This window comes from Elephas maximus, chromosome 3, assembly GCF_024166365.1.
Source record: "Elephas maximus indicus isolate mEleMax1 chromosome 3, mEleMax1 primary haplotype, whole genome shotgun sequence".
NCBI classification, from domain to species: Eukaryota; Metazoa; Chordata; class Mammalia; order Proboscidea; family Elephantidae; genus Elephas; species Elephas maximus.
Window position 1 is genome coordinate 199,099,236 of NC_064821.1, and position 71,402 is coordinate 199,170,637.

The following is a 71,402-nucleotide window of genomic DNA, read 5'->3' on the forward strand; positions in this document are numbered from 1 at the left end:
TTTTCTCAGGAACACAAAAACCTGAAATTCAAAATAGAAAGTATGGTAAAAGAGGTTCAGAGAAAGATTTGGAATTTTAGAGAATGGAGAGATTAGGTCAACTTGTGGTATAAAAACCAAAATCAAACCTTTTGCTGTTGGGTCAATACCGACTCACAGCAACCCTATAGGACAGAGTAGAACTGCCACATGGGGTTTCCAAGAAATGGCTGGTGGATTCAAACTGCTGACCTTTTGGTTGGCAGCCAAGCTCTTAACCACTGCACCACCAGGGCTCCACTGGTGATACACGAATGGTTTAATGTAGAAAATATCACTTGAATTGGACTTGGAAATATTCTGGATATAATGATGGTACAGAGAAGGCACTCCCTATAAAGGGAATGGAATCAGTAAGGGGATGGAGGCAGGAAAGTGTGAGTTTGGTTCAGAGAATAATAGATTGCCCAGGGGGCCTGAGGAAGAGTGGCAGAGAATATATGGAAGGTACTTGTGGTATTGCCAATTTCCATCTGCACCTGGATCACCTGCAGACACCTGAGACACATGTCAAAACCAAATTCGTTACCTACCTTTGAAACCTACTCTTTCTCTCAGTAGCCCATATTTTGATGTGGCATAACCATTTTCCTTAGAATATACCAGAAGCTTCTGAGTCATCTTAATGCTTCCTTGTTCCTCATCCCAGTCCAGTCCACTTGCAGGTCACCTCTCAAATTTAAGCTTTCTTTTCTATCCCCATGGCTTTGGAGCCAGTGCTTTCTCTCCCTCTTGTCAGGATTATTGCATTTGTCTACTCACTGGTCTCTCCATATCTAGATTGTTCTCCCTTCAAACCATCCCTGATATAGCAGCTAACTTCCTGTACCCCCTGAAAACGGATGTGAAATTCTGTGTGTATATATACATTTTTCTGGGGAGAGCCTGTAGCTTTCACTGAAGTCTTAAAGAGAGCTGCAGTCCACAAAAGAATCTTTATTTCAAACGACACAATTCATGCCCAGTTAGTATGGTTGACAGACTACTGAACAAGGGGTCAGTAGACCTAGGTTTTAGTTCTGGTGCTGCCACTAATTAGCTATGTGATTTTGGGCAATGGGTCACCTACTCTGCACCTGTTTCCTCCTCTGCAAAATAGAGGAAGATCTCTTCTAACCTCAAAATGTTATTATTTTATCATTTACAAGCAGAATGCTTTAACGTTATATACTCCATAGTTCATGTCCTCTCAGTCTCTTCTCCTTTATTCTTCATTAGACAAGCATTTATTGTTGTGTGCCATTTGCTGCGTTAAGTTCTTCTGGGTGTAGAAAGATAAATAAGGCACTGTTTCTGCCACTTCAGGAACTCACAGATATGTAAACAAGAAATGTCTTACTTGCTAAAACTGAGGCTTGCGACCTCTGGGAGCACAAAGGAGGCTCTCTGGTGAGTGGCCATCTAACTCTGCTGTGGAAATTTGGTGAGGAGTCACAGAGGAGGTCACTGTTGAGCCTTGAAGGATGGTCAGAGCTTCTCAGGCAGAGAAGGAGGGGGAAGGCATTTCAGGCAAAGGAAGCACTGTGTGAAGGCAGGGGCAGTAAGAAAGCCCCAAATTGGGAGAACAAGGAGTTGTTGGACATATGTTGAATGTTTGGGCTTTGAATGCATAGGGAGCAATAGGAGATAAAGCTGGAGGGAGAAAAAGAGATAGGTACTTAAGGTTCTTACATAAGGCCCAAAGAAGTTTTGACTTTATCTTGTTGACAGTGGGAAGCCATTGAATTGTTTAAGCAAGGGAGTGACAGTCCAATTTCTCTTTCAGAAAAATCACATTGACAACAAAGGAGATGGATTGGAAGGGAATAAGAGCAGTTCCAAAGTGAAAAAGGCCTGAATAAGCCAAGGGGGAAGGGATGGAGGGAAGATAAAGTGTTCCCTTTAAACCTATTCCATTTAGAGTTCCCAGGGAATACCTAAGTTAAAATGTCTAGTAAAAAACCAAAAAACCAAACCCATTGCTGTCTAGTCAATTCTAACTTATAGCGACCCTAGAGGTAGGGAGTTGGAAATCCAATGCTCAGAGGAGGGAGCTGGATTGAGGAGCATTTAGTAAGTAAACACCACTAAAGAGAATGACATTGCTTTGGGAGAGTGTGTAGAGTTAGCACTGAAGGGGCCAATGGCTGAATTCTGGGAAATATTAACATCTGAATTCAAGAGAAGAAATGAGACTAAGAGGATAGCTGGGCTGCAGGGGGCTGAGGAGTGAAGGGAGGAGGAAAGGATGGTAGTGAAGAATCTGCTCTTTAAATAAGGTGGATAAGAAGGAAGAAAAAGAGAGGGCTGAAGCAGTAGAATAATGCAGATGAGAGGGAGGTATTTTATTTTGTTATGTCTACTAGGCAGCTATGAGTGAAGAGGTCACAGCTAGAAACAGGAGAGACTGGGAATGACCAATTGAGGCAGGAAAGAATAGGATCTAACACACACCCCAACCAAAACAAATCCGTTGCCGTCGAGTTGATTCCGACTCATGGTGACCTTATAGGACAGAGTAGAACTGCCCCACAGGGTTTCCAAGGAGCGCCTGGTGGATTTGAACTGGCAACCTCTTGGTTAGCAGCAGAACTCTTAAGGACTACACCACCAAGGTTTCCACACTGCATACCTAAAAAAAATATATATATATATATATTTTTTGGAGGGGTTAATTTTAGAGAAGGTGGGGGAGGGCACTTATTCTTCTAAGAAAGGAGGAAGGATGTCAGGAAGAGTTTAATTCAATGATCCTCATGTTGGAATAACTGAGGGAATATTTTAAAAAATGCCAATAGCTGGGTCCCACGTAGGGTTTAATTAGTCTGGGGTGGGTCCCGGTATGTTTTCAAAGCTTCCTAGGTGATTAAAATCTGCAGTCATGGTTGAGAGCCACTGGTTTAATTGTAGGTAACTTCCTAGATGGGTGATAATGGGATGGGATTTGAGGAAGCTCACACTTGATAAAGGTTAGAAAATAGGGAGTGGTAAAAGTTTGGGTTAGGTGAAGTAAGGAATGGGAAAAGAGGAATGGGAGGTTAGAAGAGAAGGGAACTAGTATCATCTTAGTGAATTTTCTGTGCCAGGCACTGGGAATATAGAAATAAACGTGGCTCAGTCTTTGTTCTCAGACAGGTCGGGATCTTACGTGAGAAAGAAATACCTCACGATAACCCTAAGATGTAGCAGAGTTCTTGGCCAGTTAAGGTATTTTTTTCTCCCCTATTATTTTTTAGTGAAAAAAAAAATCTAGTTATTTCACAGTATAGACTGGGTCTGGAAATAATTTTGTAAGCACTGGCATTAGCCTTTCTTGGGAGGGTGGGCACAGGGGAAAGAGCTCTCATTATCCCAGGAGATTGGAGTGTTCCCGGCTTTATCATCAGGGCTGCAAAAAGATATCGGTTCTGGTCTGGGACGTGGGTACACTACTGGGATCACCTGCAACTGAGAGGTGGCTGAAATTGCTAATCACTCACAATGAGACACTTGGATGGCCAACATGCTAGGGTGTGAGGCTTTTATGTTTGAGTGGGGTATTAAGGATTCACCTTTCTCAAAAGCAGAGCTGTGAAAGGGCTTTCATTCTGCCAGCGCAGAAGACCTAACCTTTGCTACCATGGTCTGGGCCTGACCTGCGTCCACCACTGCTTCTAGAGCCCCTTGCAGCTTCCCCTGAAGACTCAATTTCTCAGAGTTCCTGAGATGACTCTGGTCTGCTGAGGACCCCATTGCTGCTGCTTTAGGCTCGTGAGTTACTGAGGAGGTAAAAGAGCTTTAACTGATGGCCCTAATATGTGACAGAGTAGAACTGCCCCACAGAGTTTTCTTGGCTGTAATCTTTATGGAAGCAGTTTGCCAGGCATTTCTTCTGTGGAGCTGCTGGGGGTGTTTGAGCTGTCAACCTTTAAGTTAGCAGCCAATGGCAAATTGCTTGTGCCACCCAGGGACCTTCTTAAAAGCACGAGAAGTCCCCTAGACACATAATAAAGAGGGGAGACTTGACTGGGTCACCACTAGTGTGTAGAGGGAGTTCCTTTTATTACCTTATTAGTCCCTTTTTAACCCTTTGGCAATCTGTGGACATAAGGTATCGCAACTACTTTTTATGTCTCCAGAGTTCTTTGGGAGTACACTTTTCCTGCTGAAAGTATTTGCTGCATTTCAGCGAGGACTTGTGTAACAGTGAAAGGTGAAAAAAAATGTTAGCTGAAGCAAAATACCTGGAATATGAGGCTTGCAAGTAAGGTAGTGCAACCAGGAAGTGTGATTTTGTCTCTTTTGGCTTTTGTACCCCTGGATAAGCCTTGTACGCATATTTATAATTTCCTGCGTGATAGTTAGGGAGCCCTGGTGGGCTTGGTTTTGTTTTTTGGTGTGTGTGTTATATTTGGAAAACCAAAGGTTCCCCATGTAACTTAATGGAAGGTGTGCCACCATATTTTCAGAAACCAAGGTTCATCGCGACAGATGGGCACCCATCAATCAGCAGCCTTGAGAACGCAAAACGTTCAGTGGTAACCGTGTAGTTCCAGATAATATTTCTTAAAATCCATATTATATATATAGACTATACCAACCAAAAATTTAAACACACCCCGTGACTCAGCATACTTCCATTAATGAAAACACATGGTATCAAAAAACAAAAAAAACTTTCAAAGCAGAAAATAATAGTGTCACCAAAGTTAAATAAACAGAAATTGAGGCTTGAAGAAATTAAGAAGTTTGCCCAAGACCACAAAACTAGGAACTATGCATTCAAAGCACAATCTGTTCCACCGTGTGTCCTTCAGGCTCCTGGCCAGCCTTTGTCACAGAGGTTGAACGTCACCTCAGTGTCATCTTCCCTCCTAAGAAGTTAAGTTAGTCCTTTGGGCCCTAGAGTACAGGGGCCTTCCCTTTAGGTCTCCTGTCCTCATTCTGTGAATTAATGTGTGGAATCCTGATGGGTTTCCATCCTAGGGGTAAGGGTAGAGTGTAGTTCAGGGAATTGCTGGATGGGACACATCACACCAATTAGATTTAATGTCGGATCTCGTCTCCATAATCCAGTGTTTTCGTTGTCAATTGTCAGCTCTCAGCCCCACCCTCAGAGAAGAGAAAGGAGGTTCCAAGTTTATTTCCAGCCTGATGTCTGATACCTGTTAATAGCGAAGACTCATCTGCTGACATTGTGATTTAGGTTTCTAGCTTTAGATGAGACCACCCCTGCAAAACAAAACAAAAACTAGTGCCAACTCATAGCGACCCAGACCCAATAGGACGTGTCCCATAGAAATTCCAAAGAGTGGCTGGTGGATTCGAACTGCCGACCTTTTGATTAGCAGCCAAACGCTTAACCACTGTGTCACCAGTCCATAGGATTATCTGTAATTCTGGTGTCAGAAGCCCCGTTTCTGATTCTTCGGGCTCTTTTGAGGTCTGCGAAGCAGACTAGCATTATGGGAACATAATTCACACTAAACCCGCCAGACAATCAGGTAGTGCCATGGCAGCCATGGTGTAAAACTACACAATTGTTGTGGAGCACTGGGGTGTGCTCTTGCAGGGCTGGGGACACCCAAAGTCCTCCCTGCTTCTCTTTACCCTTCTCCAGCTCTCCTGCCTGGCACGTGGTGGGCACCAAGTGAGCGCGTGCAGGAGCGAATGCAGCGACTTGGCTGATTCTGCAGTCCTTGTAGTCTTAGTGCTGAGTCACTTGCGGACCTATGCTGTGAGAAGGGGGAATAAGGAGAGGCAAAGGTTTGGGAGAAGAAGGGAAGTGTTTCTTAAGGTTCTCTATCTTTGGACAACCACATTGCAGATGAAGATGGCTCTGTCCCCATCTTTCGTCAGGGTAGAATGGGTGACCAAAAGAGATGAGATCAGGCCTCAAGAAATGTTTTCATCAGGGAGGAACAGAAATGCTCAAAGAGGAAGAGAGATTGAGAGTCTTCTTTCCTGGGATTTCTTAATCACAGGGTTGGGTGAGGAGGGATCGGGATTGGAAGTTCGAGGATGTGGAGATGTTGAGAGGGCCTTGCCCTGCCCTGGAAGAAGTGTGTGAAGGTGCTTTTTAAGCGACACTATTTAAGTTTTTTATTTTTTTATTTTAGGTAAGTGCTGGGTTGCACAGCAATAGTACTAATGATAATGTAATTCCTTTGCTTTCATCCGCTCCAAGGGGAACAGGGACTTCCACAACCTAGGCAGACGGTGGTGGTGGTGGGGTCGCTGTTGGTGGGTTCATGAACTCCAACTGGTTTCTTAGCGTACTCTGAGGCAGAAATGCCACAGTTGTGTCGGATATTTTGTGATTTCCTACAATCCCTATGTTGTACCCTCGACTCCAAGATACCTAAAACTCCTGGGGTCGAGCCTTGCATACCTGGGGTTAGGGGACCTGACTGGCCAACACATTTTTACTCTTAAAGGTTTTTTTTCGGAGAAGGCCCCTTCACCTCCCCCTCCAAACTTCCCAGCGCCGTCGACGTCTTCCCCTCCCCCGTCCCCCCAGGGCAGGGTTCCCTTTGTAATTAAATCTGATGCTCAAACCAGAGGGGAGGAAAAAAGTGTTAATGAGGTAGCGTCCCAGACTGACTGGGCGGTCGTCGCTCGCAGCTAGAACACCGAGTAATTAAATTGTTTTGGGGAGGGGGGATATGGTGGCGATGGTGTCAGGGAAATCCCCGTATGCATGGGGAGGAAAAGGGGAGCGTTTCTCCCCACTAATTAAAATCGTGGATGACCCTCCTTTCTCGCAGTCCTAAGGGAAAATCAATCTTCCCACGTCTCAGATTCCACCGGTTTTCGTGTAGCCGGGATTGTGGCCCAATAGAAGAGACCACGGCCATCCAGGGGGTCTGAGGGTTCCTATTCCCACAGGGGAGTCGGGAAAAAAAGCCCTAAGAGGGACTGAGGACTGGGCCAAGGCCAGAAATCGAGGCCTTCCCCTCCCCACCGTCCCAAGCCGGGGTCGCAGCCCCGGGGCCGATTCCCAGGACCCAGGAGGGCCGCCGGGCACCTGGAGGCGAAGGGCTGGGGGAGCGGCAACTCCGGGAAGAGCGGGGCCGCAGACAATGGACGCGGCGGCGGGAGGGCCGGCGGCTGCGGGAACAGCCGGGAGGCGGAACCCGGGAGCGCGCGCTCCCCCGCCCCCTGCTCCCCCCGCCCCTGCTCTCATCCCCTCCCCCTCCGCCCCTTCGGCCCCCCCTCGCCGCCGGCTCCCGATCTGATTCCTGGTCCCCGATTCCTTGATCCTTGGTCCCGCCATGGGAGCCTGAGCGCCCCCCATTCCCCCCTGGCCCCCCGCCCCCGGGGCCTTGAGGGGGAAGAGGCAGCGGTTTGGGACGGAGCAGGGGGTGGCCAGGCTCAGGAGCCCCCCTCAACACCCGCCATCGCCCGCGCTGCCCGTCCGGGAGCGCGGAGTTCGGAGCGACCCGGAGCGCTGCGGATACAAAGGCGCCGGGCCGAGTGGGGCGCCCGCCGAGCCCACCGGGCAGCTCGCAGCGGCGGTGAGTGCCGGGCCGCGAGGGCGCGGGCAAAGTTTGCAAAAAAAAAAAAGGAGAGAAAAAAAACAGAAAAGGAGGACAATCGCGCAACGGGGCCAGGGAGTGCCCGGCCTTAGCGAACAGGATGGCTTACTAGGGAGGGGGAGCTCGAGGCGACCCTCTTCCGGTCCGCTCCCTCACTGCATAGCGAGCGCCCCCCAACTTTGGGGAGGGGGCGGAGCCCGGGCCTGGAGAGCCGGGGACTTTCCTGGGCCGGGGGCCCGGGACCCGGACCGGGGCCGTAATGATCCCAGGGGAGCCAGTTCAAGCCGGAGACTGGGAGTGTGTGTTGGAGGTGGGGGGAGAGGCGGTGGAAGGATAGGAGTCTGGAGGTATTGGAAGCCGAGGAGTGTCTAGGGGTGTATAATACCTCAGGAGAGTGAGGAGGGACGGGGCAGGTATGCGCTCAGGGTGTCGTGTGGAGTCTGGGGAGCCGGCCGGGGAGAGCAGAAGGGTTGTGTGTGCAACCCAGGGATGGGGCTGCCGGGCAGGAGACCTGGACACTATGGAGGCCGAGGGGACAGGCGCCGGCATCCTTCTCCTCACTCATCTTTACCCACTGGGGAGCAGTGGGCCCTGCATTCGTGAGTTTTGAGGGATTGGTGGAGGACCAGTGTGCATGATTCTTTGTTTTTGTGTGTGCGCACGCCTTGACGTGCTGCGTGTTCTGCAGGTGGGCCCCTGGGTTCGGATGTGTAGGTGTTTCTCTGTGCTGGAGTCAGGGAGCCGCCGACCATGCAGCTGCGGTGTGTTTGGATGTGTGCTTATGTGCACGCTCAGGGGAGAGGGGTGTGTGTATGTGTGTATGTACTGGCAGAGGGGTTTATGGCGAAGAGGTGCATAGGTGCTGAGGAAGGTGGGCGTGTAAAAGCAGAATGGAGCCTATGGGATAGGTGTGTGTGTGTGTGTGTGTGTGTGTGTGCGTGCGTGTGTGCCTGTGCACTGGGAAGGGGTGTGTGTGCATCTGTATTCTCTTGTGTATTACCTGTGTTGATGGGTAGACACCTGGTGTGTGTGTTGGGGGTACACCTCTCGTCTCTGCAGTCAGGTTTTCCTGGCAGGAAGCCCAAAGGGATGGTTGTCTGGTGGAGGATTCTAGGTTTCTTGGAAGGCCGTGCCTGGGTTCCAGTGCCTTAAATGTCTGAAAGCTATGGGTGGGAATGCATGGGCTGTCTTTTAAGGTGCCTGTTCATGGAGATGGATTTTCTGGACGAGGGTGTGTGTTGTGGGAATAGGGAGCAGAGAATCTGGTTGTAGTTCTGGAGGAACATGGGGGCCTGGAGAAGTCAGGGAGGAGAATAGGAGGGACTTCCTTCCCCATCATCAAAGGTTGGTTCTGGTGCTTGGAGAGGCTGCATTCTTGGCTTCTTGACCCAAGTTCAACCCCTTCCTACCCACCCCTAACCCCCAGTCCTTCACTCCCCCACCCCAGCCCTACTGGGGTTTGCTTTAGTCCTCTAACTCTGTCCTGCCTCTAAGGACCCTAAAGTTCCAGAGGAGTCTTGGGATCTTGGTGTGGGATGAAGGCAGGAGGTAGGAGCATGCCTGGAGGAACGAGAGCTGGTGGGGGACAGCCTGGGTTCCCCATCCATGGTTGGGGAAGGTGGCGTGTGGGTTCTGGGGAAGGGCAGTGGGAGGGGGTGTTTCATTAGGTGTCTCTGTGAGAATGTCTGTGTGGTTTATCACTTAGTTTCCCATTTTCCTGGAAAGAAGCATGATTGGGATGGAGCTGTTGGTGTGAAGCAAGGTCCGAAGGTGAGGAATAGGGCTGAGCCTGTTAGAGGACAAGTTCCGTGTGCTGTTAGTTTGGTGGGGAGTCAGCAGCTGTCCTGGAAATGGATACATTTCTCCCCAAAGAGGGAGCAACTACCTCCTTTCCCTCTCCCCACTCTTGTCCTTTCTGTTTTGGGGTGAATGGAAAGGGGCTGGACATTTTCTTTAGGACACCAGCCTTGTTCCCTCATCCCTACTCTCTCAGGTGTATTCTTGCTGATAGAAGTTAGGCCGCGGCACCCAGTATTAGGGGCTGAGGCTGTAATTGCACATGCCCGTTAAGGTTTCTGGGCAGTTGGTCCATTCCCTCTTTGGTCCTCAGGGCTCCCCACCCTTCCTAAGGCCTGGGGATAAGAGTAGTGGGGGTTGGAAAATGTTGGGACCAGGGATGGGAAGCAGAGTAGGAAAAGACTGAATTTAAAAGAAAATGCAGAGTACCCCAAACCTGACCTCTGTCTGATGGTTAGGGCTCCCAGGGCTAGCAAGACACTTGCATCAAAGATGGTGTGCTCTGGCCTTCTGGGATACCTCATTCACTCTGTATATACTTGCCTAATGCATGATATATTGTATCAGTGGGGGTCCTTTCCCAAGGGGGAGGAATTGTGGTCAGGCAATAGGAAGTGCCATCTCTGAAAGTACTTCCAGATTGGGAACGAGTGGCCACTTTAGCCCCTCCTTCCCCATTGTCTTGCTCCTGCCTCCTGTTTCCTCTAATTCTTTCTGGGCAGGCTTCTCTGGTATGTCTCCGTCTGCTCCTGGTCCTTCTAGGTCCCAAGAAGGGCCCCCCTCCCTGACCCTAGGGCAGGACAGACTGCTCATCCGGGTGCCAAGAGATCCTTCCAGTTAGAGGGGGAGTAAACTTGGCTAGAAGCTTTGGGGGGAAGAGGGATGAGATCTGGGACTTCCCTGATCCCCTCTGAGTTTTAGAGACTCCAGTCTTCTCCTTTTGCTTATTCCCTTAACAGCTCTTCATATTGCTAGGCCAAAGGGAGGAGTAGGCAGAGTTGGTTGGAATTAATACTTAATAGCTGTGTAAGCTTGGGCAAGTTATTTAACCCCCGTTCCTCAGCCTCAGAGATGTCTTAAGGCACCGTCCTCCAACCCAGGCTTAGCCTTCCACAGGGCATCCCAGGTTCCCCAGCAGCCTCCTTCCCTGTGTTTCAACTTGCTTTCAAATTCTGGCTTTGCTACTTCCTAGCTCTGTGACCTCAAACGAAATAGGTTATCTTCTTGAAGCCTCACCTGGAAAATGGAGTTAATAATAGCCCCCACCTCTGCAGTTTAAGGAGCTCTGGTGGCGCAACGGTTAACCATTGGCTCTTAACTGAAAGGTTGGCATTTTGAACCAACCCAGTGGCTCTTCGGGAGACAGACCTGGTGATTATACTCCCGTAAAGACTGCAGCCTAGGAAACCCTGTAGGGCAGTTCTGCTCTGTCACACAGGGTCACGTTGACTCAGCAGCACCCAACAACAACCTCTTCTTTAATTTTCTTATAAGGATCAAATGAAATAAGAGAGAGAGCACTTTGTACAGTGCCCAGCACATGGGAACACTCAGTAAGTGTTAGCTGTTATTGTTCAGGATCTGATTATTGCAAGGGAGAGGGCTCCTGGTGGTGGAACAGGAGGAGTAGACTTGGGTTCTGCTTTTCTCCTGGCAGGTCATGTTAGGCAAGTCACCTTCCCCCCAAGTCCCTACTGTCTGCCGGGCACTGTGGGAGGCACAGGGGATAAAGGGGCGCCAAGATAGGCTCCTTGTTTTCACAGCGAGCATAAACACTTCCATGAGCTGAATGAGTGAGCGTTGTATGGGGGTGTGTTGGGGGGACCACTGGGGCATAGAGGAGAAGTGCTTGGCCCGGGTGGGATGCCAGGGAAGGTACCTGGAGAAGATGTGTCCTTAGCTGGATTTTAAAGGTTGAGTTAGGGGGTGGGGGGCTGGAGAGGGCACTGCTGGTAGAGACCCAGCATGAGCAAGAAGGGGCATGGGTGTTCAGTGAACCACATGCCACTTGTATTACTGGGTCTTCAATGTGAAGTAGGGATTTGGCCTCAGTTTCCCTGCCTATAAAACAAGGTTAATCACCCCTTTCCATCTTCCTCCTAAGAGGTTGGTGGGGGTGGAGGTGTTAGGAGAGAGGAGAAGCTGGAATGGTTTTGCCTGCCCTCAGGTCTGGCTGGGATATGTTTCTAAGTTTGCACCCCTGCTGAGAATTTGCATTTCTACCCCAGATATACTGAGTCAGAATCCACATTTCAGCAAGATCCCCAGGTGAGTCTTATGTATAACACATTTTGAGACCCAAACCATTGCTCTACTAGTGGTTCTCGGAATTGGTCCCTAATGGGCAGTATTCACACAGCCTGGGAACTTGTTGGATATGCAGATTTGCAGCAGGGGTTCACAGCAGAATGAAATGATCCTATTCGAAGCCCCATTTTTTCCACTTGCTCTTTCCTCTTCTTTTCTGGGCAGCTTTCTCCTGTATGCATCTACCCTCATCCCTGTGGGTACCCATCTTCCTGTCTTAGTTGGCATCAACTCCCCCTCTCTCTGAATTGACCTGGCATTTCTTCTGTCACCCTCTCCAGGTGGGTAACACTGTTCCTGATGAGATTTCGGCAGCATAGACGAAGAAAGAGCCTTGGGAGTAAATCCTACTCACTCTGCCCCCACCTGGCCCACTCCCCCTGCCCCAGCAGCCTTCCCCTTCAGCAGCCCTCCCCTTCTTTATCCTGTTTCTGGATGATGAGACTTGGGCAGCCCTCTGTTACCCTCCCTCTGTTGTGACCTGATCTGCATAGAACTAAGGGGTTCAGGGAGAATCTTTGTATCCCTTTCCTGTGCCTTGCTTGGTCCCGAGGAGGAGGCAGAGGCCCCTTATATACCTTTGGAAAGGAGGTGGTACAGTGCTTGTTTGATGCCCCTGGCAAGGCAGGTAATTACAGACATGACAGCTGGGAATGGATTTGAGAGAAGCCAGGCTTGGAATCAGCAGAGCTGAGGATATCCTGGCAATCAGGGTGGGGCAGTGAGAGGGGAGAGTGGGAAGAAGCTGGGGGCCAGGGTGGGGTGGGAGGCTTGAGGCCCCTTCCCCTCCACTCCACACAGCTGGGTATACCTAGAGGAGTTGTGGGAGGTGAGTGGGGCCCAGGCCTTGCCTAACTTGTATGTGTGCTAGGAGGGAGGGGAGCAGAGGGGCTGGGGGACACAGGAGCCCCTGAGGAAAGAGGCAGAGAGTGGGAAGAGGGGTCTTGCCTGCCTTCTCATGCAGGGTGTGGTCTAAGTTAGGGAGGGACCCTCATCTGAGAGCTGGGGCCACATTGTGCCCAAAGGTGATTCCATTTTATTCTGGGTGAGGTCTTCTCACAGGGAATCTATGGAAACAGGAAGGGGAGGAGATCAGCTGTGCCCTCTCTAAATGAGAAGAAAGAGCCAGAAACTAACATTTATTTTCTATTATGTGGCAGATTCCGATATTCTGTATACATTATTTTATTGAGTACTCTTAATCTCCTGAAGTATAAATTATCATCCCCATTTTACAGATAAGAAAACTGAAGTTTAGAGAAGGTGAGCGACTCATCTAAGATACATAGCTCATAAGAGGCTGCACCAGGTCTATCTGGCTTCATTGCTCATCCTTTTTCCAAAATGTTCTCTTCACCTTTTCCTACCCTCATTCCTGTCAGGTCTGTCTTTGCTCATCGTTGCCTTTAATCTTGAACTTGAATAATCTCCCTCTCCTTCTGAAAAGTACACAAGAGTCCATTGCCAGCCTGAGGAGTAGAGAAGCCCAGATAAAGTCTACCTCTGAGGGTGGGGGTGAGACAGTGTCTCATGGAGAAACTTGGTCTCACCTCCAAGAACACCTTGTTTTCAGAACCCTTGAGCAGGGCGGCCACCCAGGACAGAAGCTCTCCTGGGGTTGCCCTCTTCCTCCCTGCTGGGCCACTGTTGAGGCTGGGGACTGTGTGAAGGGAGTGACGGTGACTTCCAGTCACCATAACCCAGGAAGTCTCGTCTGTGATCAGGAAGGGCCTGGCCCTGAGCACCTATGAAGCTTTCCAGAAGATCCCATAACACCAAAAAACAAAACCCAGTGCCATCGAGTCAATTCTGACTCATAATCCCATAAACAATACCCTTCAAAACCCCACTTTCACCTGAGAGTCCCTGGCTCTCCCACCCTGACCAGGAGAAAGTGTGTGTTTGGGTGTGTCTGGGGAGGGGGGCTCTGGCTTTTTAGGGTAAATCGGGGGTGGGGTGGGATGTGGAGAGGAACAGGTGCTGAGCCGGAGGTGTGAATGCAGTAACTTAAAAAACACCCAAGTGTGAATGGAAACACTTATTTGTTACCTGCTTTACTCCAGGAATGGAGGTGGAAGCATTATGGGATGGGGGATTTGAGACTCCTCAGAAAGAATGAAAACCTCAGGTGGTGGGCTTGTCAAGATGGTGGAGATTGGCACTTGAGCCTTTTAACTGGTTCAGTTTTCCTAGATAAGAACTGGCTGACTTGCCAGATCAGAGGCCCTGGGATGGGGTGGAAGGAGATTTTCAGGATGGGGAAACCCAGGTGTGTCACCCTTCACCCCCAGCCATGCTGCGTCTCACACCCTAGGCCCACTCTCCTGCTTTTGCCATACAAGCTAGTCTTCCCTGATGCTGCTTCCCATATGTTCTTCCCCCACAGCCCTTCCCACATGCAACTCTCCTCGTCTGTGTGCAAGCCTAAGGTTGGCTAACTTCCCCACCCCAAGTGGCTGTTTTCCACTTCCTTCCACTCTGAGGCAGAGGCAGAGGCTGGGCGAGGTCCCTTGGAGTCAGGGACAGTTGGGACCTACCTAGGACCGGCAGCTATGAAGAGAGGGGGCATTTTTGTTTTCAGTGAGGGTGGGAGTGTGGGAGCACGGGAAGTTGGCCCAGGGTTCAGCACAGCTTGCCCACCTCCTACTGTCCATCTTCTTTCCCTGGCGGACAACTCGAGGTGCCTGTTTTTCTTCTTGGCTCTACCACAGCTCACCTGGTGCGCAGGCAGGGGCCAGTCCTCTGCCCCTGCCAAAGGGGGAAGAGACTCAGAGCCTGGTGGGTGGGAATTGTGGGGCCTGCCCATTGGTGAAAATTAAATAGAGCATACAGGCATCTAGAAGCCCTGGTTACCTTCCCACCAGCCTAGCGTCCTGTCCCCCATGTTCTGGCCCCCACCTGGGACAGATGCCAAAGGGATTACTCACCCTCTGTACTGCTCCCCTATTAGTGTCTCCTTCCGGACCAACTGGGAACGGGTCTTGGGGAGGCTAGGGAATGGGGTGCTATAGTGTGTGTGTGTGCGTGGGAGTGTGAGTGTGCACACGAGTGTGAGTGTACATACAATGTGTGTAGCATGTTGGGGGCCAGGAACTTTATGAGAGCTGGGGTGGGTTGGCCAGAGAGAAAGCAGAGCAGGTCTCTACAGAACCTGCCTGGCTAGGGTGGGTGGAGCTGGGTGTGGCAGGCAGGAACCATTCCAGGTTTCAGAGGGGGAATACACGTGTGGGTGTCAGTGTGTGTAAGTGTGTCCATGTGTGTGGATTTGGAGGGTACCCTGCCTCACCACCTGCCTTAGACTGAGGGAAATTAAGGAAGTAGGTGGAGAGGGGCTTGGCTCTGGCTTACCCAGCTCCTTTTCAGTTAGAATTCAAGCTCAGGTATCCTGGCCAGGTGCCCAGTTCAAAGGCCCCTCCTGCTGGTGTTCCCTGCACCAGGGAATGGTGGTGAGAGGCTGCTCTGGAAACATAGACATCTGGGTGAACCAAGCACGGCCCCTCCCCCACTACTCAGTCCAGTTGAGAGAAGGATCCTACCCCCTACCCTGGGGCTACAAGTATGGTGAGCTCATGTCTAGGGCTGTCCTGGTTAACAGGGAGGGGGTGGGGGCACTCAGTGCCAGCTTGCCAGCTCCTGGGCGTCCTGGTCCTGCTCTTTGCTACCCATAGCCTACTGAAATCCAGTTGTCCTCTCTGGGCTCCCAGACAGCATTATTGCGCAAGGACGTGGGATGTAGGAGTGGGGGTGGGGCAAAATCCCCATCCCACTTTTAGTCTAGGGTCTGGGCCTGTCCCTTCTTCCTCAGAGCCTTTTTGTGGTAGTGGTGGGGGATGGGGATGAATGAAGGACCAATGAGATCTTTGGTCAGGAGTGGTGGATTGGTGGGCATAGAAACCATCCCTTTGGGGGCTAGGGGCTCTTTGGTTTTGGCCTGTCTTGGCTTAGGCCTGTCTAGTCTCTGTCCTTTTGTCACTGGTGAGAAGAGAGGGTAGGGTGGAAGTCAAGGAATTCTCTCCTATCCTGGCCTTCTCATAGACTTGCCTATTGAAAGAACCAGAGTCTAGAAAGAGTCCTGTGGAGGAACCAGATCTCACTCCAGGAGGAGCACACCTCCACATCACGGTGTTAATAAGGTTTTTCTAACATAAAAGGAGGCCAAAAATGGGCTTCCTCAGAGGTAGTGAGCTACCTATCCTTGGAATGTTCAAACAATAGCTCTGTACCATGGACTAGCCACCTTCTTTCTCTGGGCCCCACTCTTTAATCCGTAAAGCCTGGGGTTGTACCTCTAAGGCATCTTTCAGCATAGTGCTAGAACCTGCTAGAACTTACTCTCTCCTCCTGGAGGGGGAAGGGAAGGGTAAGCACAGGGAATGATGGAGGCACGGTCAGAGGGTTGGGCACCTGTCTCCTCCGTGGAAGCTGGATTAGGTGCCTGGATTTTTACACCATGTCAAATACCTCTGTCCCCCACCAGTGCCTGGCAGGGCTGCCTGTATTGAACACATCTATGAAACTCAGGGAGTAACTCAGGGAGAGAAAGACTGAGGACTCTGTAGTGGGACAGTTGTGTCTTCAGATTTCTGCTCTGTCTCATACCAGCCTTAGGACTCGGCAAGGCGCCCTGTCTCTCAGACCAGACACCTAGCTCTTTGGATATTGGGCTGGGAGGTTGGATTCCTGGCCTAGCTCCCGCCTCTCCTCTCCAGCCCTCCCCTCCACCCTCGTGTCCTGGGAAGGTGGGTATCCAGTACTTTGAGTGGAACCTGCATTGATGTCCTTGGACATTGGGGATAGGGAAATAGTTAATGGCACGTAGGTTCTTATCTGGATGGAAACTCTTTCAACCCCCACATTTACCCAGGTGTGAGGGCTAGGGGAGTGAAGATTAGAGAGCCGGGGGTAGGGGTGTCCACATGTTCAAACGACCCATGGTTATAGTGGGGAAGGGGGTGCAGGGCATATGCCGTGAGACCCAGTGCAAGGCAGACTCGCTGCTAAAGGGGCAAGGTGGGCAAACCCCCCATTCCTACCTGGAAATGGATCCAGGCTTCACCTTTCCACATCCCCATGATCCTTGTTGCCCACCACTTCTTTTGTGGCACTTCCTCTCTCACCCTAACCACCCAGAGTTAGGTCAGAATTCATCGCTGGTCACCTGGGGCCAGGTCATTGGGTACCACCTGTAGGCTCAGGTATCTGCACAATTCCATGGACTGCAAACCAGCTAGCCCCTCTCTAGCCTTCACAAACTAGAGGGACCCTCCTTCTTCATTGACTACCTGTGTAGCCTTTTCTCTGTCACCCAGCCACCCAGAGCCGGATCTCTACATCAACGACCTGTGCAGCCCTCTGTTCACTAGCTACTCCAAGCTGGTTCCTCACGAGTTAGGAGTCTGCCCTTACCACTGCCTGTGCAGCCCTCCTCTGAATTAGCCACTCCAAGCTACGTCAGAGTCTCCTTGCCCATTGTGGATTCATTAATTCTCTGTAACAGCTCATGAAATTCACAGAGACTATTACCTATACTTACATTTTGCCATTTATTATAACCAGAAAGGATACAAGTGAAGAGACCCATCAGGCAAGGTGTAGGAGAGTTCCTGGCATGAAGTTTCCATTGTCCGCCTGAATGTGCCACACCCTCTCCGGTGCCATGGATGTTCTTTCCAATCCAGGAAGTCCCCAACAGGGAAGCTTGAAGGTCCAGGGTCCCTTAGTATTGGGACCTTGATGAATATGCATGTTGGGGCCTTAATGCATAGTTAAGACCTATACAGTCGATGAATATGCATGACTGCATCATACCCCCCTTCCTTCCCTTCCTGAGTCCTGTTGCCAGGTGATGAGTTGGGGCCTTCCAACTCATTTGCACATGTTTAAGTGTTGCCTGGCTATTTTAGAAAACTAGACATCTTGATTGCTGGGGAATTCCAAGAGCTATTTTCAGGAACCAGAGAGGAAAGGCCAAATCTAGTTCTTTGTTCCATACCCAGGTTCTTTGTAGGACGCAGAGACCTTTAATGGGCAAGGGGTCTGCAGAGGTCATCGTGCCCATTCCGCTGCATCCCGACAGGACTTCCCTTGCCTAGTCCCTGACTGAGGAGAGGAAAGCCATTTGTTTAAAACACTGTCATTTCAGAGATCTGCCCCTGTCAGAGAAGCTTTGGCTTCTTGTCCTTGCTTCCATCTTCCCCTCTGCCCTCAGTAGAGGTGAGGAACAACAGGTGCCCTCTTTTATGTGCATGTCTGGATTCTGTCCCCTCCCTACCTTTTCTTCTCTGGCCATGTCATCCTGGCACCTATGGTGCTTTTTGCCAGCTCTGTCGTCGTCCCTGCTTTGCCTCCTTTACCCACCCCAGGCCTAAAGTAGCTGTTTACTGGGCTGTGGGTGGACCAGGATGCAGCAGTGCAAGAAGCGAATGGTGGTCACAGCTGAGTGCTGACTGGTCACCAGTCCTCAGGACATACCTCATATGTGGGTGTCCGTGTGTGTGTCCAAGGCCTTGTCAGCCTCTCTGCCTCCTCTCAGCGGGGGGATGGGGAAGGGTCTGTTCCTAGCCTGCATTTTGGCCAACACCAATCTCCCTCCACCCCAACATATCCCAGGACCTTACTCCCTCTGCTTGTTGCCAGGTTCTGAGTGTATTTTTTCCAGAGGCCTCCGATTGTTTCGTGAAGAAATCTGATCTCACAGCTCAGACAAAAGCTGGGGCCGCCAGAGGAGAAACCCCATTCTCTCCCCCTCTGTCCCTAACCGCCCCCCCATAACCTCTCTCGCTTTGGATGCTGGGTATGGGTTCCAGGACCCGGCTGCCATCACCTAGGCAACAGGGGGCTTTTGTTGCCATGGTGATCAATGTGGGAGAAGCTGGGCAGCCTGGACAAAAGCCCCCACATTCCCCCCAGCCCTCCCCCCAGCCCCCTTGGGATGATACTGAGACACATTCCATTCATTTTATTTCTGAAAGGCCTTTGGAAGGGAAAAGGGTCTCCTTTTTGTGATGGGCTCTCTTTTCCCTCCCTCTCTGCTCTCTGGCCTCCTTTTAACCCCAGATAATCCATGGTTGGTTTGAGCAGGGGACTGAGTGTGTGTGCTTGTGTGTGTAGGTGGGTGGGGGCAAGGTAAAAAGCAATGGGACATGTTCCCTTTTATAGCACCCCCCCCCCATGTGGCAGCTCCCTGCCCGGCACCGTCCAGACTCCCCTCCCCCTCTCAGCATCGCCATCCCTCTGACATCTCCACTTGTTGATTTCATCCAGTGATCCCCTCCCCCCCACCCTCTTCCCTGGGAACACTGCCCACCTGGGAGACCCTCCAAACCCCTGATTCCTGAGGCTGATTAAATAAGGCTAACTTCTGCCCTTCTCTTTGCTTGCCTCCCAACGTCCCCGCCCCCCCCAGCTTCTCTGATACTTGGGGTACCTGAGAGAACAGCAGATAGGGGGCTCAGCAACTGGGTTAGTTTTGGGCCCTTGTGCTGGTAGGGGAGGGAGGAGCGTGTTCAGGTGCTTTCTGGGCACCCTGACTTGGTTTGGTAGGGGCGGGAGAGATGGGCCTGGGGAGCAGGGCCCATATTGGCCCTTTAATAAGAAGGGGCTCTAGGCTGAGTGGCTCAGAATGGTTGGGAGGGGACTGGCACCCTTCTCTGGTGTGAAATATATAGGTAGGGAAAGCAAAACCGCATTAGCTTCCCTCCTGGGTGTGTTTGAAGTGGTGGTTCTGGTCGTGTGTGTGTGATCTAAACAACAGTGTTTATCTATATTATCTCTTTCCCCAGTCTCAGAGGAAGTGTCTGGGATTGGAGCATGAGTGATCCTGGAGCCAAGCTTATTAATTGCTGAAGTAATTACTAGCTGAGCAGTTTAGAAAGCACTTCTTTCACTCATGTGATCCCAAAATAAGCCCATGAAGTAGGTATATCTTCCCTATTTTACCGATGAGCCTACCAGACTACAGAGTACAGAGAAGTGAAGTAACTTGCCCATGGTCACACAGCTCGTCAGTGGGAGAGTTAGGTTTTGAACACAGATCCTTGGGTGCACATCCGAGGCTCTTCTAGCTGTTGGCTCTGGTGGATGTGAGTATTCAGGGTGAGGGTGAGATGTGGAGATTCTGGCTTCTAGTGTCTGCATCTAGATTCAGATTCACGCTAGTCCTTTCTCCCGTCCTTTCGCCACCCTCACTCTGTGAGCCACTTATTCTCTTTGAGATTCCATCTGAAATTCAGCTTTTAAGAGGAGAACTGGAAAGAATGGGCTGGAAACACAGCAAGAGAGATACAGGTGAGACATCTATGTTGAGAGGTAAGCCAGTAGAATGGGTTCTCAGGAGAGGAGGTAGAAGAAATCCAAGATGCAATTTGCAGACAAAGGGATGACAAAGGCCCTGTTTGTAGCAAAGGTTTTTAGAATGGTTTAGGGTTGGGTTAAGGTGCTGTGACTTTGTCTCCTAAGTGTGCCCCATCCCACACTTGCCTTGACGTGGGGATATTGACCGACATCACTAGCCCATGGATTGCCTCCGGATAACTGTGTTAGGAGAATAATTGGATGGATTTAGCATTGATTTCATCTTCCCTGAGAGTCAGAGAAGCATATTCATTTATTAGGTTGGTATCAATTACTTGCTCTATTCCCATGGGAGGGTAGGTGGCTATAAATATATATATCAATCATATATTTGTTATTCTCAGGTTGCTGGTGGTTTAGTTTTGTTGAAAGAAAGGTAACAACTGTACAAAGCAAATCCATTTCAGTGCTTAACATAATCGACCTCTCAGCAGCATTTGACTTGGTTTATTATTCCCACCTGGAAACACTCTTAAGTTTGTGGCTGCCATGAGCCTGCAGTCTTCAGGCACCCCTACTCCTCTGGCCTCCCCTTCTCAGCTCCTTTTCCTCTAGATGCTTTTACAGATTGGAATTCTCAGGAGTCTGGCTTAGGCTTTCTTTGTTATTTCCATCCACTCCCTAGGTGAGCCCACTCATTCCCATGACTTTGAATGGTGTTGAGACCTGCAGCTCAGACTCACCTCTGAGTCCAGGCTTCTAACATCCAGCTGGCTATACTTGACCACCTGTCTCATGGCCATGAACTTAGCATGATGAAAACAGAGCTCATTGTCTTCCTCTTAGAACTTGCTTCTTTCCCAGTCTTCCCCACCTTATTAAGGGCCCTCCCCTCCACCGCTTTGCTCAGGCCAAGGATTCTTGACACTTCCTTCTCCCTCAACCAATCGTTCACTAGGGCCTGTTGATTCTACCGCCAATGTAGGTCTCAAACATGTCTGTTTCTCACTCTCCGCCTCCCTCCTCCCCCCTACTCGGGGTGGATTAACCAATAAGCAAGGTACTCATGGGGTTAATTGTGTTTACTTACTAATCCGTAGTGAGCAATTTCACATGGGTGAAAAATAGGTGAAATTGGTCATTACAAATTAGTAAGTAAGCACAAGTAAACCTGTGAATACCTTGCTTATTGGATAATTCGTCACTGTTGCTGCTTTACCTTGGCCCAGGCCTGGACCACTGAGTAGCCTCCTGACTGATCACCCTATTTTTTCTTTTCCCTCTATCCAGTCTATACCTCCATAGCGAAAATCTTTTGAAGACTCCTTATTGCCCTTAGAATAAGAGCTGAGCTCTTCACCCCCAGGGTCTTTCAATAACTTGGCTCCTGGCTTTGTCTTCAGCATCAGCTTCCAGAGCCTTCTCCCTTCCTCAGCTCTCTCCCCACTGGCCTTTTTCTTAGTATCTGAACTCTTTCCTGCCTCAGGCCTTCACATGTGCAGTTCCTCTGTTCCACAGCATTTCCCTCTACTCTTTGCCTGGTTCACCCCTCTTTCAGGTCTCTTTTTATGTGGCATTTTCTCAGAGAGACCTTCCTGAACCGCACAGGTTAAAGTAGCTCCTGCCTCCCCAGGTTCTGTCTCATAGTTCCTTGCTCTTTTCTTTCCTATCACTGCTACAATTAATCATTTATGTATATCTGTTTACTTTTTAATATGCATCTTCCTTACTAGCCTGTAAACATTGGTCTGTTTCATGACTGTATATATACCCCAAAACCAAGCCAAACCAAACCCATTGCCGTCGAGCTGATCCCGACTCATAGTGCCTCTATAGGACAGAGTAGAACTGCCTCATAGAGTTTCCAAGAAGCGCCTGGTGGATTCAAACTGCTGACTTAACTACTATGCCACCAGGGTTGCCGTATATAACCAGGGCCTGGCAAAGTACATGGCTCATAGAAAGTGCTTTAAAAAGATTTGATGACTAAATGGATAAAGGTGGGAAGTAAGAGCTCAGAGCATGGTGATGACTGTTAGTAGTGGGGGGCGGGTCAGAGAGGAAGATAACATTGGGTGCCAGAGTCCGGGAGGGGTGTGTTTCTCTGAGAGGGTAGGGGCTGGGCTATGAAGAATGAGCAGGCTTTGGATGAGGGCTGGGGAAGAAGGGGTGGGGAGAAGGAGAGGTCATTCTTCTCTGCAGAATTAGAAAGTAAAAGTATAAATGAAAGGTGCTGTCCTCAGCCCATAAGTGGACAGGGAAACTCAAGACCTTGCCTATTTGAGGATATTAGGCTTTGGAGAATGGTTTCTACTTGCCTTCTCCTCTTGCCCCCATTGCATTAGCAGTAGTTTCTGTCCTCACTCTCACACACACAGACACACACATACAGACACACATGTACACTCACGCGCACACACACACACACTCACACACACACACACTCACACACACACACAGCCTTCAGGGGAGCAGCCGACCTGATCTGGCCAGTAACTCTGGGTGTGTTTGACGTAGAATTTGGGGACATGTGGTACCAAGAGAAGTAGCCATAGGCAGCCCCCTGTGGGCACACTCAGAAAGTGTGCATGTGTGTGGGGCGGGGGTTGGGGGGGGCGGGAGGTGGGATGGAAAGGCAAGGCAAGGCCTGGGGGTAGTCTTGAATAGAACCCAGCTGTTTTCTGCTCTCTAAGGTCTCCATTGGTTCAGCCTGTCACCTGGCCAGAGCCTGCCTTCTCCAAGCCTCAGTTTTCCTGCGCTGAGACGAGGAAAGCACTGCCCAGATTCTCCCCTCCAGGGTGTCAGGGTTAGGTCATTTTGGTTATTCTGCCCTGGGAACCCTTGCTGGCCCTCTTGCCCTTATCCCTGAACCCTTGGCACAGTCTGGAGGTTCTTTCCTGGAGGCAAGGCAGGAAGACCTGGACCCATTTGACAGGATAGGAACCTAGGTGGGAGCGTTCTTGGGCAATGGCTGGGCTCATTTGAGCTTCCTACAGTTGTCGTTTGGGGATGATCTTGTTTTCTGGGAGCTAGATCTAACCAGCTGCTTTTTCTCCTCAGGAGCGTCGCTTGATTTTCTCTGAGACAAGCCCACCTGTCCAGCAAAATAGAGTCCCTCAGGGTGACGGTTGACTTCTTGAAGGTGCCTCTTGGCCTGAAGAAGCCGGTGCTGAAGGAGGTGGCTGTGGGGCCCCCCAAGAGGCCCCAGCCCGCGGCCCTGGAGCGCTACAAGGCGCGGCGTTCAGACGCCATGGACACCGAGTCCCAGTACTCGGGCTATTCCTATAAGTCAGGGCACTCCCGCAGTTCCCGCAAGCACAGGTGGGTGTGCATGGGAGGGGGCAGTTGAGAGGTGGTGGGTGGGGGTGGCTGCTGAGAGGACCCTGTTCCTTCCCCTGACCTTCTGTGCCTCCCTCTTGCCTCCTGCTGCAGGGACCGCCGGGACCGACACCGCTCTAAGAGCCGGGATGGGAGCCGTGGGGACAAGTCAGTGACAATCCAGGCTCCAGGGGAGCCCCTGCTGGACAATGAGTCCACGCGAGGGGATGAGCGGGTGAGCGTCCAGTGTTTCTCAATCTTGGATGAATGCTAGAATCATCTGGGGAGCTTTTTAAAAACAGGTTGATACTCAGATCCTCGTGTCTGGGATGGGACCTGGGCATCAGTATTTTTTTCCAAGGCTGAAGGGACTTAGGGCAAAACCCGAACTTTTTAGACTGTCTTGGGGAAGCTAGAGTCTCCATCAGAGAGGGGAGGGGCCTAGAAACCTGGTCTCCCTCAGAAGCTGGGTCAGGGAGGGTGTCCTGTGTCCTATTTCCCTCCGCTTAGAGTCCCAAGCTAGGACCTTGTTACACAGGCAATTTCAGTAAAGATCCCTTTGGAGGCACCAGCCTTTTCCTTGGGAAGGGGGTGGTGGGACCTGGGCACTGTAATGGAAATTGGCTGGTTTCTCTGGAGCTGATGCCAGCCAATCCGGCTGGTTGAGAATCTGGGGGAGGCAGGTGGGTGGAGTCTGAAGGACCAGCCAAAATGTTTTCTGAGTCTTAAGGAGTGGGGACTCCGGCGCCCACTGGTGTCAGGCTGTGGAATAGTACCACCTAGGTCTTAGGGAAAGGAGGTGGGGGAGAAGGGGGTGCGGCTGAGAGGATGGAGGGGGAACCAGGAGGAGAGCTCTCTGGGACGAGGGTGAGCTGGTTGCTCTTCTTCTAACCTCTTGGTTCACCTGGTAGGGAGCATAGTAGGCAGAGCAGTCCCAGAATACAGCAGAGGCAGGATTTATGGTGACCCAGGGCTTGCTCATGTCTCAATCCTCCTGTTTTCTTGGTGGGAACATCTTAGAAGGCTAGGGGCACCCAGCTCCTTTTTCCTCAGAGGAAATCTTTGTGACTGACATTGGAAATCCCTGGCTCTCGGGATTAGATTGATAGCTGAGGGAAATGTTTTTTGTCCTTTTTCCCCCATCCTTGGCACCTGGCCTCCTGAGTTCTTGAAGTGATCGTGAGGTATGTCCATCCCCCCCAGTTGTTGGGGAGGAGGCCCTTGGAGAGGATATGTGATGAGAAGCAGTCCTGGTTCCTTGAACTGAACGTGGTCATCTCATTCAGTTTTTGTCTTCAGATCAGACTCTCCTCTCCCACCGGGGGCTGACAGGCACTCTCTTTGAGCGAAGCGATTGCTCAGCCTTCCTAATCACTGGCCCTGCCAGGTTGTCTCCTACACTCCCCGTCCCCAGTGTCAGCCCTGTAGCCTGAATCCCCTGGGTGGCAGGTTAGGGCTTCCTGTTCCCCCATGGGGCGAGGAGTAAAGAGTGTGGGCACCGAAGGCCACCGATGCTCTCGGAACTGCTCTGTGAGATGACCTCCAGCCACTGCAGGAAAACAGCCTGAGTGGACCAGACCCATAAGGGCACCTGGGGACCTCTGCCTGCCCACCCTGTGCCTCCAGCAGGCAGCCCCTGTGCTGTGGGTGTTCAGGTGATCTGCTAGAGCCACTGGGCAGACCAGAGACCCTGAGTGACCTTGAATCTGCACCTGTGTCTCCCACACCCTGTCCGGATCATTTCCCTTCTCCCTCTCTTCCCCCCGGGCTTTCTTCTCTTCACCAAACAGCTCTTGTCAGGTTGCTCCCTTGATCAGAAGCCTTGAGTGGCTATCTCATACCTGGAGAATGGAAGCACATTGCTTAGCCTGGCATTGCAGTGTGGCCTGCAAGCTTGACCCAGCTGCTCTTGGGCTCAGCTGCTCACGTCCTCTGAGTGCCTGAGCTAACGCCTCTCCTGCACCTGACCGCTCCCCCTCAGCCTTCTGCTGAAATCATGGCATGCTGTGGAGGCTGGAGGGACCTTAGGGAAGGATTCTAATATTTTGCCGTGTCAATGATTCATGGGGATCTTGTTAAAAGACAAATACCGGTTCAGTCAATGTGGGCTGGGGCCTGAGGTTCTGCATTTCTCATCGGCTCCCAGGAGATGCCCGTGCTGCAGGTCTGCAGGTCACATCTTGAGTAGCCAGACCTTAGCGACCCTGTGCTTCTCAACCTTGGATGGACACTAGAATCATCTGGGGGGCATTTTTTTTTTTTTTTTAAAAGGTTGATACCCAGATCCCATTCTCAGGGGTCCAAAAAACAAACAAAACTGGGTTTATTCTCAGGGGTAGAACCCAGTATTTTTTTCTAAGTTCTTTAGGAGATTTTAATGTGTGCACCTGGGTTGGAAATCACTACTTCAGTCCAGCTTTGTCCTTAGCTGTTCCTGCCCCTGAGGGTCAGCTCAGACCTAGGTGCCCTGGCAGCCTGCCGGTTTCTGTTGGCAGCCTGAGCAGCTCCCGCGGCATTTCTCTCGTGCCCTCTGTTCTGAGCTTCATCTCGGCTCACGCAGCTGCCCTCTTTCACTGACCAGTGTAAAAGTTCCCTGAGGGCCCAAGTCTTATATTTTTCATTTTGTTTTTATTTTATTATAGTAAAAAATATATATAACAAAACACTTGTGCCATTTCAACCATTTTACCTGTATGACGCAGTGACGTTAGTTACCTTCACAATGTTGCACAGCCATTAGTACTGTCCATTTCCATACTTTTCCCTGAGATATAATAGAAATTTAGTTTCTCCTATGCAGTGATGCTACCCATGCCTGGAAACCACTAATTAACTTTGGTCTCTGTATATTTGCCTATTCTAGATATTTCTTATCAGTGGGATCATATATCTGTCCTTTTCTGTCAGACATATTTCACTCAGCCTGTTTCCAAGGTTCATTCACGTCATAGCATGTGTTAGAACTTTCTCTTTATGGCTGAAAAAGCAACTCCTGTACTTCTGATAGGGGGCAGTGGTGGTTCAGTGGTAGAATTCTTGCCTTCCATGTGAGAGACCCGGGTTCGATTCCCAGCCAGGGCACCTCATGTGCAGCCACCATCTGTCTGTCGGTGGAGGCTTGTGTGTTGCTATGATGCTGAACAGGTTTCAGTGGAGCTTCCAGACTAAGACCGGGAAGAAAGGCCTGGTGATCTATCTGAAAATCAGCCATTGAAAACCCCATGGATCACAACGGTCAGATCCACAACTGATCACGAGGATGGCGCAGAATCGGACAGCATTTTGTTCCATTGTGCATGGGATCACCGTGAGTTGGGGGCTGACTCCACAGTGGCTAATAACAACAACATACTTCTGATATCTGTAGAGGCCAGGTATGGGCACGCAGCCCAGCTCAGTAAATACTTGGATGGTTGCACATTGTTGATGACTCTCTCTCCTTTCTGCCTTCTCCTTTCCCATGCCTCTCTCTCTGTCCCTCTCCCCTCATCCTTTGTCCTGTTTCCACTCCTCTTCCGTTTCTTCCTCATCTTCTCCCTGCTCCCTGCCCCATTGTGTGGCCCCCTCCTGCCTGTAGGATGACAACTGGGGGGAGACAACAACAGTCGTAACGGGCACATCAGAGCACAGCATTTCCCATGATGACCTCACACGCATCGCCAAGGACATGGAGGACAGTGTCCCACTGGACCGCTCCCGGCACCTGGGAGTGGCGGTGGGGGCCACGCTGGCGCTGCTGTCTTTCCTCACGCCCTTGGCGTTCCTGCTGCTGCCCCCACTGCTGTGGCGGGAGGAGCTGGAGCCATGCGGGACGGCCTGTGAGGGCCTCTTCATCTCCGTGGCCTTCAAGCTGCTCATCCTGCTGCTGGGCAGCTGGGCCCTGTTCTTCCGGCGGCCGAAGGCCTCGCTGCCCCGTGTCTTCGTGCTGCGCGCCCTGCTCATGGTACTTGTCTTTCTGCTCGTCGTCTCCTACTGGCTCTTCTACGGTGTGCGCATCCTGGACGCCCGGGAACGCAGCTACCAGGGCGTGGTGCAGTTTGCTGTATCGCTAGTGGATGCCCTGCTCTTCGTGCACTACCTGGCTGTGGTCCTGCTCGAGCTGCGCCAGCTCCAGCCTCAGTTCACACTCAAGGTGGTGCGCTCCACGGACGGGGCCAGCCGCTTCTACAATGTTGGCCACCTCAGGTGTGGTGCCTGGGAGAGGTGGGGGGCAGGTGGGGCGGCTGTAAGGCCTGTGAGGGCAGGAGGGCATGATGGGAAGGAGTTGAGTGCTTTGGACGTAGTAAGTTTTCAACACTGTTTGTTGCTTGCTATGAAGGGGTGTGTGCAGGGTGCTGGGGCAAGATGGGGTAGGAGTTACGAGTTGGGAGGATAGAACAAGCCATTAGAGATTGGGGATGTCAGAGAGAATGGACCAAGGGGGAGAAATACGTGGGGCATGAACAAACCAGAAATCAAACTTGTGGCTATTGAGTTGATTCTGACTCATAGTGACCCTACAGAACAGGGTAGAACCACCCTAGAGCCTCCAGACCCAGGGAGGAACCTGCACGGGTTCCAAGGAGCACCTGGTGGGTTCAAACTGCCAACCTTTTGGTTAGCTGCTGCTCTTAACCATTTTGTCACCAGGGTTTGGAATCTGTTTTCTAACCCTTTCTTGGAGGCACAGCTTCTTGTGAGTACTCAGTGAGTGGTCACTGAGATGAGTTGGCCAGAGGAGAGGGTCCCACAGGAAAAATAATGGGACAGCTGTTTAGCACCTCCTAAATTGTAGGCAAGATGCCTCCTCGGCCATACAGGGTTTCAGTAGCATCTCCTGGGTCCCGTAGAGAATCTTGGGGGTAGGGACGCTGGATGGGCATGAGGTGACCCTTGGCTGGGGACCCAGACCCAGTGCTCTTCCTCCCCTGGGCTTCAGCAGAGATGGACTAACAAGCCCAGCCCTGGGAAGGGTTCCTATTGGAAGCCTGGTAAGTGGACCTCAGGCCCTGAGCCAGGCTTCATGGAAGCAGCTTGTCCCTGTCCCGTGTCATTTCTTGCTCCTGCCAACCTGCCCTGATGTGTCCCTTTCCCTGCGCCCCTTGTCTGTCCCTTCTCCCTCCCTTGCCTGCCGTCTCCCCCACAGCATCCAGCGCGTGGCAGTGTGGATCCTGGAGAAGTATTACCATGACTTCCCTGTCTACAACCCTGCCCTCCTCAACCTGCCCAAGTCCGTCCTGGCCAAGAAAGTGTCTGGCTTCAAGGTGTACTCCCTCGGAGAGGGTGAGCGGCCCTGCTCCTTCCCTTCCTGGTCTCTCCCCAAGCAGGACTCCAAGCCACCTTCTCTCTATTCTCTCTCCCTCCTCTTCCCTTGCTTTCCCCTTTCCCTGGTCCATGTCCCAACCCTTCTGTTCTGTCATTTCCCCTGATTCTAGGTGGCTGGTCTTGGGCTGCTGATTCTACTTGTGGGCCCTTTAGGCTGTGGTGTGTCCCCCAGTCTGGTTCCTCTGTGTCTGCTCATCAGCCCATTTCTAAGCCATTTGGCCGTCTGAGCTCCAGAGCCTCCTGAACCAGGGAGGAACCTGTGTGGATTCCTCACTGCTTTCCCAGGGCCACTCCCAGAGGTGGCCAGGAGGGGTGGAGTGGGGGGCATTGCTGGGTGGTGGGAACAGCCTCTTCTGGACATGATAGGTGTCAGGTTGCTGTCCCTGGAGCTCCCATGTGGGAAGTGAGGTCAGCTCTGATGTGACCATCCCCTCTCTCCCCTGCTCCTATGCAGAAAACAGCACCAACAACTCCACGGGCCAGTCTCGAGCTGTGATTGCAGCGGCTGCCCGAAGGCGGGACAACAGCCACAACGAGTACTACTATGAAGAGGCTGAGCATGAGCGGAGGGTGCGCAAGCGCAGGGCCAGGTGGGTGCTGGGAGCAGAGGAGCAGGAAAGGGTGCTGTGGGATGGGCTTTGGGGTAAAAATAGGCTGGGTAGGGAAAGACCAAGGGGCTTGTGGCTGCTGAAAGTAGAGCAGCAGTGATGAGATGGTTGGGGGGGGCGTTTGTGTGTGTGTGTGTGTGTGTGTGTGTGTATATTAGTTTTCTGTTGCTGCCCATTATCACACACTCAAAGGTGGGAAAACACGCATTTGTTATCTCACAGTTCCATGGGTTCCAGTTACCTGGTCCTCTGCTCAGGCCTCGCAGGCTGAAATCGAGGCCATTCTCACCTGAGGCAGGGGTCCTCTTCCAAGTTCATGCGTTATTTGAGATTTTAGTCCTTGGCCTAGGAGCCCTTATATAGGCAGTTCACAACACGGCAGTTTGCTTTTTCTTTCAGGCGAGCAGGAACATGTCTCTCTTCGAGTTCTTTTTCTGTCATAAGCCGGAGAAAGCTCTGCTTTTAAAGGGCTTGTGTGATTAGATCAGGCCCACTGGGATTATCTCCATATCTTGGGTCAACTGACTCGGGACTTAAATTTCATCCACAAAATCTCTTTACAACAGAACGTAGAGTGTTTGATCGAATAACCAGAGCTGGGAATCTTGGAGGGGAGTGGGGGGAACTCTTTAGAATTGTGTCTCCCACAGTGGGGCAGGGGCCCTGTGAAGGATGTGAGCCTTACCTGCAACAGAGGGACCGAGGCCACCCTAGACCTGCTAGCTTGTGGTGCCTGCAGAAAATGAGATTCTGGTACCCACGTCCTGGTACGTTTTAAATGTTGTCCTCACTTCTTCCCGTTCACACTTACGTGCGCTTCAGTCATGTCTGAAGGATCTTTCTGGGTGCCTGCTGTAGCCAGCACCTCACCTTGCTCTACTGGATGTGAGCAGAGTGCTTCTTTCTCCTTGCTTGGGGACTTGCTTGCCCACCCTTCTCTCTGCCCCTCCTCCCACAGGAACTCGAGGCCTGGAGGGGAAGGTGGCCCTTACCCTATTTTTGTACATGGCTGGTGCCCCTGCAGTGGATCAAAGATCACCAGCCCCATTTCTGTGATGAAGCATGTCTTCAGTTGTCTCAGAAATGGCCCTTTTGGGAAGAGACCAGTAGTCCTCCCCTCCCCACCCCGCCCCCATATTTTCTGCTCTGACTAGGGTCTTTTGGTCTTCTGTGCTGCCACCACTCTTCTTGGCCCCTAAGGGGCACCTTCCTTCCCACATTACATTAGTTGTAACTTGGAGGAAACTTCTTCCTTTGGCTCTCCAGGAACAGAGGGATCTTTTCAAAAGGAACTTTACTGAGAAACTCAGGGGAAGCAAGAGAATAAAAAGAGAAGCTGAAAACATACTGTAAAAATGGCGCACCAGAGGCATCTGACCTCCTCTGACTTCACAAGGGGGAAGGAGAATCAAGATCACTAGCCCAAGGCTGATTCCTATGAGGCGGAGGTCAGACATGCCTCCTATCTCTGCCGTCGTTATCTCTGACACCAACTGTCCCGCCTATGGCACTCTCTTTGCTGAGTCTAATAATTTGTTGCAGTGGTCACACACAATTCACAGACAATACTCATGATTGTGTTTATTAGGGAAGTAACAGGCTGGGGAGCCCCAGTGGTTTAGTGGTTAAAACCCTTGGCTGTTAACCAAAAGGTCAGTGGTTCAAACCCATCAGCTGCTCTGTGGGAGAGATATGGCAGTCTGCTTCTGTAAAGATTTACAGCCGTGGAAACCTGTGGGGCAGTACTGCTCTGTCTCATAGGGTCGCTATGAGTTGGAATTGACTCGATGGCAATGGGTTCAGGAACTCTCAGGATATAGTTTTTTGATCAGGACAGCCTCTTCGCAGCTGTGCCCACAAGCACACCTCTCTCTGGCCTGTTGGCCTCTGCCCTGCTCAGGCAAATGTTACAAAGCTTTCTGGCTTTGCCGATAAGTGCCCAGAGGCACCCCACTCCACCAACAAGCCTGATGCCCAAAGGCACTCAGCTTTCTCGTCCAGGCCCACGCGCCGTCTCTCCTTCCTCTGCTGCCGCTGTTCCTCTGCCACGGCTTCTCGCCGTCTTTAGTGTTACAGCTGTCTCTCTCTCAATCTCCTGGTTCCAGGAGCTTCTTAGTGCAGGGATCCTGGGTCCAAAAGACATGCTCCACTCCTGCCCCTTCTTTCTTGGTGGTGGTGAGACTGCCTCTGGGATGGCTCATGTTAAGCCTAGTGGGATGGCAAAATTGACCTGTCCCTTTGTTAAGGTTTCATATACCTTATTTGCATAGTCCCACTCAATCACTGTGTGTGAATCACAGTGACTTTGGCTAGAAGGGCCATGCCAAGGAATTCATTGCACTGCACACACACAGATCCACACATTTAGTTAACCAGTTGGTGTTGAGTCGATTCCAGCTCATGGTGACCTCACATGTGTTAGAGTGAAAGTGTGCTCCGTAGAGCTTTCAGTGGCTGATTTGTGTAAGTAGATCATCAGGCCTTTTTTTCTGAGGTACCTTTAGGTGGACTTGAACATTGAACCTTTTGGTTAGCAGCTGAGGGCGTTAACTGTTTGTGCCACCCAGGGATTCCACACATTTACTTGGCCTAGGCTAACTGAAGTTCCCAGGTTCCTAGGTTTCCGGGTTCCTGGGCATACAGGGGTCATTTCCTTTCCCTGCCCAGGTGGGTCTTATTTTGTGTCTTGGTCTGTAGTTACAGAGAACTGGGTTCATCACCCTTCTCAGTTCTTAACACGTTGTCATCACAGACTTCTTCCCTGCTCTGTATTCTACTTCCCCTTTCTGTCCTCAATCCCGCTCTCATTCTGCACCCTTGTTTTAGGCACCCTCGTTTTAGGCACCCTCTTCAATGTTTGATTCCTTAAAGCCTGTGTGTATTCTCATACAGCTTTAGTGTTGGTTTGTGTGTCTGTATGTTTTAATGTAAATTTACTTCTTTTTCCTGCTTCTCTCCCCCGACCCCTTAACACTATGTTTTGAAATACACCCACATTGTATAAACACCCAGTGTGTTGCGTCTTAACTCTGCATGGTTCCTAGAATACTCCTGACATCCTCACCGGTATTTGGATTATAACCCTCTTCCTAATTTTCCCCATTTTGATGGATAAGTAGTACTTCATTAATATTCTAATTTGCATTTCTCTGATTACTGGCGAGTGATTGCTTCATATATTTGTAGCCATTCAGGCCCCTTGGGAATTGCCTGTTCACCGCCTTTGCCCATTTTTCTGTCGAGTTCTTGTCTTTCTCTTGATTTGTAGTGAACTCTTTGCATACTCTAAATATTAATTCCTTGTTGGTTTTACATGCTGCATATGTTTTCCCTCGTCGGATGTCAGATAATGTTGCCCGTGCTGTGGTGTACTGAATTGAAATCTGTTACTTTGGCGTAATCATATCCACTCATTTTTCACTTTATGAAGAATGATTTGGGGATCTTATTTAAGAAGGCTTTTTTCTAGGGTTTGATGGAATCCTCAGTCTCTCCCATAGCCAGTTCCTAGTTGTGTCTGGGTTTGACACCAGTTTGTCCTCTTTGAGTCCCTGGACTGGGCTCACTGAGCTCTCTGTTTCTTGTCCCTGGAGAGGAAAGGCTTTTCATGCCACACACACGCCTGCACACATGCCCACAGACAGACACAGACACACACTTCCCAGGAGTCCAGCCCTGGTCCCAGATCGGCTTGTATGGCTTCAGGGGTAGGGGGTGAATAGAGGCCTGACCTTGCTCAGGCTGCTGGTGGGCCAGGACGGAGGGAAGAGGAGAGGTGGGTGTCTGGTCCAGACCCCTCCTGTCCCCCAGGCTTGTGGTGGCGGTGGAGGAGGCCTTCACTCACATTAAGCGGCTGCAGGAAGAGGAGCAGAAGAACCCCAGGGAGGTGATGGACCCCCGGGAGGCAGCCCAGGCTATCTTCGCGTCCATGGCCCGAGCCATGCAGAAGTACCTCCGGACCACCAAGCAGCAGCCTTACCACACCATGGAGAGCATCCTGCAGCACCTTGAGTTCTGCATCACGCACGACATGACGCCCAAGGTAGGCCCCTTCATCTTTCCCCAACTCTGGCCCTTCCTGCTTTCTTATTCTTTCAGTTCTTTTTCTCTTCTCCACTTCCTCCTTATAGTCTGTGCTCATCCCTATCCCAACTGTCGCGTTTCTGCATGGGATGAAGTTCTCAGGTGGATAAGGAGAGCAGGGGCTTAGGGGCTCTTGGGGGATGGACGAGACCTATTCCTCATCTCCAAGGTCTCTGGGATTCCAGGGTTCCTCGTCCAGGTCCAGACCCCCACCCCCACCTCCACCAGGTGGTCATTCCTCATCTCCAAGGTCTCTGGGATTCCAGTGTTCCTCGTCCAGGACCAGACCCCCACCCCCACCTCCACCAGATGGTCATTCCTCATCTCCAAGGTCTCTGGGATTCCAGTGTTCCTCGTCCAGGTCCAGACTCCCACCCCCACCTCCACCAGGTGGTCATTCCTCATCTCCAAGGTCTCTGGGATTCCAGTGTTCCTCGTCCAGGTCCAGACTCCCACCCCCACCTCCACCAGGTGGTCATTCCTCATTTTAAGCCACTGCCTGCCTCTCAACTCTATTGCCCACTTGCTAGAATTGCTTCCTCTGAGCCAGCCTTGGGGAACTGGTGACTTAAGATGCTGCAGTTTAGCTCTGACACCTCTGGCTTCCTCCTGGTGCAGACCAGCTTGGCGCTAACCATACCAGAGGTGTGGAGAAGAAGGAAGAATTAGAGAGGGCTTGTCCAGGTCATAGCATGGTGGCTATGGGGAGAAGAGCACAGGACAGCCGGCTTCCAGTCCTGATCCTGTTGAATGAACCACACTGCCTCTGTGGGCCCCAGCTTCCTCATTCATTAAAACAGGGTCTCAAGCAGATTCTCGGACATTCTGAGATTCTTATTTGTATTCATAGAGTGAGCTGGGGCGTCTTGGTTGACTTCAGGAACTGTGTCCTCAGCGAATGAAGGATAATGGGATGGGTAGGCAGAGATTCCTATGCAGCCCATTCTCCCCTCCTCAGGCCTTTCTGGAGCGGTATCTGGCGGCCGGTCCCACCATCCAGTACCACAAGGAACGCTGGCTGGCCAAACAGTGGACACTGGTAAGCGAGGAGCCGGTGACCAATGGGCTCAAGGATGGTATCGTCTTCCTCTTAAAGCGCCAGGACTTCAGCCTGGTGGTCAGCACCAAGAAGGTCCCGTTCTTCAAACTCTCCGAGGAATTTGTGGATCCCAAGTCACACAAGTTTGTCATGAGGCTGCAGTCTGAGACCTCTGTGTGACTGTGCAACAAGAGGGGAAGTGGGAGACTCTGGGGGGCTCCTGAGGGTGGCAGGAGGGCCTCGTTCTCAGGCCCGGCCACATTCCTGCCGCCTTTCTTCCTCTTGCTCTTGTTTTTTTACTTGAATTAACTTACCCCGATCCTGTTCCTTGCTTTACCCCGTGTGAACCCTGAGAGACCATCCTGCTGCCAACAGTACCTGGGAAGTCCCTCCTCCTTTTTTTTCCTTCACTTTTGTATCCCTCCAGGCCTGCAGGAATCAGTGCCTCTCCCTTCCTTCCCCTACCTCTGCCCCATGATAGTCTCTTCTGAAAGGGCAGGGCCCTCCCGATTGTACCTTCTCCCTCCTGAGACCCCACTCACAAACCCAGGCTCTTGTAGCAGTTCTTTCCAGTAGCCCCTGCAAGTTTTTCTCTGGGGGGCAAGGACAGAATTCCAGAGAACCATGGTGCCAAACCCCTCCAGGGCATACTCCAGAGGGAGGTGAAACCATTCCTCCTGCCCACCATCCCAAACCATCTTGGGGCAAGGATGCTCCTGGGTCCTCCCATGTTGCTCCAGAGTTAGGATTCTCCCTGCTGAGGTTGTTTGCTTCTAGCTCTTAGAGCTTCCTTCCCCCATCCACATCTACTTAGAGCAAGGAAAGAGCCTCCCTTTACTCTCAGATCTCCACTTTCCTTTTCTGACTTGTTTGGTCATATGTGACCATAGGCAAACTGAGGCAGAAACCCTCTGACCACTTTTCTGGGCCTTGGGGGAAGGTACCTTTCTTCTAATTGTCTTTCCTAGATAGCACCTGAGGGGAAGGGCAGGATAGATCCCTGGGGTCCGAGAGGGACCCTGTGGATGTCACTGACCCTTGCCTTCTGAACTTACCTTCATCCTTCCCATTGAAGGGTGACCTGCAGATTCCAGTACAGACTTAGTGGTACGCGGATCCTGACTCAACCACGGTGGTCTTAGACAAACGATTTCCTTTCCCTCACCAGCCGCCCCAGTCCCGCTGTCTCCTCTCAGCTCCAGAGACCGTGGCCTCACCTCTTTGTGGGGGAGGAGCCAGCAGCCTTAAGTCCAATTCTTTGCCTCAGGGCTTGCCTTTCCTTGGCCGTCCAGGGTCCCCTTCTCTCTCTCCCTGCCTGGTTCTCTGGGCTCTGGCCTTCCTCTCTATCTCGGTGAGGGACAAGCATTGCTGCCTTTTGTGAACACTCAGCCCCTCCCCCCATTAAGCTTCCATCCTTTCTGTGCCAAATCCACTTTCTCAATAGTTCAGGGCTCATTTTGAGGAACACTCTTTGGCCCTCAAATACATATTACCAGTGTAAATACGAGCTCAGACACCTTTAAACTAGGTGGTTTTAGCCAAGGGGCATAGAACTAGGGAGCACCCATCTCCATCTAGCCAGGATCCATGTGGAGGACCAGTTCTGATGGCTGGGATGGAGCATGTACCCGAGCCAAACAACAGCAACAAAAAAACCGAGCCCACTGCTGTCAAGTCCATTCCAACTTATGGTGACCCCATGTGTTACATAGTAGAGCTTCTCCATAGGGTTTTCTTGGCTATAATCTTTACAGAAGCAGACATCCAGGCCAGTTGTTTCAACACCCACAACACCCTTGATAGGCCCTCCTCTCCCCTGGAGAACTCACTGGTACTTGCCTTGCAGAGTGTACCCTGGGGTGAGATTCCCACTGACTCCTCCCCAGGGAGACCTCTTCTCTGTGGTTGGCAGCCCTGGGGGATGATGGAGCCCAGGGCTGATCCGGGTTTCTCCTGCTACCCTTTCTGAAAAGGTATATCCATCCCCTCTACCACTTAGAGAGGGCCCTTCAGCCACTGCTTGCCATGTCCCTGTGGGGTGGGCTACAGGGCTGGGTTAGGCAGGGTCTCCTGATCAGCCTTGGACTGGGGCTGTGGGTCTTTAGGGAGGCCTGTGTGAAATATGTCCTGTCCTGGGGCTTCTGGGAAGGTATTTTTTCTTCTCTTCGAAAACGTGGTTTCAGAGGAGACCCCCTGGGTTACATTTCTAAATACCTCACTATCCTGGAAAATGGGGCATGGATGGTGATTGGGGTCACTGCCTTTTGTGGGCAGGAGTGGGACGTGGTGTGGTTTGAGGAGCGGGTTGGGGTAGGGAGAGGGAATGTGTTTGGCGTCTTAGCGGCTGCCCTAGGTTAGGGGCGGGGGAGTGTTAATTTTAAGAATCTGCCATCTTTTTAATCACTGTGATTTTTTCATTCCTTTGTCCTATAACAAAAAGAAATTGTTTCCCCCAGCGATCTCTCCAAGCACTAAGGGCTGTGACTGAGAATGGTAGCGTTTTGGTCCTTTGTGTCAGAACTGTGGTATCTTTGTCTCTTATTATTATTATTATTATTTGTTAAAGCATCAGGATGAACTGTCGTATGTATGGATGTGTGTTTGTCTTTCACTTCTCTTACACGGGAAGCTGTCTTCATGATGTGAACTACTGTGGGCAGGCAGCAGACTCAGGCCCTCTGAGCAGAGTTTCCCACTTTGCCTGTCCCACTGCTTGCTGGATTGCCTCCTTCTTCCACCGGGGTGTCCACTGGTGTGTCCACCTGTTACAGCCCCTTCCCCATATTGCCGTAGGGGATGCTGTGGCTGGGCCTCTGTTTTCTATGACTACATGGCCTCCTAGTTCATCCCACCCTACCTGTTTAGGCCTTCTTTCCCATGACCTTGGCACATCTGGCCCCCTCCCCTCCACACCAGGACACCGTGCCTCAGTCCTTCACCTACCTCGCCCCTCTGCCGCTGCCTCCACTGGTCCCGGTCTCCTATGCTAGCCTTTTGTGCTCTCTCTGCTTATTCTTGTATATTTCCATCTGTCATCTTTCATTTTTTCCTTCCTGCCCTCCTTCATTTCAGCCCTTCATTGCTCACTTCCCGACCCCTCCCTTCAGTATTCCTGCTGCAGACCTTGATAGAGCACCTGGGACTAGACATTGGGAGCCCTGGGTCCTTCTCACCTGAGACATCTGTTTCCCAGGGTTTCTGCTTCTCTCCTTCTCTGTTGGGCCCAGATGAGCTCCCTTGCCCCTCCGTGGTGTCTGTCAGTCTGTCTGTCTTCTTCTTCTGCCCTCCCCATGGGGGCCAGTATCTGCTGATAGATTCAGTCCTGGTGTGTGATTGTTGTGACTCGTCCTGCCCTGTGTGAAAGGAACGGGTTTGTTTGTTTTTTTTTTGGAGGCCCCTCCAAGTGAGATTGTAAATGTAGAATTTTCCACGGTTGGATCTACCCACCACCTTGGATCTAGATTTTGTTTTTCTTTTTTTTGGGTTACAGAGCTGAGACCTTGTGCATGCATGTAGAAAATTGTAAAATGTAAAAAAAAAAAAAAGTTTTTTTTTTTTTTAATATATAAAAAGCTTGTTTTTACAGTTTGCAGTGGATCTAAACATTATGGCAAATTTAGGTTTGTTTTTTTTTCTTAATCATAGGAACTAAAACTGTACAAATTTTTTTTTTATATATAAAATAAAGACATTTGACTTTTGTGGGGGCATTCTGTTGCTTTGGTTTTGTTACAGGTAGTGGGAGCAAAGACGGGCCTCAGTGGAAATAGAAAGGGAAGAGGGAATATATGCTGTTTGTTCAGGGAGTAGATGGGCCAGCAGGGGGCAGTGTAAGCTTGTCATTGTTCCTCAGGATGTGTTGGAGGGAAGTGGGAGAATATAAACGGAAACTGCTTATTCTGAACCCTGATTCTGAGGAGAGAGAAAGGTAGGAAGGAGAGGATTTAGCTGTTCCCTGGAGTAGTGGTAAGGATAAAGAAGAAGGAAAAATTACTTCTGGGTAGATCTCTGGAGCAATCTGTATGGCTTGTGTGTGTGTGGGAAACCCTGGTGGCATAGTGCCTAAGAGCTACGGCTGCTAACCAAAGGGCTGGCAGTTCAAATCCACCAGGTGCTCCTTGGAAACCTTATGGGGCAGTTTTACTCTGTCCTATAGGGTCGCTATGAGTTGTAATCGACTCAATGGCAATGGGTTTTTTTTGTGTGTATATAGCTCCAAGGTGAGGGGTGGGAGTCGGGCCTCTAGGACCGAAGACACCATAGCAATTTCAGAGAAGCAGTTGCTTCCCAGGGGATAGTCGATGGTTTCAGTCATCAACTGAAAGGCAGGGCAGACACGGATCACCCAGGTGCTTATAACATATTTCATCAAGAAAAATTCCTGAAGCATGTCTCATTTCTAAATATGTATACCATTATCTCTCTCACCCTTTAGGCACTACACAAAAGAATATTTTAGCAAAAACTATTTAAAATGAAAATGTTTCACTGGCACTGTGGTGTTGGTAATGGAACATCAAGCCCTTTTCCCAGCTGTCCAGACTTGACCTTTTCTCCATGACCTTGGGCAAAATAGCATGTAAACAGTCTTCTAAGATTAAAAGCAAACAGACCCCTCCCCCATCCCATACTTTTCCAGGCTCTGGGCGATGTAAAGGGTTAATGCACTTAGCTGCTAACCATAAGTTTGACAGTTCAAGTCCACCCAGTGGCACCTTGGGAGAAAGGCCTGGCGACCTACTGAAAAATCAGCCACTGAAAACCCTGTGGAGCTCAGTTCTACTCTGACACACACATGGAGCCGCCATGAGTTGGACTCAACTCGATGGCACCTGGTACAACTGAGGATGCAAAGATAAGAGAGGGTTGGTCGTTGTCCTGGAGGAACACCCAGTCTACAGGAGGTGACAGACCCAATAACATCATGTCAGGCTGTGTGGGTTCTCAGTGTTCACAGGCAGAGTGCAGAGACCAGCCCTGGCTGGATTCCAAAGAGGTCAGTGATCTTCCTCCTTCAAGAAATTTAGGGAGTTTTTTAAGAACCAACAGGGAGCAACACAATCTCCATGAAGGAAGGGACTTCATTTTGTTCATCTCAGTATCCCTAGCATCTACACCAGTTCCTCACATATAGTTGGTGCTCAATAAATATTTTTCAAAGGAATAAATTAAAAAACCTAAATACAATAAGGATATGTAAAAGATCATATACTTGCTTTTCCCTTTAAAATTGCACTCAAATCTTTCTCATGCAAAAAACAAACAAACTGGTCCCTTGAAACTGTATCCCCCATTTTCACAGCTCTTTTTTCTAACCGGGCTTATGCAGAAATAGTTTCTTAGTTCTTCATCTCAAAGCCAACTTTTGACTTATTGTGACCAAATTTCCACCCCGGCATGCTTCTGAAATTACTGCTTCTAATGGCCAACTTAAATATATATCTTTTAGGTTTGAAAACCCTGGTAACATAGTGGTTAAGAGCTACGGTTGCTAACCAAAAGGTCAGCAGCTCGAATCCACAAGGCGCTCCTTGAAAACTGTGTGGGGCAGTTCTATTCTGTCTTATAGGGTCACTATGAGTCGAAATCAACTTGAGGGCAACAGGTTTCTTGTAGGTTTAGTAAGATTTTATTCAGAGTCCCTGGGTGGCAGAAACAGTTAAGCAGTTGACTACTAGCTGAAAGGTTGGTGGTTCGAATGCATCAGAGGTGCCTTGGAAGATGGACCTGGCAATCTGCTTCTGAAAGATCACACCCTTGAAAACCCTATGGAGCAGTTCTGCTCTGCACACTTGGGGTCATCATGAGTCTGAATCGACTCGACAGCAACTAACGTCAACAAGTTTTATTCAGTGCCTACGATGCTTACTCAGTGGCTTTACTAAAGGGCTTTGGTTTGTAAAGATATTCGGTCCTCCCCTCACTGAGCTAACTTTTTGTGGACCCTTGAGGAGTCTATTTAATCTCACAGGCCTCCTCTCCTAACTCTGGCCCAGGAGTTAATAGATTTTAGGCAGATTTCAATATTTGATCTACGGGATCATGTTTTCTCTAGTGGGTTGCTGAAAGCATGAGTAACAAAGGGTATCTGTAACTTTTATCTGAAAGGCCGTGTTTGCTGTGCAAAGTTTGACGTGGAAGTACTTCACATACCACTGAAGATGGGGACTCAGCTTGGTAGACTGTCAGGGCCATATAAGGGAAGTTTCCTTAGCATTGCTGCCCAGATGAGATTTTCTGGCTTCTGCTTTGAAATGCATCCAGGAGAGGTAACTGGGGACTGGGGCTCTGGGTAAGGAGACATAAGCGTCTTCAGTCATAGTTCTTAGCGGTTTCCTTGTTAGTTTTTTTTTTGTTTGAGTCAGTTTAATGACTTCTACAGAGCTGTAAGCCTGCTGTTTAACATAACCCCTGACTTCTTTGTCAGTTTGAGCGTGTGATGGAAATGCTCTTCCAATCACTAGGAAGGCTGGGGTGGGGCAAGGCAGCCTTTGGAAAACCATTATAGCATCAGTGCACAAGTGGTCATGGAAGATGCTAGAGATAGTTTAAAACAACAACAACAACAACAAAAAAAAAACTGAACTGGTTGCCATTGAATTGATTTGACTCATGGCGACCTCATGTGTCAGAGTAGAGCTGTGCTCCGTTTTCAATAGCTTATTTTTCAGAAGTAGTTCACTGGCCTTGCTTCCAAAGAGAGATAGTAAAGGACCATCTGTCTTAGTTACCTAGTGCTGCTATAACAGAGAAGTTTATTTCCTCACAGTAAAGTAGGCTAAAAGTCCAAATTCAAGGTGTCAGCTCCAGGGGAAGGCTCTCTATCTTTGTCGGCCTTCTCATCAATGTTTCCCCAGACTAGGAGTTTCTTCGCACAGGGACCTGGGTCCAAAGGACTTACTCTGCTCCCAGCACTGCTCTCTTGGTGGTATGAGGTCCTGTCTCTCTGCTTGCTTCTTTCTTTTATATCTCAAGAGATTGCCTTAAGACACAATCCAATCTTGTAGATTGAGTCCTGCCTCACTAAGACAACTGCCGCCCATCCTCCCTCATTAACTTCATAGAGGCAGGATTTACAACATAGAGGAAAATCACACAATACTGGGAATCATGGCCGAGCCAAATTGATACACGCATTTTTGGGAGGACATTATTCAACCCATGACAACCATCTACATAATAGATCTTGGAGAAGCGTCTTCTCCATCCAGCTCTCCAATTTTCTTAAGGCTGAGAATCCAGTCCATTTTTCCTGTTACAAAGGGCAGGCAAAGGGCAGAGCAGACGTGATATCCCAGTAGCTCTTAACAGGAAATGGCAAATCATAGGAGAAAGGACTAGTTTGGAGTTGGGGAAATTGGGCAAGGCATTGACTTCTCTCACTTCATCTCAAATTTTTAGGAAACACTGTGTTCTAGGCAATGGGATACAAAGAAAAATAAAACATTGCCCCACCCTCTAGGAGCCCAGGGAGCTTTGACTCGGTAAAATTGGGAAGTTTTATTATTTTGTAACCTGTTGTGTAGCCAACCCAAGGAAGTATTCCCTAGGGGTGGTAAGGGTCCTCTGAAGCCATCATTTTGGGAGTGCATTGAGGTTGATAGTCACCAACTCAAAAAAAGCCATCTGTACTCTTTGATATCCTATATGCGGAATAACTTTGGTTGGAAAATATTGGTGTAAGGTTACCTTCTGTTGTGTCCTGTGCCTTCTGCTTGCTTTTGGACACAGTCCGTGGGCTCCCTTACCCAGGATAAACGTGGTTAAAAAGTGAAAGTGCATGCTGTTTCTTCTGGGTCCCTTAAACTGGATCGCTGTGGAGCTTGGAAACCTGATAAAGACAACCCAAGAGGAAAAGGAAGGTCTGGTAGTCCATCAACGAGGTGACAGCTGAAAATTTGCATAGTGGACTTAACTTGGTGGGGGGTTTTGCTCCTTTCAATTTCCTGTTAATGTTTTGTTATTTCTGATATACGAATGTGTGATTTTAGGGTGTGGTTGACCAGGATAGTTCTTTACTCCAATAAAGAACTGTTGTTGAAGGACTGCTTGTCTTCTGCCTATTTGTTGTTGTTGCCATTGAGTTGATTCTGACTCATGGCGACCCCATGCTTATTTACTTCAATCCAGACACAGCAACTCCAGCCTCAAGATGGAATCCAGTCAAAAAAGCAGGGAAAGCTGACCTTGCAGATTTTATTATCAAGGACTAGTCAGCAATTCAGTACTTATGGTTTGGACCATATTGAAGAATTTGACACCAAGTAATCTGCTTCCTAAGATTGAAGTGTTTGTTGTTGTTAGCTGCCGTCAAGTCGACTCTGACTCAAGACAACCTTATGTACAACAGAACTAAACAGTGCCCAGTCCGGTGTCTTCCTCCCAGTTGCTAGCATGTTTGAGTCCATCGTTGCATTTACTGTGCAATCCATCTCATGGAAGGTCTCCCATGCCCTTGATGGCCCTCTCCTTCTGTAAACATGATGTCCTCCTCTAGCAGTCGATCCTGTCTGATGAGGTGTCCAAAGCAAGCCAGTCAGATGGTGTTCTGTTGTGATCCATAAGGTTTTCATTGACTAATTTTTGGAATTAGATTGCCAGGCCTTTCTTCCTAATCTGTCTTAGCCTGGAAGCACTGCTGAAACCTGTCCACAATGAGTGATTCTGATGGTATTTGAAATACCGGTGGCATAGCTTCCGGTAGCATAGCAACATGCGAGGTACCACAGTACAACAAACTGACAGAACAGTAGTGGAATGTTTAGGTGGTCTTAATTCTCTCTTGAAGTAGGCCCCCAAAATAAAGCTTCTCAAACTTTAATTGTGCGTATCACTTGGGGATTTTGTAAAAAGACAGATTCTGATTTGATAGGTCTGGGGTAGGGTCTGAGACTCAGCATTTCTGAGAAGTTCTTAGGTGATGCTGCTGCAGGAAATCTGCAGACCTTACCTTGAGTAAAAACCCATTGCCATTGAGTTGATTCCAATTCATAGTGACCCTATAGGACAAAATAGAATTACCCCATGGATTTCCAAGGAGCACCTGGTGGATATGAACCACAACTTTTGGTTAGCAGTCACAGCTCTTAACCACTGTACCACCAGGGTTCCTACCTTGAGTAGCAAGGCCTAAAAAGCTTTATGTACTCATGGCAGTTTGAGGGGCCCAAACATGCCTTACTCTAAGATATTTGATCTAAGGGATCAAAACTGTTAAGAGATCAAAATTGTTAAGAGATCTAAATTTCATGAATGTAATCAATAGCTTGGTAAAGTCCATGTTGTTTATGTTATAGAATTACACCATCTGTATCAAATTGTGATTTTATGGGACTTCTAAATAATATGTTGTGAGACGGCCTTATGGGTGGAACTGATGCAGAAACAGTTCAGTGGACCCCTTAACTGATCTAAACAAGAGGTTTATAATGGTACAAAAAAGAGCCAAGATGGTAAGACTATCAATAAAGGCAACAGAGATGAAAGGAACAGTTTACAATATAGATAACCTATAGGCAGAAACTTCTTGCCAACATGATCAGTAGAACAGAGGAAATTCAGTAGTTCGACCAAGTGTTGGAGAATTTTAGATAAGATGCCTTACTGTACTTCAGTATGTCTATGGGTATGGAATGAAAGAAAACCATGATCATCATATGTTGATCTTCTAAAAATACCTCCTCAAAGTTCTTTGCTAAAGTCCTGATCACGATGCAAACTTCAATATCATGACAGTCATGCCATTGACTGGAAGCGGCTTTTTCTGTGTTCAGAGCTTTTCGCTTATGCAGTCATCCGACGGATATTTGCTGAGCACATTCTATGCCAGACACTGGTGATGTGGCAGTGAATAACTCAGATATGGACTTTGTTCTCAAACAGGTACTGGTCCATAATTTCAAGTGTCGTGGATGTACTGTAGAAGTATAGGGGGCTGTGGGATCTTATACAGAAATAGAAACCTAACCCCGTGGAAGAGTGGGGACTGTCAGGGAAGGTTTCCTTGGAAAAGAGAAAAAAAAAAAAAAGTCATTTCAGCTCCATGGAAAAACTTCTGCTTAAACAGGTGGGGTACAAACCCTTTTTTATCAGAAGACTCTTCTTTTTCTCTTTAATGAGGAAACTGCAAGGAATTGCTGTCTAAGAAATGAGTGTCAAAATCACCGGGCCTTCGGAAGTTATTAATAGATTTCCTGGAGAACTGACTGAGTGTTATTTTATTAGGAACCAGCGATGGCAATTGAACTAAAAGTTATAAACGAAGCTTTTATTTCTAAGGATAAAATAAAAAGAGGGAGGAAGAAGAATTGGAGTACCTAATGTACCTTGCTTGTGTACCCTTGATGGACTACACCAGTTGTTTAATACTAAAGAGAGGAAGAATCTGTGGAAACCTCTCGTGTTTATACCATAAAACCCATACATTTGTTCTTGCAATTCCTCAGTTGCCATGGATCTTCCTGAGGGTGGAGTCTTTGTTGAACTTGGACTTGCCAAAGCTTATAAACAGTTGTTGAAACAGTACTTACTACTTCAGGAGAAGTCTGAGTTAAGCATTTTCAGTTCAGAATTTTATTTTCTCTTGAATTATTCTTAAAAAAAAATTTTTTTTTTTGGTGAAAATATACAAAGCAAAAGATGTGTCATTTCAACAATTTCCACATGTACAATTCTTGGCATCAATTACATTCTTCAAGTTGTGCCACCATCCTCTCTATCCTTTGCCAAATTCTTCCAGCACCCTCAGTATAAACTTACTGCCCCCTAAACTTCTCATCTAACCTTTCCAGCTGCTGTTGTCAGTTTGATCCCACATAGATAATTCTTTAAAAGAGTGCAGTGCTCTAATCAGATATATTTACTAATTGTTATGGATTGAATTGTGTCCCCCAAAAGTATGTGTTGTAAATCCTACTATACCTGTGGTTATAATCCCATTTGGGACTAGGACTTGCTTTGTTATGTCAATGAGGCAGTATTAGCGTAGGATGTCTTGAGTCAATCTGTTTGAGAAATGAAAGAGCAGATTAAGAGAGTATTGAGGAAGCAGAGATGAGGAAATATACATGTTATGCCACATGAAGATCACCAAGGAGCCAAGGAAGAGAGGCTGAAAAGAGACAAAGACCCTCTCCCAGAGCTGACAGGTAAAGCTTTACGCTAGAGCCCGTACCCTTGAATTTGGACTTCTAGCCTCCTAAACTGTAAGAAAATTAATTTGTTAAAGCCACTTACTTGTGGTATTTTTGTTATAGCAGCACTAGATAATTAAGACTCTAAATAAACTAAACTGTTGTTTGGGTCAAAGAAGACGTCATCCCCTCGAATTTTTAGCAAGCTGAGTGGTAGTCTTATTTCCTAGGCTTCTTGGTATGGCATATATTATGACTAAGGAGATGCCCAAGAAGGCCTTCTAGGTGCTCCGGGCAAGACCCCACAAAGTGTTAGTATCTTGGAAGGTCATTACTGGTTCAGACATTCTATTTTTTATCAGTTAATCAGAGGGAAATAAGGTTCTGTGGATGGAATCAAGCCAGTCATACCTACAAGAGATGAACTATAAACCAGAATGCTAAGCTATTAACTTATAACAGCACGTAGATCTACTTTGGGAACTGGGGTTGGTCATCTGTACAGACACATTTTTGATGTTACAGATCAAACTGATAAATTAGGATCTTGTCTGGTAAGTACAGAACCAGACAGAGGGAATTGGAAATTCCGAAGGGACAAAATGTTGCAGGACTTCAGTGCCCCTTTGCTTTTATCTAGACACCGTCTATGGGCAATTGCATCTGGTCCCATGGCTTTAAATACCATATATATATCAGGCAGTATAGCATAGTGTGGCACAAAGGATTAAGCACTCGACTACTAGCAGAAAGGTTGGCAGTTTGAACCCACCCAGAGGTGCTTCGGAAGACAGGTCTGTTGGCCTGATTCCAAAAGGTCACAGCCTCGAAAACTCTATGGGGCAGTTTATAGGGTTTTCTGCACACGTGGGGTCACCATGGTCGGAATCAACTCCAGGGCAACTAACAACAAGAACAGTGGCATAGTGTGGGCTCTGGAGTCGGTCTGCCTGACTTTGTCTTTTGGTTCTACCTCTTCTTCCTCTGTGACCTTGGAGGAAATTCTGTCACTCCTTCTTCATCTTTAAAATAAGGATAATAATAAAATACCAACCTCATAGGGATGTTGGGAGTATAACCAGAAAAATATTCATAAACTGCTTAGATAGTGCCTGGCATGTAATCAAACCAAACCCAGTGCCGTCGAGTCAATTCCGACTCATGGCGACCCTACAGGACAGAGTGGAACTGCCCCATAGAGCTTCCAAGGAGCGCCTGGCGGACTTGAACTGCAGACCCTTTGGTTAGCAGCCGTAGCACTTAATCACTATGCCACCAGGGTTTCCAAATAAACACCCAATAAATATTAGTTATATGCCAAGTATTCCCAAATCTCTGTTTCTTGCCCTAACTTCTTAGAGCTTCAGACACATAAATCCGAGTGCCTCTTTGAAGTCTACACATGGACATCTAAGAGACATTTCAAACAATATGGCCAAAACAGAGCCAATTCCCTTCTCAAATTTGCTTCTTCCCTGGTAATCGTGTTTGATAAAATAGCACCATTATCCACCTAATTGCTCAACCTAGAAAACATAAGCATTATCCTTGACTCCTCTCTTTCCCTCAGTCCCCTCATTCTGTCCTTCTGTCTGTTCTTCATTTTCACTTTCAACATCGGTTTTGCATTAGGTGTTCTTTTTACCATGCCAGGCTTTTGTCATTCAGATCTCATCTTAATGTCACCTCCATAGAAAGACTTTGTGTAAACAACTGACATGAAGTAGGACAACCTGCAATAGCTTTGTAAGACAGAGATAGTGGCTCTTTCTGGGGCAGAGGGAAATGACTTTACCAGGCTCTTGACTGGTTCTGCCCCAGTAAACAAAGTTTTGCATTTCAGTTTCAAATGTATGGCAGCAGCTGGTACCCTGAGCTTAGAAAATCCCAGTCTTTTAAAGGACATTTACATGGAACATAAGTATCTTCACATGCTGCTTATTTCACACAGCTCTATTCCAGATTTTCTTTTTACCCGTCTTAGTTACCTAGTGCTGCTATAACAGGAATAACAGAAATAAGTGGCTTTGACAAACAGAAAGTTATTCTCTCACAGTCTGGGAAGCTAGAAGTCTGAACTCAGGGTGCCAGCTCCAGGGGAAGGCTTTCTCTCTCTGTCGGTTTTGGGGGAAGGTCCTTGTCATCAATCTTCCCTGGTCTAGGAGCTTCTCAGTGAAGGGACCCTGGGTCCAAAGGATGTGCTATTCTCCTGGCTCTTGTTTCTTCGTGGTATGAGGTCCCCTGTCTCTCTTCTGGCTTCTTTCTTTTATATCTCAAAAGAGATTGACTCAAAATACAATGTAATCCTGTAGACTGAATCCTACCCCATTAACATAAAACTGCCTCTAATCCTGCCTCATTAACATCATAGAGGTAGGATTTACAACGCATTGGAAAATCACATCAGACGAAATGGTGGACAGCCACACAATACTGGGAATCATGGCCTAGCTAATTTGACACACATTTTTGGGGGACACAATTCGATCCATAACACCAACCTTCAAATCAATTTTTTTGAGTCCCTCACCAGGTGGCCAACCTGTTAGATGCTGCCTACGAATCAATGTAGACCTGGTCCTTAGGTCATCTCTCCTTTCAAACAAAGCAGGTGACTAAATATACTGCTTGAAGTACTGACCACTGGTGAGGTTTCCTTTCATCACTTTGAAGCTATAGCTGAGTGGGGTTGTAGTGCAGAAGCCATTCTCTTCCATCTGGGGCAGCATAGTGTGCAGATCCAGGCCCATGGTTTTTCTTCTACCATTAACTGCCCGTAAGGAGTCCCCACCCACATGTGTGAGTCAGTTTGTCATACTGTGGGGGCTTGCGTGTTGCTGTGATGCTGGAAGTTATGCCACTACTTCTCAGATACCAGCAGGGTCACTCATGGCAGATAGGTTTCAGCTGAGTTTCCAGACTAAGACAGACTAGGAAGAGGGACCCAGCAGTCTACTTCTGAAAAGAATTAGTCAATGAAAACCTTATGAATAGCAGCAGAACATTGTCTGATATAGTGCCGGAAGATGAACCTCCCCTCCCCCCATTGGAAGGCACTTAAAAGACAACTGGGGAAGAGCTGCCTCCTCAAAGTAGAGTCAACCTTAATGACGTGGATGGAGTCAAGCTTTTGGGACCTTCATTTCCTCCTGTGGCATGACTTAAAATGAGAAGAAACAGCTGCAAACATCCATTAATAATCCAAGCCTAGAATGTACAAAGTATGAATCTAGGAAAATTGTCAAAAATGAAATGGAACACACAGACATAGATATCCTAGGCATTAGTGAGCTGAAATGGACGGGTATTGGCCATTTTGAATGGGACAATCATATGGTCTACTATACTGGGAATGACAACGTGAAGAGGAATGGCATCGCATTCATTGTTAAAAAGAACATTTCAGCATCTATCCTGAAGTACAATGCTGTCAGTGATAGGATAATATCCTTATGCCTAAAAGGAAGACCAGTTAATAAGACTATTATTCAGATTTACACACCAACCACTAAAGCCAAAATGAAGCAATTGAAGATTTTTACCAGCTTCTGCAGTCTGAAATTGATCAATCATGCAGTCAGGATGCACTGATAGTTACTGCTGATTGGAATGCAAAAGTTGGAAACAAAGAAGAAGAATGGGTAGTTGGAAAACATGGCCTTCGTGATAGAAATGATGCTGGCGATCACATGATAGAATCTTGCGAGACTAAGGAGTTCTTCATCGCAAATACCTTTTTCCACCAACATAAATGGTGACTATACACACGGACCTCGCCAGATGGAATACACAAGAATCAAATCGACTACATCTTTGGAAAGAGACAATGGAAAAGCTCAATATCAGCAGTCAGAGCAAGGCCAGGGGCTGACTGCGGAACAGACTATCAAATGCTAATATGCAAGTTCAAGTTGAAACTGAAAAAAATTATAACAAGTCCACTGAAGCCAAAGTACGACCTTGAGTATATTCCGCCTGGATTTAGAGACCATCTCAAGAATAGACTTTATGCGTTGAACACTAATGACTGAAGACCAGACGAGTTGTGGGATGACATCAAGGACATCATCCACGAAGAAAGCAAGAGGTCATTTAAAGGACAGGAAAGAAACAAAAGACCAAAATAGATGTCTGAAGAGACTCTGAAACTTGCTGTTGAATGCTGAGTAGCTAAAACAAAAGGAAGAAATAATGAAGTAAAAGAACTGAAAGAAAGATTTCAAAGGGTGGCTCGAGAAGACAAAGTAAAGTATAATGACATGTGCAAAGAGCTGGAGATAGAAAACTAAAAGGGAAGAACATGCTCAGAATTTCTCAAACTGAAAGAACTGAAGAAAAAATTCAGACCTTGAGTTGCAACAGTGAGGGATTCTATGGGGAAAATATTAAACAATGCAGGAAACCTCAAAAGAAGATGGAAGGAATACACAGAGTCATTATACCAAAAAGAATTGGTCGACATTCAACCATTTCAAGAGATAGCATATGATCAGGAACCGATGGTACTGAAGGAAGAAGTCCAAGCTGCACTGAAGGCATTGGAGAAAAACAAGGATCCAGGAATTGACAGAATACCAATTAGATGTTCCAACAAATGGATGTAGTGCTGGAAGTGCTCATTCATCTATGCCAAGAAATATGGAAGGCAGCTACCTGACCAACCAACTAGAAGAGATCCACATTTATGCCTATTCCCCAGAAAGGTGATCCAACTAAATGTGGAAATTATCAAACAATATCGTTACTATCACATGCAAGTAAAATTTTGCTGAAGATCATTCAAAAGCAGCTGCAGCAGTATATTGACAGGGAACTGCCAGAAATTCAGGCCGGATTCAGAAGAGGATGTAGAACCAGGGATATCACTGCTGATGTCAGACGGATCTTGGCTGAAACCAGAGAATATCAGAAAGATGTTTACCTGTGTTTTATTGACTATGCAAAGGCATTCGACTGTGTATATCATAACAAATTATGGATAACATTGTGAAGAATGGGAATTCTAGAACACTTAATTGTGCTCATGAGGAACCTGTACATACATCAAGAGGCGGTTGTTTGGACAGAACTAGGGAATACTACATGGTTTAAAGTCAGGAAACATGTGTGTCAGCGTTGTATCCTTTCACCGTACCTATTCAATCTGTATGCTGAACAAATAATCCAAGAACCTGGACTATATGAACAAGAACGGGCATCAGGATTGGTGGAAGACTCATCAACAAACTGCATCATGCAGGTGACACAACCTTGCTTGCTGAAAGTGAAGAGGACTTGAATCAGTAATGACGAAGATCAAAGATCACAGCCTTCAGCATGGATTGCACCTCAACATAAAGAAAACAAAAATCTTCACAACTGGACCAATAAGCAACATCATGATAAATGGAGAAAAGATTGAAGTTGTCAAGGATTTCATTTTACGTGGATCCATAATCAACACCCATGGAAGCAGCAGTCAAGAAATCAAAAGACTCATTACATTGGGCAAATCTGCTGCAAAAGACCTCTTTAAAGTGTTGAAAACCAAAGATGTCACCTTGAAGAGTAAGGTACACCTGACCCAAGCCGTGGAATTTTCAATCACATCATGTGCACGCAAAAGCTGGACAATGAATAAGGAAGACAGAAGAAGAGTTGACGCCTTTGAATTGTGGTGTTGGTGAAGGATATTGAATATACCATGGACTGCCAAAAGAACAAACAAATCTGTCTTGGAAGAAGTACAACCAGAATGCTCCTTAGAAGCAAGGATGGAGAGACTAGGTCATACGTATTTTGGACATGTGTTCAGAAGAGATCAGTTCCTGGAGAAGTAAAGTATAGGGTTAATGAAAAAAAGGAAGACCCTCAATGAGATGGATTGACACAGTGGCTGCAACAATGGGCTCAAGCATAACAACGATTGTGAGAATGTCGCAGGACCGGGCAGTGTTTCATCCTGTTGAACATAGGGTTGTTATGAGTTGGAACTGACTCCAAGGCACCTAAAAACAACAACAACAACAAGAAATTCCCTATGAGGCCACAAGTGTGGGTTGAGGGAAAGGTAGGAAAGAAGTTGGAGCAAACACTGAGCCACCTGCTTAAGCAGTTTGCTTGTGCATTCTGAACCTATTCAGTCCAGTTTACAAGGGCTTACTGCTAGGCACATTCAGTTTTTAATTGGTGGATCAGATAACACCTAGTTCATTACAGGCAGTTTGTGTTTCTTGACGCCTTAGTGTCCCGTGCCAGGCATTCAGTCTCTATCAGCACCCAGAAGCAAGCCAGGAACTGCTTTTCAAATGGAGAAAGATATTAGCAGAATAGAAGTTCACTGCAAATCTCTTGGCGTCTCAAAAACTCCCAAGGGGGGGAAAAGTCAATCTGAGTTAGATTACAAATAAACACAAGAGACTTCAGGACTAAATCTCTTTACTTTGTAAAAATGATTTTAAAAAAAAGACTTAGTTATAATTTTAAAAGGTTGGAAGAAACCCTCTTATACCAAATTTTTGAGTTTTATTATTTAGTAAATAAAAACAAGAGAATTTCATTTTAATTCAATTTTACTTATACTCTTAATCAAAATAAACTTAGTCATAAATTACATTGTTTTGTGAATTTGGGGTTTAAATTATGGCTACCACCTTTACCTGATTTTGCCATAGCATGAAATGAAAATGTGAACATGGCATATTAGTTCTTTCCAAACTTTGTATTTCTGTTTTAACAACAACAAAAAGGTTATATGGAACTATCTAAATTCCTTACCCTTGCCTATAGGTCAAATAAGTAATTATTGCCTATTCTATTATTTAAAAGTAATGTAAATGTAAACATAGGTATACAAATACATTGAACTATAATTTAAACAATTGGTATCTGTATAAAATGGTTCTTCTATATAAAAGTTAGATAACATTACACTTTGTATTAACCTACAGAGTTAATCCACTTATATTATCTGTGTAAAGTTTTAAGGCGTTCTTGTTTTTCTGACAGTTCCTTGATATTAATATTCTATGGCTTTTGAATATCAACTTAAGTGTATCTTCTAAACTTAATTGACTTCGTGGTATTATAATATTGAGTTAATTAGGTAATAAAATTTTGAGAATTTTTAAGGACATTGAAATTGAGAGTGATAAAAATACGATACCTGCCACCACACAGTGCTCATGTTTGCTTTTAGCCTCTATGTTTTTGTTTATACGTAAGCACATTTCTTCCTCATAACACGTTAAGGTAATAATATCAACCAATGTATTCTAAACTTTGTTTTATAAAATACTTGAAAATAGTGTATTTTATAAACAAGAGTTTTAAAACTTTAAATAAATATTGTCTTTTAAAAATAATTTTGGCTATCAAACAATGGGAATGTCGTGCTAAAGGTATATTGAATTTAAAAACATTGTGTAAAATTGAGGCAAGAGAACTAGTTGAAAGGAATAAAAACTCATCTCTGAGTATGTAGTCTCAACATGAAGAAATAATATATACTTTTTTTTTGCTGTATATTCTTCTGAGGTGGCCAAACATTGCCTGGCCTGTGAGTACTCTTCTCAAAATTGGCATGTACACTGACTCTAGTTATGCTTTGGGTCACTTCGCTAATTGTAAAAACACAGGTTTTTCACTTCTGGAAAAATGAACATTTCTCAAGGGTTTTTTCTTATCTTTTGTTGTGGTTGTTATAAAATGACTAACTTGGTTAATTAACAACATAGCTAAGGTTGTGGCCAGTTTTTGTTCACAGGTATTTTTGTTCTTAAGTGTATCAACTGGCTGTATTCCCCTGGAAATTCTGTCAAATGTTGCCCTTCTCCAGATCTCACATTCGGAATTTTTAGATACTAATAGGGTATTTTTTAATAGGGTATTGTTGTTGTTGCTTGTGTTTTCACTCGAATTGTCTTTGAAGCTCCTGAAATGGCTACTTGGTAGCACCAAGCTTGTGTAGCCTATCACATAACACGCACAAACAAAGAAAGGGTTCTAAGAATTATCAGGCATGGCTGGTTTGCTCCTTGTGCACAGAGTTGTTTAACGGTCTTGTACATGCTGTGCTGCTACCAGGACTTAGCAAAGAGGGCAGTTCATCCTCTCTCATGGGGGCTTTGGTAAATATTTGGGTTGATTTTGTAAAGGTGAAGAGTTGCTCTCCAGCACGTGCTTTAGTGATTGTATATATCTTTACAGGATATTCATACGGTGTGTTCATAAGAGCTGATCCAGTGAGGGTCAGCAAAAGATTTCTAAAAGATATTATCTCTTAGCTTGCAATGTTCTTGTCTGTCAATAGTAATAAGGGCACACACTTTATGGGACAGATTATAAAATGTGAAAACTCTTGAGATTGATCAATGCCGTCACTATCCACTTCTTCCAGAATTAAAAAGGGCAGTAAAACATCCACAGAGAGCTAAAAAAAAGGGGGGGGGGGAGCGGGGAATGGCCGAGGTCATGCCAGTTTATCAAACCAAAATGATCAGACCTCTTTCTAGAAGTCTAATGAACGTGAGATTTACAACAAATAAGATTTACAGCAAATAGAAGGCTATTGCTTCTATTTATGTGGAAGCTATTCCGTGTATGTAGAAGCCTATTCCATTTATGTAGAGCCTATTCATATAGGCTCTTCCCACAAGCAATGTGAATGGCTAGGCCCATGAAATGTCTGCTCACTAATGGCCACACACTGGTGAAATACTCACATGAGGGACAATGCTGTATTACATTATTGCAAGCATTAAGGGCAATTCATTCACAGGTTCATGAACTCCTGACTCAAAGCATTCAAGTTTCATTCCCAGAAGACATGGCTTGACTTTGCCCAGAGGGGCCTAATCAATTCAAGCTGACTATTAATAAAGCCTCTATTTTAGATTCATGCCTCCCACTATAAGGGAATATCATCCCAACCTGTTTAAACAGCTTCTTGCTATGGGGACTAACAACCAGTCCACACCTGCCTTGAGTTTTAGATCTATGGAACAAATTATTGGAAGCTCCCTATGGTGTCCTGAGACCGCAAGGACAGCTGGCAGGCCTTTTCCTCTAATTCTGACCATAAAAATCCAAAACCTTTCCAGACTTGTTCTAAGTAAGTTCTGCTCAGCAACGACTAAAGAAACTCAGCAGTTTCCAGGAGGACAGCACTCGCCCTGCCCATTTGTCAAAAAGAAAGTCTCACGCTGACTTCACTTGTTTGTTTCTGACTAGACTGTAATCTGTCTTTTATCCACTTAGTTTCTCCTTGCACAACCCTTGTGTCACTACCCTCCACCCCAAATATCCACAGTTAATAGTTTCTTGTGTATTTTTTCAAATTTTCTTTGTGTGTATTCAAAATACAATTATATTTCCTTTCTCTACCCACCTTTCGTACAAGTGATGGCATACTGTACCTACACTGTTCTGCACCTTGTGCCAAGACAAGAAATGGATAAACTATAACAGAAAATATTGATAAATTAAACTACATAAAAAAAATTTCATTTACCTAAAAAATTCCATGAAAAAAAAAAGGTAAGTTATAGATGGGGAGAAGATATTTGCAATGCATATGCTTGTCTTACATCCATGATATACCTAGGTAGATGTCTGATAAACTGAAAGAGAAAAGACAAATGACTCAATTAAAAAAATGGACTAAAGGGATGACAGGTAACTTTCATAAGAGGAAACCCAAATTTCCAGTAAACTATTAAAAAGATGCTCAGTCTTATTAGTAATCAGAGAAATACGAAATTGAAACCACAATGAAAGTTCATTTCACACTCACTAGATTGGCAAAAACGGAAGCCTGACAATATCAGGTCCTGGCAAGGAGGTGAGACGAGGAATCCTCATACATTGCACGCAGGGGTGGATTATCCAATAGGCAAGGTAAGCACGGTGCTTACCTTGCTTACAAGGTCATCTGTAGTGAACAACTTCCTGTTTTTTCACCACATCAGATATTCTGTTTCTAGGTATGGGTGGTATCTGTCTCTCTCCCAACCCCACAGCGCCTTCCTACAGAATCAAAGCCTCTTTTCAAAGTTACAATCCCTGAACAATTGTTCTTTACAGATTAGTAAGTAAATACAAGTAAGCCTGTGCTTACCCTGCTTGTTGGGTCATCTGCCCCTGATTGCACGTGAGAGTGAGAACTGCTGCCATCATCTGCAAAACGATTTGATAATAATCTAGTAATCTTGATGAGGCCTCTACCTGATAACCCTATGATTCCATTCTGAGGCATTGCCCCTATAGGAATTCTTTGAACCTGTGTATTTTAGACTTCTTTTAAATAAAGAAAACACAAGGAAAAAAAAAAAAGCCAAACCCACTGCCACCGACTCTATTCCAACTCATAGGGACCATACAGGACAGAGTAGAACTGCCCTATAGGGTTTCCAAGGCTGTAATCTTTATGGAAGCAGACTGCCACATCTTTTTCCTGCTGAGCGGCTGGGAGGTTCGAACTGCCAACTTTCGGTTAGCAGCCAAGGGCTTAACCATTGTGCCACAGTGTTCCTACCAAAGAAAGCAAAATGAACAATGACAACAACAAAAACCCCAACTTCAATATCTGTCCTTGTGGTTATTGGTATAATGGAATACTATACAGAAGTGAAAATCAACTACAGCAACATGAATCAAAATGAATGAATTTCTCAAGCATAATCCTGGGCAAAAAAGAAAGTTAAAGAAGAATAATATATATAGCACACAATTTTAAAATTTAAAAACATGCCCCTCCATACATTTTATTGTCTAGGGAGACAAATGTTATTTATTTTTTTAAATTTTTATTGTACTTTAAGTGAAAGTTGACTAATCAAGTCAGTCTCCCACACAAAAACTTATATTCACCTTGCTACATACTCCCAATCGCTCTACCCCTAACGAGACAGCCCGCTTCCTCCCTCCACTCTCTCTTTTCTTGTCCATTTCGCCAGCTTCTAACCCCCTCTACCCTCTCATCGCCCCTCCAGGGAGGAGATGCCAACATAGGGAGACCAATGTCATTAAAGTGTAAAAAATATGTGGAATGATAAGCACCAAATTCAGGGTAGTGGTTGCTTGTGGGTGAAGGGAAAGCTCTTTAAGAGTAGTTATGGGACTTAAGCTATATTTTGCTGAACTTGGCAAGTATATTCTAAACTTTGTAAGGGAAGGTAATTTATATTGTAAAATTTTATTTATTAAACTAGTTGCTGACTACATGCTATTGCTGCTAGGTGTTGTTGAGTTGGCTCTGACTCATAGTGACCTTATATATAACAGAACGAAATGTTGCCTGGTCTCATGCCGTCATGTCGCGGCTGTTGGGCCAATCCATCTTACTGAGGGTGTCCTTCATTTTCATTGATCCTCTACTTTGCCATCCAAGATGCCTTTTTATAGTGATCCATCTTTCCTGATGACATGTCCAAAGTAAGTCTTAGCCATCTTTGCTTATAAAGAACATTCTGGTTGTATTTCTTCTAAGAGTTGACTACATAAGTGTTTATTATTATATGTCATATTTTTATCCATCTGAACTATTTGAAAATAAACCATGTGATTCCGTGTAATGCTGTTAACTTTGCTAACAGACCCAAATGATAAATTATTCAAATATTCAGGGTAATTGAATATGTGAATTATTGTTGTTGTTGTGTGCTGTAGAGTGAATTCCAACTCATAATAACCCCGTACAACTGCCCCATATGGTTTCCTAGACTGTAATCTTTATGGGAGCAGATTGCCAGGTCTTTTCTCTCGTAGAGCAATTGGTGGGTTCGAATTGCCGACCTTTCAGTTAGCAGCTCAATGCTTAGCCACTGTGGCACCAGGGCTTCTGAATATGTGTACAGCACTTTTAAATTTCCAAAGCATTTTCTTGTTATTTTATTTAATCCATAACACATATAACTTCCAATCATTCGTTGTAAAAAAATCTGCTGACTTGCTTAATGATATAACAAGTTTGCAGATATGAGGAGACTCTACTGAGCTATGTAGCCCAATTCCAAGTGCCAGCTCTCCCAATTTCATCCCTCGTTCCTCATTTGCCTTATCTAAGCCATCCTCATTACTCCATTCTGGCCCAACAGTGGATTCACGACTTTCCACTTATTTCCCCATAGCATGGCCAAGAGCTTGCCTTCCAGGAAAAAATCTCTCTCTTGCCCAAAGGGTTGAGGATTTTCCTTGGAACCTCAATAGATGTACCAGGTAAGAATTCAATATCATAGGCTCCATGTAAGAGCAACGCATCACAGAGAGGAGAGCTGACATAGTTGGTGTTTTATTTAAGGTATTAATGGATAAGAACCTTAAGTATCGTTGTGGTCCCTCAACCACTGTAAGCTAATGACTAAGCCAAAATAATAGTGCGGAATGCTATGGTCCCTGAAGTGGACTGATGGAAGATAGTGGTTATTAAGGTTTTCCAGGCATCCCATCACTTGCAATAGGTCCCTTCAAGCTCGGCAACTGGAGTGAAAAATGACTAATGACATCTTAATTTTAGCCCTGGTTGTGCAGTCGTTAAGCATTTGGCTGCTAACCAAATGGTCTGCAGTTCAAATCACCAGCTGCTCCTTGGAAACCCTGTGAGGTAGTTCTACTCTGCCCTATAGGGTCACTATGAGTTGGAATCAACTTGATGGCAATGGATGTGGTTTTTTGGATCACCATTCCAGGCTGGGTTAAGGATTTAACAGACAAACAAGCACCTTCTTCATTCTACAGCTGGACCAAAATCTTCACTTAGTTTTTTTTTTACTAATTTAATTAATTTTGTTATTGTTGTTGAGAATATACACAGCAAAACATACACCAATTCAACAGTTTCCGCATGCACCGTTTAGTCACATTGATTACTTTCTTCCATTTGTATAGCCATTCTCTTCATTTCTGAGTTTTCCTCCCCCATTAACATAAATTCACTGCCCCCTGAGTTTCTTATCTAATCTTTTGAGTTGCTGTTGTCAGTCTGATCCCATGTAGACTGTTCTTAAAATAGCATAATGCTCAAGGCAAAGATTTTTTACTGTTTGGTTTTAAGACTTCAGGGGATATTTTTGGTATAAGGTTTAAAGATTATCTCAGGGCAATAGTTTCAGGGGTTCAATCTTCATTTAGTTTTTTTTTTTTTTTTTTATAATAACTTTTATTAAGCTTCAAGTGAACGTTTACAAATCCAATCAGTCTGTCACATGTAAGTTTACATACATCTCACTCCCTACTCCCACTTACTCTCCCCGTCTTGAGTCAGCCCTTTCAGTCTCTCCTTTCTTGACAATTTTGCCGGCTTCCCTCTCTCTCTATCCTCCCATCCCCCCTCCAGACAAGAGTTGCCAACACAATCTCAAGTGTACACCTGATATAATTAGCTCACTCTTCATCAGCGTCTCTCTCCCACCCGCTGACCAGTCCCTTTCATGTCTGATGAGTTGTCTTCAGGGATGGTTCCTGTCCTGTGTCAACAGAAGGTCTGGAGAGCATGACCGCCGGGATTCCTCTAGTCTCAGTCAGATCATTAAGTTTGGTCTTCTTATGAGAATTTGGGGTCTGCATCCCACTGCTCTCCTGCTCCCTCAGGGGTCCTCTGCTGAGCTCCCTGTCAGGGCAGTCATCGATTGTGGCCGGGCACCAACTAGTTCTTCTGGTCTCAGGATGATGTAGGTCTCTGATTCATGTGGCCCTTTCTGTCTCTTGGGCTCTTAGTTGTCATGTGGGCTTGGTGTTCTTCATTTTCCTTTGCTCCAGGTGGGTTGAGACCAATTGCTGCATCTTAGATGGCTGCTTGTTAGCATTTAAGACCCCAGACGCCACATTTCAAAGTGGGATGCAGAATGATTTCATAATAGAATTATTTTGCCAATTGACTTAGAAGTCCCCGCAAACCATGTTCCCCAGACCCCCGCGCTTGCTCCGCTGAGCTTTGAAGCATTCATTTTATCCCGGAAACTTCTTTGCTTTTGGTCCAGTCCAATTGAGCTGACCTTCCATGTATTGAGTGTTGTCTTTCCCTTCACCTAAAGCAGTTCTTATCTACTGATTAATCAATAAAAAAACCCTCTCCCACCCTCCCTCCCTCCCCCCCTCGTAACCACAAAAGTATGTGTTCTTCTCAGGTTTACTATTTCTCAAGATCTTATAATAGTGGTCTTATACAATATTTGTCCTTTTGCCTCTGACTCATTTCGCTCAGCATAATGCCTTCCAGGTTCCTCCATGTTATGAAATGTTTCAGAGATTCGTCACTGTTCTTTATCGATGCGTAGTATTCCATTGTGTGAATATACCACAATTTATTTACCCATTCATCCGTTGATGGACACCTTGGTTGCTTCCAACTTTTTGCTATTGTAAACAGAGCTGCAATAAACATGGGTGTGCATATATCTGTTTGTATGAAGGCTCTTGTATCTCTAGGGTATATTCCGAGGAGTGGGATTTCTGGGTTGTATGGTAGTTCTATTTCTAACTGTTTAAGATAACGCCAGATAGATTTCCAAAGTGGTTGTACCATTTTACATTCCCACCAGCAGTGTATGAGAGTTCCAATCTCTCCGCAGCCTCTCCAACATTTATTATTTTGTGTTTTTTGGATTAATGCCAGCCTTGCTGGTGTGAGATGGAATCTCATCGTAGTTTTAATTTGCATTTCTCTAATGGCTAATGATCGAGAGCATTTTCTCATGTATCTGTTGGCTGCCTGAATATCTTCTTTAGAGAAATGTGTGTTCATATCCTTTGCCCACTTCTTGATTGGGTTGTTTGTCTTTTTGTGGTTGAGTTTTGACAGAATCATGTAGATTTTAGAGATCAGGCGCTGGTCGGAGATGTCATAGCTGAAAATTCTTTCCCAATCTGTAGGTGGTCTTTTTACTCTTTTGGTGAAGTCTTTAGATGAGCATAGGTGTTTGATTTTTAGGAGCTCCCAGTTATCGGGTTTCTCTTCATCATTTTTGGTAATGTTTTGTATTCTGTTTATACCTTGTATTAGGGCTCCTAGGGTTGTCCCAATTTTTTCTTCCATGATCTTTATCGTTTTAGTCTTTATGTTTAGGTCTTTGATCCACTTGGAGTTAGTTTTTGTGCATGGTGTGAGGTATGGGTCCTGTTTCATTTTTTTGCAAATGGATATCCAGTTATGCCAGCACCATTTGTTAAAAAGGCTGTCTTTTCCCCAGTTAATTGACACTGGTCCTTTGTCAAATATCAGCTGCTCATACGTGGATGGATCTATGTCTGGGTTCTCAATTCTGTTCCATTGGTCTATGTGTCTGTTGTTGTACCAATACCAGGCTGTTTTGACTACTGTGGCTGTATAATAGGTTCTGAAGTCAGGTAAGGTGAGGCCTCCCACTTTCTTCTTCTTTTTCAGTAGTGCTTTGCTTATCCGGGGCTTCTTTCCCTTCCATATGAAATTGGTGATTTGTTTCTCTATCCCCTTAAAATATGACATTGGAATTTGGATCGGAAGTGCGTTAAATGTATAGATGGCTTTTGGTAGAATAGACATTTTTACTATGTTAAGTCTTCCTATCCATGAGCAAGGTATGTTTTTCCACTTAAGTATGTCCTTTTGAATTTCTTGTAGTAGAGCTTTGTAGTTTTCTTTGTATAGGTCTTTTACATCCTTGGTAAGATTTATTCCTAAGTATCTTATCTTCTTGGGGGCTACTGTGAATGGTATTGATTTGGTTATTTCCTCTTCGGTGTTCTTTTTGTTGATGTAGAGGAATCCAAGTGATTTTTGTATGTTTATTTTATAACCTGAGACTCTGCCAAACTCTTCTATTAGTTTCAGTAGTTTTCTGGAGGATTTCTTAGGGTTTTCTGTGTATATAATCATGTCATCTGCAAATAGTGATAACTTTACTTCTTCCTTGCCAATCCGGATACCTTTTATTTCTTTGTCTAGCCTGATTGCCCTGGCTAAGACTTCCAACACGATGTTGAATAAGAGCGGTGATAAAGGGCATCCTTGTCTGGTTCCCGTTCTCAAGGGAAATGCTTTCAGGTTCTCTCCATTTAGAGTGATATTGGCTGTTGGCTTTGCATAGATGCCCTTTATTATGTTGAGGAATTTTCCTTCAATTCCTATTTTGGTAAGAGTTTTTATCATAAATGGGTGTTGGACTTTGTCAAATGCCTTTTCTGCATCAATTGATAAGATCATGTGGTTTTTGTCTTTTGTTTTATTTATGTGATGGATTACATTAATGGTTTTTCTGATATTAAACCAGCCTTGCATACCTGGTATAAATCCCACTTGATCAGGGTGAATTATTTTTTTGATGTGTTGTTGGATTCTATTGGCTAGAATTTTGTTGAGGATTTTTGCATCAATGTTCATGAGGGATATAGGTCTATAATTTTCTTTTTTTGTAATGTCTTTACCTGGTTTTGGTATCAGGGAGATGGTGGCTTCATAGAATGAGTTGGGTAGTATTCCGTCATTTTCTATGCTTTGGAATACCTTTAGTAGTAGTGGTGTTAACTCTTCTCTGAAAATTTGGTAGAACTCTGCAGTGAAGCTGTCCGGGCCAGGACTTTTTTTTGTTGGGAGTTTTTTGATTACCGTTTCAATCTCTTTTTTTGTTATGGGTCTATTTAGTTGTTCTGCTTCTGAATGTGTTAGTTTAGGTAGGTAGTGTTTTTCAAGGAATTCATCCATTTCTTCTAGGTTTTCAAATTTGTTAGAGTACAATTTTTCATAATAATCTGAAATGATTCTTTTAATTTCATTTGGTTCTGTTGTGATGTGGTCCTTCTCATTTCTTATTCGGGTTATTTGTTTCCTTTCCTGTATTTCTTTAGTCAGTCTAGCCAATGGTTTATCAATTTTGTTAATTTTTTCAAAGAACCAGCTTTTGGCTTTGTTAATTCTTTCAATTGTTTTTCTGTTCTCTAATTCATTTAGTTCAGCTCTAATTTTTATTATTTGTTTTCTTCTGGTGCCTGATGGATTCTTTTGTTGCTCACTTTCTATTTGTTCAAGTTGTAGGGACAGTTCTCTGATTTTGGCTCTTTCTTCTTTTTGTATGTGTGCATTTATTGATATAAATTGACCTCTGAGCACTGCTTTTGCTGTGTCCCAGAGGTTTTGATAGGAAGTATTTTCATTCTCGTTGCTTTCTATGAATTTCCTTATTCCCTCCTTGATGTCTTCTATAACCCAGTCTTTTTTCAGGAGGGTATTGTTCATTTTCCAAGTATTTGATTTCTTTTCCCTCGTTCTTCTGTTATTGATCTCTAGTTTTATTGCCTTGTGGTCTGAGAAGATGCTTTGTAATATTTCGATGTTTTGGACTCTGCAAAGGTTTGTTTTATGACCTAATATGTGGTCTATTCTAGAGAATGTTCCATGTGCGCTAGAAAAAAAAGTATATTTTGCAGCAGTTGGGTGGAGAGTTCTGTATAAGTCAATGAGGTCAAGTTGGTTGATTGTTGTAATTAGATCTTCCGTGTCTCTGTTGAGCTTCTTACTGGATGTCCTGTCCTTCTCCGAAAGGGGTGTGTTGAAGTCTCCTACTATAATTGTGGAGGTATCTATCTCGCTTTTCAGTTCTGTTAAAATTTGATTTATATATCTTGCAGCCCTGTCATTGGGTGCGTAAATATTTAATATGGTTATGTCTTCCTGATCAATTGTCCCTTTTATCATTATATAGTGTCCTTCTTTATCCTTTGTGGTGGATTTAAGTCTAAAGTCTATTTTGTCAGAAATTAATATTGCTACTCCTCTTCTTTTTTGCTTATTGTTTGCTTGATATACTTTTTTCCATCCTTTGAGTTTTAGTTTGTTTGTGTCTCTAAGTCTAAGGTGTGTCTCTTGTAGGCAGCATATAGATGGATCGTGTTTCTTTATCCAGTCTGTGACTCTCTGTCTCTTTATTGGTGCATTTAGTCCATTTACATTCAGGGTAATTATAGATAAATAAGTTTTTAGTGCTGTCATTTTGATGCCTTTTTATGTGTGTTGTTGACAATTTCATTTTTCCACATACTTTTTTGTGCTGAGGCGTTTTTCTTAGTAAATTGTGAGATCCTCACTTTCATAGTGTTTGACTTTATGTTAGTTGAGTCGTTACGTTTTTCTTGGTTTTTGTCTTGAGTTATAGAGTTGTTATACCTTTTTGTGGTTACCTCATTATATACCCCTATTTTTCTAAGTAAAAACCTAACTTGTATTGTTCTATATCGCCTTGTATCACTCTCCATATGGCAGTTCAATGCCTCCTGTATTTAGTCCCTCTTTTTGATTATTGTGATCTTTTACCTATTGACTTCCATGATTCCCTGTTATGTGTATTTTTTTTTTAATTAATCTTAATTTGTTTGTTTTTGTGATTTCCCTATTTGAGTTGATATCAGGACGTTCTGTTTTGTGACCTTGTGTTGTGCTGATATCTGATATTATTGGTTCTCTGACCAAACAATATCCTTTAGTATTTCTTGTAGCTTTGGTTTGGTTTTTGCAAATTCTCTAAACTTGTGTTTGTCTGTAAATATCTTAATTTCGCCTTCATATTTCAGAGAGAGTTTTGCTGGATATATGATCCTTGGTTGGCAGTTTTTCTCCTTCAGTGTTCTGTATATGTCGTCCCATTCCCTTCTTGCCTGCATGGTTTCTGCTGAGTAGTCAGAACATATTCTTATTGATTCTCCCTTGAAGGAAACCTTTCTTTTCTCCCTGGCTGCTTTTAAAATTTTCTGTTTATCTTTGGTTTTGGTGAGTTTGATGATAATATGTCTTGGTGTTTTTCTTTTTGGATCAATCTTAAATGGGGTTCGATGAGCATCTTGGATAGATATCCTTTCGTCTTTCATGATGTCAGGGAAGTTTTCTGTCCGAAGTTCTTCAACTATTTTCTCTGTGTTTTCTGTCCCCCCTCCCTGTTCTGGGACTCCAATCACCCGCAGGTTATCCTTCTTGATAGAGTCCCACATAATTCTTAGGGTTTCTTCATTTTTTTTAATTCTTTTATCTGATTTTTTTTCAGCTATGTTGGTGTTGATTCCCTGGTCCTCCAGATGTCCCAGTCTGCATTCTAATTGCTCGAGTCTGCTCCTCTGACTTCCTAGTGTGTTGTCTAATTCTGTTATTTTATTGTTAATCTTTTGGATTTCTACATGTTGTCTCTCTATGGATTCTTGCAACTTATTAATTTTTCCAGTATGTTCTTGAATAATCTTTTTGAGTTCTTCAACAGTTTTATCAGTGTGTTCCTTGGCTTTTTCTGCAGATATCCTAATTTCATTTGTGATATCATTAAGCATTCTGTAAATTAGTTTTTTATATTCTGTATCTGATAATTCCAAAATTGTATCTTCATTTGGGAAAGATTTTGATTCTTTTGTTTGGGGAGTTGGAGAAGCTGTCACAGTCTGCTTCTTTAAGTGATTTGATATGGATTGTTGTCTCCGAGCCATCACTGGGAAACTAGTTTTTCCAGAAAATCCGCTAAAAAAAAACTGCAGTCAGATCCCTATCAGAGTTCTCCCTCTGGCTCAGGCTATTCAGATGTTAATGAAGCCGCCTGGGGAGGGTGGGGGAGGGAACAGAGAGATAGGAGAGTAGCACCTCAGAATATAGCCAGAGTTGCTTGTCTTGCTTGGAATGACTATTATATCTGAGATTCCCGCGGGCGCGTCGCCTATGTGTGCTGTCTGTGTGGAGATTGCCCCCGGGGGGTCTGGCCCGCTGGAGTCACGGTCAGATCCTCCGCTTCCTGCCCCACGCCCAGCGTCAAGGCTCCCCTACTGGGACGGTGCACTCTCGACTCCAAAATCAGTCGCTGCCTCCCGGGGACTTCTCGTCCCTCCAGCCGCGTGGCCGTGCCGCCCTCGTGAACCAGGTGGGCCCCCTCCCGGGGTTAGTTCAGATGGGTGGAGTAGCTCCCCGTGCTTGTGCCGCGACCGAGTGTCCCGGCTGGAACGCTGTTCTCCCCGCTCCAATACCAGTCGCTGCCTCCCGGGGACTTCTCCTACCGGCTGCGTCCCACGCCGCCCGCGCGACCCGGATGGTCACCTTCCCGGGGTTAGTTCAGGGGGTGGAGCAACTCTCCGTGTTTATGGCGTACCTGCGTGCAGTCCAAATCCCTGTGGGACGGTTCCCCGGCTCGGATGCTGCTCTTTCTGCTCCAAGATCAGTCACTGCCTCCCGGGGACTTCTCCTAACGGCTGCGTCCCACGCCGCCCGTGGAACCAGCTAGTCCCCCTCCCGGGGTTAGTTCAGGGGGGTGGAGCAGGTCTCTGTGCTTGTGCCGTACCTGACTGGTATGCTGGCTCCAGGCTCTGGAAACAATCGCTGCTTCCCCGTATTAGTTCGTTCTCCGTCTCTAAATCTGTGTTTGTTGTTCAGGGTTCGTAGATTGTTATGTATGTGATCGATTCACTTGTTTTTCCGTGTCTTTGTTGTAAGAGGGATCCGAGGTAGCGTCTGCCTAGTCCGCCATCTTGGCTCCTTCATTTAGTTTTAAACATTAAAGTTGGCCTTTGTGAGTAATACTGGAACTGGATCAAGCTGGGTTCTGGCCAATGTGACTTGAGGGGTTAGGGCCTTTTGCATACAGAGTCTAGGACAGAGAATAATTCAGAGCATTTTCATATTGATCCCCTTTGTAGCTGATCCTCACAAGGTAACTCACCAATAACAGAGCTACTGATGATTTTTGACTTCTGGGCCATACTTTCTGGTGTTCATCAGCATCATTACATGAAGTAATTATCCATGTTTTTTGTAGTCCAGCCACTGGAGCCTGGTGAAGCAGACCTCAGGCTGTTAACCAAAAGGTTGGCAGTTTGAATCCACCAGCCTTTCCTTGGAAACCCTTTGGGGAAATTCTATTCTGTCCTATAGGGTTGCTGTGAGTCACAATCGACCCAATGGCAATGGGTTTGGTTTGGTTTTGGTTAGGCTAGCCACTGCAACTGGAGTCAAACATACCCATGCCAACATAGTCTTGAAAAGGGCATCCTTTGAGCAAAAGATAATGTTAGCTAAATGGAAGAAGAGTAATGTGTATTTACGTTCACTTTGAATTTTTTATTAGTGTTTGGCTTCTTCTGAATTTCTAGATTAGTACTGGACCATAATTTGTAGTGGGGGCTGCCAAGGGCAGTTTTATACCAATAAAGTTTAATGCGAAAAACAGTGGCCCAGAAATTAAACAGCTATTTAAGACATCATGGGTTGAGGGTATCCTAGGAAATGCTTGGAAGGGAACAACTGGGCACTTTGCTTTAAATTTTGGAAAGCCTATTGCTTTCTCTTAATTTACCCAACAGTACCAGTCAAACTATAACATAAAACTTAAGGTTCTCACCTGAAATATGAACTAGAGAGCTATCCTAGGAAATGCTTGGAAGCTCATGATCAGCCAGCTATTTTAAGCTTTCTTCTCATCCCAGAAATAAACTGAGCTTCCAGCCTTTGGTGCCTCCTGCTAATGGGAGCACGGTGGGGTGGGTAATGCGGGTGGGTAGGGAAGTTTTTTTTTCTCATCCCAGAAATAAACTGAGCTTCCAGCCTTTGGTGCCTCCTGCTAATGGGAGCACGGTGGGGTGGGTAATGCGGGTGGGTAGGGAACGTTGGCACAGTTCATCCTGTTTCTACGGCAGACACTTCCCCACATCCTATTTATTCTTTCATATTATATATAGAAACAGTTTGTACAACTTCAAAGTAAAATTTTAAAAAAGAGAGTTTCAGACTAGAAAAACCAAGCCATCTGTTAGCCCTGGTGAGGCAGAAATCCCCGCTAGCGTGAGCAGCGTGGGATTCTGTCTGAAGAGGGACTTTGCACTCTGAGAGCTGCAGCTCCTGGTATCTGGAAGTCTGGCTGACGGTGGTGCCTAGCTGACACAGCTGGGCTCCCCAGATAGGCAGCTCGAGATATGTGTTAGACTCTTCTCTGGGCCTTGGTTCTTCATCTGTGAATCAAGGGGTTGACCTGCAGGTGACTTCTTGCAATCAAGTGTTTGTTTACCATTCAGTGACTATTTGTGGTGGTTATTAGTTGCTGTGGAGTCAGTTCCAATTCACGGACTCCATGTGTGCAGAGTAGAAATGCTTTTCGGGTTTTCAGGCTGTCACCTTTTGGAAGCAGACTGCTAGGCCTGTCTTCAAAGGAGCCTCTAGGTGGGTTTGAACCAACAACCTTTCAGGTAGTAGTTGAGTACTTCATCATTTGTGCTACCTAGGGACTTCTAGGTGACTTTTTGAAAGGTCTATGACCTCTTCTAGGAAACCCTGGTGGCGTAGTGGTTAAGTGCTACGGCTGCTAACCAAAGTGTTCGCAGTTCGAATCCTCCAGGCGCTCCTTGGAAACTCTATGGGGCAGTTCTACTCTGTCCTATAGGGTCGCTATGAGTTGGAATCAACTCAATGGCACTGGGTTTGGTTTTTTTTTTTGGTTTATGATCTCCTCCGTTGTGGATTGAATTGTGTCCCCCCCCTAAATATCTGTCAGCTTGGCTAGGTCATGATTCCCCGTGTTGTATGATTGTCTACCATGTTGTCAACCGATGTGATTTCCCTATGTGTTATAAATCCTATCACTACGATATAAAGAGATGGATTAGTGGCAGTTATATTGATAAGATCTACAAGATTAAGTAGTGTCTTAAGCCAATCTCTTTTGAGATATAAAAGAGAGAAGCGAGCAGAGAGACATGGGGACCTCATACCACCAAGAAAGCAGCATGGGGAGCACAGTGTGTCCTTTGGACCTGGGGGCCCTGCACCTGAGAAACCCCTTGGCCAGGGGATGATTGATGACAAAGACCTTCCTCCAGAGCTGACAGAGAGAGAAAGCCTTCCCCTGGGGTTAATGCCCCGAATTTGGACTTATAGCCTACTAGGCTGTGAGAGAATACATTTATCTCTGTCAAAGCCATCCACTTGAGGTATTTCTGTGATAGCAGCACTAGATGTCTAAGACATCCTTGTTCTCTTGAGTTCAAGAATCTCAACTTTTTACTAGGAGGTTGGAATTAGGAAGAGTATGGTGTTTAGTTCTCCTTGGAGAAACCCTCATGTTCCGTTCACATCTGATACCGCATGGATCGCAGTGGTGGCTCTAGCCTAAATCTTTCTGGCTGCTTTGCCTCTAATGTTACCAATGTGATATCATTGCTTTTGTGGACAAATGATAATGGACTAATGTGAGCACATTAAAAAAAAAAATTTAGAGGACAAAAATAATGATAAGCATAGTGCTTTTGGAAAACATATTCACACAATCCTTCATTTGTTTCTTTCTGAAGACCTCTGAAGAAATGTGGCAGAAGAAAATGAGACCCAATAACACCACTGACATTTATCAATTATTTACAAGTGCCAGGCATTGTGCCGAGCAATTTATATACACTGTTATAATACTCCATTTATATTTATATATACATTTATATGCACTTCATAACAACTCAATAAGATAGACACTATTACTACCTCTGCTTTACAAAGAAGGAAATCAACGGCTCAATATATTAATTAGGCCAAGGTGATGCAGCTTGTAAGCGACAGGCCTGGAATTCAATCTTAGACCTGCCTGTCTCCAGAGCACCAATGCTTAACCACTGGTCTACATGGCTTCTGTACAGAAACAGGGTCAAAGAGATTCCTGTGTGGTCTCAGAACCTAGGTTACAACCCAATTAGTCAGCTTAGAACACAGACTTCCTGGTTCCTATCCCTGGTTCTTTCTTTTCTTTTTTTTTTTTAAAAACAGTTTTTATTGTGAAATATACACAGATTATATTGCAAGAACATGCATATTTTCTGTTGAATCGTGAAATTGTCAACATTTGCTCAGATTTGACCCATGAAAATGCCAACTTCATCATTTAATACACTATATGCTACTTAATGAGCTAGTTTAAAGTTCAAGCAAACCCCGGTATAATCGCCACCCAGTTGAAAGAATAGAACGGTGCTCTCTGTGCGCCCTCCAATCACATCCTCTCCTTCCCCCTCTAGGTAACACTGTGCTGACTTTTGAAATAATCATTTCTTTTCTTTTCTTTGTAATTTAACAGCGTGCTGGGATCCTTAAAGAGCATAGTTTCGTTTTGCTTACTGTGCATGTTCTTTTGTGACTTGATTTTTTTACTCAATATGTTTATCAGATCCATCCAGATTGATGCAGGTAGCTATAGTTTTCATATTTATTGTTGTATAACATCTGTTATGCAAATGAATCTCTGTTTATTTATCCGTTCTATTGTTGAAGAGCATTTGGGTTGTTTTTGGGTGTTAGCTACTCAGCACATGCTGCTGTAAACATTCCTGTATATGTCTCGAGGTGGACATGACAGGATTTCCTTCAAGTCTTACTGAGTGGAAGAAAAGGCCTATTTATATCGGAGACTCTCCACCCTGCAGGTATAATTTATACCAAGTTCCCATTGCTCCATGTTCTCTATTCCGGTTGGTATTAGCAGATTTTAATATTTTTTGCCATTTAGGGGTGTGTAATGGTTTTTTTTTTTTTTAATGGTACTTCGGATACCCTGGTGGTGTAGTGGTTAAGAGGTACAGCTGCTAACCAGAAGGTCGGTAGTTCAAATCCACCAGAAACTCCCTGGAAACCCTATGGGGCAGTTCTACTCTGTCCTATAGGGTCATTACGAGTCAGAACTGACTTGAAGGCAATGTGTTTGGTTTGGAATGCTCCTTCATTGTGGTTTTATTTTTCATTTTCCTGGTTATTGAAGAACCTGAGCAATATTTCATCTGTTGACCGAACATTTGAATTTCGCTTTTGGGAAATGTCTGTTCGTGTCTTTTACCTCTACTTTATTTGATTGTTTCTTTTGTGTGTGTGTGTGTGTGTGTGTGTGTGTGCATTTGTGCATGCACGCTTGTGTATATGTGTTGGTTCATAGGAGTTCACTCTATGTTTCTGGATACTAATTCTTTGTCAGTTATATGTGTTGCAAATATCTGCTTCCAGTTTGTGACTTGGCCTTTCAGTTGCTTCATGATTTCTGTAGATGAACAGATTAAAAAATTTTTTTTAATGTATGATAATTCATCCTTTATGGTTAGTGCTAGTCGTGTCTTGTTTGAGAAATGCTTTCTTATGCCAAAATCATGAAGATACTGTCATGGATTTGAATTGTGTTCCCCCAAAATATCTGTCAACTTGGCTAGGTCACGATTCCCAGCACTGTATGATTGTCTACCATTTTGTCATCTGATGTGATTTCCCTGTGTTGTAAATGCTATCACTATGCTGTGATAGGACGGATTGGTGGCAGTTACATTGATGAGATCTACAAGATTAGATAGTGTCTTAAGCCAATCTCTTTTGAGATATAAAAGAGAGGAGCGAGCAGAGAGACATGGGGACCTCCTACCACCAAGAAAGCAGCACCGGGAACAGAGTGTGTCCTTGGGACCTGGGGTTCCTGCACTGAGATGCTCCAAGACCAAGGGAAGACTGATGACGAGGACCTTCCTCCAGGGCTGACAGAGAGAGAAAGGCTTCCCGAGCCGGCAGGCTGAATTCAGAATTCTAGGTTACTGGGCTGTGAGAGAATAAACTTTTTGTTAAAGCCACCCACTTGGGGTATTTCTGTTACAGCAGCACTAGATGAAGACAGATACTCTCCTATGTTGTCTTTTTAAAATAAATTTAAGTCTTTAATACTCCTGGAATTGAATTTTGCATATGGTGTCAGGTAGGGGGTCCAGTTTTTCCAGCATGACTTACTGAAAAATCCATCCTTTTCCCATTGATATACAGTATCACCTGTGTTATATATCAATTTTCCATTGCTTTTTCTACTATGGGAAATCAATGTCTTCTGCTCAAATTTAAGAAGAATTAAATTATTTTAAACTGACTTGGTACACCTGCTTTCTCCTTCTCCCCATTAATTGTTTCCATGTAGTTAGGTGGCACAAATGGCTAAGTGCTCGGCTGCTAACTGAAATGTTGGTGGTTGCCAAAGAAAGACCAGCTGTTCTGCTTCGGTAAAGATTATAGCTAATAAAACCC

The 71,402-nt window shown here is 46.1% G+C and overlaps 1 protein-coding gene across 1 annotated transcript; it reads left to right on the plus strand.

The window, feature by feature from the left end:
• Positions 1-7,228: 7,228 nt before the first annotated feature.
• On the plus strand, positions 7,229-36,578 carry VANGL2 (VANGL planar cell polarity protein 2). Its single transcript, XM_049880977.1, has 8 exons — positions 7,229-7,514; positions 22,992-23,252; positions 23,364-23,484; positions 26,827-27,434; positions 28,375-28,511; positions 29,008-29,143; positions 32,972-33,203; positions 34,203-36,578. The coding sequence occupies exons 2-8, from the start codon at positions 23,182-23,184 to the stop codon at positions 34,461-34,463; spliced, it is 1,566 nt and encodes a 521-aa protein (XP_049736934.1). The 5' UTR covers positions 7,229-7,514; positions 22,992-23,181; the 3' UTR covers positions 34,464-36,578.
• The last annotated feature ends 34,824 nt before the right edge of the window (positions 36,579-71,402 follow it).

Coding starts and splice junctions, on each gene's coding strand:
- VANGL2 (XM_049880977.1), top strand. CDS start 23,182: ATGGACACCGAGTCCCAGTACTCGGGCTATTCCTATAAGTCAGGGCAC. Junction 27,435..28,374: donor TACAATGTTGGCCACCTCAG/GTGTGGTGCCTG, acceptor TCTCCCCCACAG/CATCCAGCGCGTGGCAGTGT. Junction 33,204..34,202: donor CGCACGACATGACGCCCAAG/GTAGGCCCCTTC, acceptor TCCCCTCCTCAG/GCCTTTCTGGAGCGGTATCT.